We start from the raw sequence: 72,089 nt of genomic DNA, 5'->3' as shown, positions 1-72,089 counted from the left end.
TTGCCTTTGCCTCCCTGTCAGAGTGCTTTGCAGCATACCATAATGTTCTGTAAACTGGATTATATAGGGTAGTCAGTTATAACAGCGAGTTGCTAAGTAGGTGAAATGTTTGTCTGAGGGAGGAAAGACAGGAATCTACCTTATCTGAACAGAGGAGCCCCTGTGTGTTTCCAACATGCCAGAACAATGTCACTGTGCTAATACCATTGGCCAATCTATGTGAAACCGACTGTGACTTTATGCATGACAGATATGAAGTCAGGCATAGGGCAGGTCAGCTTAGGCTGAAACTGTGACTGGCTATGAGAATAGAAGGCACACGTGGCTATCCTGGGAAAGGAATCATTACCGCTGCCTCCAGTTCATCACAGTTATATCAGCCTTGTTTGGCAAACATATTTGAATATGCAGTACCACTAGTATAGTAATGGAGCGCATCTCTGCATTCTTTTCCCTCTTGTGTTATTTTTGGATCATGGGCTATTCACAGGCATCTCCTTCTTTAAGGATTCTTCAAGTCCCGGCTGAGTTGGTTAGTTTACACATTCTACTGATTTATGTGTGCACATTCACTAAAGAAAAAGAAAAAATATTGCGCATGGAATTCCACATGATGGAATCATGTCTGCGATTGTGAAATAACGTTCTGTGGCAAAGTCATAGCCGACTCCTAAAAGTAATAACGTAAATATAATATATTGCATGATTATAGGAACTTTATATCATCACTCTTTCTGTACTCTCTGCATAAAATGACTTTTTCCCTCATCCTTTGACTCTACACAAACACACACGCGCACGCACACACACACTCGCACACACGCGCGCACACACACACACACACACACACACACCACACACACACCACACACACACACACACACACACACGCGCGCACGCACACACACACACACACACGCACACACACGCACGCACACACATGCACACACACACACGCACACACACATATGCACACACACAACCACACACACACACACACACGCACGCGCGCACGCGCGCACGCACACACACACACTCGCACGCACGCACACACACACACACACGCGCGCACGCACGCACACACACACACACACACACACGCACACACACATATGCACACACACACGCACACACACACACACACACACACACACACACACACACACACACACACACACACACACACACACACACACACACACACACACACACGTGTTTTGCAGGCTGCAGTTCTGGGCAAGACCTTGAGATATATAGGTCTGCTTCAATCAGCAGGGCTGGGATACTCCCACTCTGGCCTTGGCAGCTTCTGATTACTGTGGAGCTTATTAATGATGGCGGTAGGGGGTGGGAAGGAAAGATAAAGTGAAGGGAATCAAAATTTTCTTTTGACAATGACCACAAGGCCTAACCTTGGCTGGTATGCCACTGACAATGATAAATGCTAATAGGTATCAGAGAATCTAGGAATCCCGGGCCATGTTTTGCCTCTTAATGGTATGTCTCTTTCACCTCAGGCTACTTTTGCTATTTTTTTTGTCCTGCTAATTCATTAATAAGCAATAACACTGAACAGCAGAGGCAAGCTGCAGGTTCATACAGAGTTATTTCTGGGTGCTTGCTGGTTGGACCTGAAACGCCATCGACCAACGTAGGTCATATATGCACCATACTTAATGCAATATCTTGAGCCTCAACTATAGTAGTAATATCTTTAAAATAAAATGTTTAGCTATACTGTATATTAGTGATGTTAAGTACGAGTAGCTACCTATACGTAGCTACTTGTAATCAAAATTTAAATTACATAGCGCTGCCCATGGCAGAGGGAGGTTAACTTACCTATGCCGTCGCCTGTAGCCAATACGTTCCACTCGCTGTACACGTAACTACACTACTTCCTCCTTCCAGGTTTGAAGGAGGAAGTAGTGGAGCTACGTGGACCACAAGTGGAACGCATTGGCTATAGGTGGCAGCATAGGTAAGTTTACCCTCCCTGCTGTGGGCACACGCTTCTTAATTTAAATGTCTATTATGAGTAGCTACGTACTTAGCTAACATCACTACAAAATATGTGATTGCAATCAACTTCAGTGTCCATTTACTTACACTTACAGAGGAACTTAACTGTATATAACTTGATGAACAAAATTGCTTATTTTTACAATATTTACAATGATTTAGTTAAAGGGCCACTATGGCGAAAAATTGTAAAATTTAAAATATGTGCAAACATATACAAATAAGAAATACATTTTTTCCTGAGTAAAATGAGGTATAAATTACTTTTCTCCTATGTTTCCGTCACTTACAGTAGGTAGTAGAAATCTGACAGAAGCGACATGTTTTGGACTAGTCCATCTATTCCTGGGGGGATTCTCAGGGATTTATTTATTTACAAAAGCACTTAGTGAATGCTCTGTCCAAATGCCAAAAAACTGTGTAGCGAGCAGGTAAGCTGGCCAGCATCATTGTTTAAATCCTTTTTAGGGAATATCTTTATAAACAAATCAAAATCTTGCTGAGAATGTCCTATGAAGAGATGGACTAGTCAAAAACCTGTCACTTCTGTCAGATTTCTACTACCTACTGTAAGTGACAGCAACATAGGAGAAAAGTAATTTATGGCTCATTTTACTCTGGAAAAAACATACTTCTTATTTGTCTGTTTGCACATTTTTTAAATTTTAAAATTTTTCGCCATAGTGCCTCTTTAATTTTGCCCATTGTAAAATCTTACCTCACCCTGATCTGTCTTCTTAAATTTGGCAGAGATGCCGGCATACTTATTACAGGTAAGATGAATCCTTCCATGTGGTTCCCTCCCTCCAGTGATGTAATCATCTGATCTTACAGAGTCCTCTGGGGAAATAACATCATAGCCTAGGCATCACTGGAAGGTTGGAGTTACACTCCAATATACAGCAATATATGGATAATTAAAGTAATGAAAAATGTATTATGTTCTGCTATATGTTATTACAGTTCCTCTTTAAAGGAGAACTGTAGTGATGGAAATGGAGGCTGCCAAATGTATTTCTTTTAAAACAAAACCAGTTGCTTGGCAGCCTTGCTGGTCTGTTTGGCTGCTGTAGTATTTGAATCAAACCAGAAACAAGCATGCAGCTAATCTTGTCAGAAATCTGACACAAATATCAGAAACACCTGATCTGCTGCATGCTTGTTCAGGATCTATGGCTAAAAGTATTAATGGTAGAGGATCAGCAAGATAGCCAGGCAACTGGTATTGCTAAAAAGGAAATAAATATGGCAGCCTCCATCTACCTCTCAATACAGTTGTCCTTTAAATGAGTTAAAAATGGAGCCCTGGTCAATAATGCAATATACTTGCATTGTTTATTTATTTATCGCTTTTCTAAGCTTCAGGCATTGTGAGCCAGAATGCACTGTATAAGCTGTTAAGGTACCCATACATCTACAGATATTGTGAGCCGATTGATCATCCAATTTGATAATATTATTGAATCAGATTAAAACTGGTGCCACAACAAGCATGCCTAATCCATGCTTCGACCGATTTCAGGCTTTGGGTTGCGGCAGCGGGACAGGTGAGATTTTAGACTGGACGGGCACCGTGGGGTAGATTAACACTGTGGGGTGGTCAGGCAGGTCACACAGGCGGTAGAGGCGGGTCGCTAGGCAGATTCCTGGTAGATAGGGAATCGGCCTGCGGGGTATGGCCAGGTTACATATCTCTCACCGGTCAGATTTGACCAAAGACAGAATATCTGGCTCAATCTGTCCTTACATCGCTAGATGTATGGGCACGTTTAGACTGTTCTTATTCTGATTGCAAACTAACTGCAGTCTGTGCTGATCCTTGCTTTACAGCTGTCTCCACTGCTTTTATATGGCTGAATTGACTCTCTGAACTCATATCTCTGTTGACATGTTGATAACAACTGCATTTACAATAAAAACATAAATTACGGTAATAATCCAATTACATTGCATTATTGCCTGGAGCGTCATAAGTTATTTTAAGACATTTGAGTACATGTACACTAACAGACTAAAGTTAAACTTCTGATCACTCACTAAGGTTGCACCAGATCAAAAACTGATCCTGTAAAAACTGATCTATTTTCTGTTTAAACTTATTAGTTTTTCGCATTGGGAATCTGTTTTTTTGCTCAGTTTTTTCGTTGGCACCTGCTTCGTACCTGTCACTAAGTTCCTTCACCAGTGCTGCTGCCATCCATTCGGTGCCCTGAATGTTAGAAATACTGTTATTCTGATCTCAGAGCACCAACAGAAGCAACAGGCAATTGGTTTGCAAAGGACCAATGGGTATATTCCTAGCACGAGCAAGGATTTTCATTGTTTCACTACTCAGCGAACCAATGAGGGAATCCTCCCAGGGGACAATTCCCATTGCAAACCAATTGTAGCCTTATGCTTCTGCTGAGGCTTGGCGATCTGTATACTGGCTTTTCTAGCGTGCAGGGACCGAAATAAACAGCGGCCGTGGACACAAATGGACAGCAGTAGGTGAGTATTTTGCAAAACATATATGGCGAGCAGCCTAGTGAGAATGAACACTATCCAAACACCATCTGTTTTCATAGGCTTGCATTGATTCTGTCGGCCTCTGTCGCCATCCGCTTAATCTGGCCAATCCCAAAAATTCATGCAGTACCCAAACCTATTGGTCCACCATGACTATATTGCTTCGATCTGTTTTTGATCCGTTCAGTTTTATTCCGCTACTTGGAACATTTTTAGTGCCAGTGTGAATGCAGCCTAATGCAGGCTTTGTGAATTAAATACAAAAATCTATAAACACCTCAGAATCTACAATAAGGCTGCAGTCACATTGAGATACTTCCGCCGCCTCAGATCCCATGATGCAATACTCTATGTCTATGCAAAGTATTTAGGGTTCCAGGAATTGAAACATGCTATGTGGGGAGCCAACCTGTGTTCAGCTCTGTGATGGGCAGTCCTGTATAATGATCCCTCACTCAACAGTTTGATTGCACTGCTTGACATTCTTATAACCACAAAAGGGAAAACCTCTATGGTACTTCTGTATATGAAATACAGTCATAAAAATATGGAAAAGCAATAAAATGTGAACATAACTTTATGATAACCCCACTAATGTATCTCTTAAGGTGTACACAAAATATGAAACTATCTTTATAAAACTCTGATCTGCCCTGATTACAGCAAACATCTCTGTGTATGCTATTATTTACGTAATGAGTTAATACTCTATTCCAGTAAAACTCCTGAAAGTGTTGGGCTGGATTCTCTTTGCTGGCTGGGACAAGCATATGTTATTATACTTGGGATTTCATTCCCATCAGATGCAAACAGAGAGAAGCTTAAAAAATGTTGAAGAACAGGATTGGATTTATTTTGGAGTATTCAGGATCAGGGAGCGGCTCGCTGTGTCAGCTGTGAAGAGGACTCAGAGCGCCTCTGCATGATGCACAAGCATAAAGGCAATTATTATTATCATTACTATTATTATTATTATTATTAGTGCTGACATTTTCTGCAGTGATTCAAAGAGTGTAGTGGACTATTCGAGTCACTAAATGTCCTTTGGAAGATGTTAAACACATCTTCCACATACTTCCAACAACCATGTACTTGCTCAACCTTAACTTATTAATTACATTTCCAAAACACTTCAGCTAGGACGGAAACTAAGCAAACATGACCATTTTAAAAATCATAAACATGAGGCTGGACTGGACACTGACGATTATACTACTATATAATTATATTGCACTGATTGCGCATGCTGTGCTTCTATATCTGTATTTATCACAATATGTAGATGTTCCTGAAATGCCTTAGAACCATGAACAGGACCCAGTTTCTTATAATAACTAACTTACTAGTAGACTCTAAAGTGTCTCAAAGTCAGATACTTAGCTATGGAGAAGGAAGGCTCTAGATCCCATAGAGCAGTGTTCCTCAACCCTGTCCAAGGCCCACCAACAGTGTATGTTTTGTGGAAATCCACAGAGGTAGTTAATTAGCTCTGCTGATACACTAATTTCCCGACCTGTGCATGTTTGTGGTTTTCTGCAAAACATGTACTGTTGGTGGGCCCTGAGGACAGGGTTGGGGAACTGTGCCATACAGCCTTCCCAGTCCTCTCTACGTCATCTCATTCCAGCACCGGGTACCGGTAAAGTTCTATGATATGCTTGGTAGAATACTTCTTTGGCCCTCCTTGGACAGCATTCAAAAGTATTTGTGTCCCCTAGAACCCCTAGATGAACAGATCAGTAGTAAGCATTCACAAGTCAGTGTTTGCATATGTGCAGTACCGATGCTTCCATCTTTGGAAGTACTCCAGGACACAAGTACTTCCGAAGACTGCATGAAATCCTGAAGATTTAGAACCGGGGACATCGCAGGAACAAGGACGTGGAGACTGGACCGGGAAGGCTTCAAGGGATCCAGAGCCTTCCCTCTCCTCTCCATAGGTGAGTGTCTAACTTTAAGGAATAGATGCATACGGAGCCAAGTGTATGTGCTGTATCACATCTCATATTGTGTTATAATATGACTTACGTAATCATCAGCACTATAATGCTTTGAAATGTACATAAAAACTGCATGAAATTCCACTGTGTTTTCCAGAGGGAAGGCGTCCTCGATGGTAAGGGAATCACTTGTCTGGAACAACAATGCAGTGACTGAAGTCGGGAGGACAAGATTGTCCTGAGTTAATAACACAGCTAACGGCATCTAAAGGCATAAAATAAAACCAGCTTGGTTTAGGCTGTACATGTCTGTAGGGTGCCAGTGGTTATGGCCAGCTAAGCACAACGGAGGAGAATGAGTGATTGGGGCGGGCAGGTTAGAGAATGGTGCCCAGTCATTATTGTTGCCTCAATGATAAGCAGCCTCTGGCAGAGCCTATGGACTTGATTCAAAATAGTCTTGTAAAGTTTTAGGTTTCATTGAAGAATGAATACTCCTTTAGGGCCGGTTCACAATTGTATCCGTGTTGTACGTTTTTTGACGCGGACAAAAACGGAGCCACAGATCCCAATGTTAAAAATAGCGTCCGTCTTCACTCTGGTCAAAAAACGAACTTGTGGGATCCGTGCAGGAAAACTGAATGGAGAGTCCGGACTTTGCACTTTTTCCCGGAGCCAGGAGCGCCACAGAGGCCAATGAAAGGCAACACAAAAACGGATCTCCTGGGGCTCTGATGCAAAATAACTTTGGGCGCCCCACCTGACGGCACCCTTCCAACCAAATCAACCCCTGGGACCCTGAGCCGGCTGACAGGCCCGATTCAATCCCCCAACCCCCCTACCTGATCACACAATATCATTGAGTGTCAGAGTAAACACACAGCATCCCTACTGTCATGGGTCGCCATAGCTAGAGGGGAGGAGGGGCACCATCGATTTTTGGTTCGCGAACCTCGAATGCAAACTTCCGCAAAAGTTCGGTTCGCACGAACCACAATAGACTTCAATGGGAATGCGAACTTTGAAAACAAGAAACATTTATGCTGGCCACAAAAGTGATGGAAAACATGTTTCAAGGGGTCTAACACCTGGAGGGGGGCATGAATGAGTGGGAAAGATGCCAAAAGTCCTGGGGAAAAATCTGGATTTGACGCAAAGCAGCGTTTTAAGGGCAGAAATCAGATTGCATGCTAAATTGGAGGCCTAAAGTGCTTTAAAACATCTTGCATGTGTATACATCAATCAGGGAGTGTAATTAGAGTACTGCTTCACACTGACAGACCAAACTCACTGTGTAATGCACCGCAAACAGCTGTCTGTGTAGTGATGGCCGTGCTGGACTGGTGCGCACCATGGCAAGAGTGCAGGCCATGGCGGTTTTCAAGCCCATATGGTCGCCGGGCTGTGGTAACTCAATGATAGAACAACACTGACTGTCCAGCTGATCGAATTTGGTTTGTCCACAATGAGGCAACAACCTTATTATCTTGGGTGTGCCCCCCCCTTCCCCGAGGCACTCATATAGCCGTTGATCATTGTTTCATTGTGATACGCAAGCCCCTTCACCGCGGCAAGGTAACGATCACGAAGGGGAATTGACACATGTACATGCTTTTTGTTTTGTTGGTGCATCCAGAAAAGTTAGGCAGGCATGTACACGCACCAGAAAAATTATTATAGCTTAAAAATTCAGGAATCCGCCTGGCATGGGCGTCCGCACATATGGCAAAATCGGGCATCTGCCCGACCCTGGCAGCCCGCTGCCCCCCCTGGCCGCGTGCCCGTGCGTCCAGCAGCGCAGAGAAGAGGGAGAGCTATGTTCGGATAGCGTGGAAGGGCGGACGTCTCCCCCCCCTTCCGTCACCTTAGGGGGCTCTCCCTCCCTCGCTCTCCCCTCCGGAGTCAGGAACGAAGTGTGCAGCGGCTGGGCAGCGGGCGGAACTTACCTCGTCTCGCTCCTGCGCCGGAGGTTCTTGTGCCGCACTCTGGTCTGGACCAGACCAGAGTAGCGGCTGATCCATCCAGCGCCTGTGACGAGACAAGGTAAGTTACGCCCGCTGCCCAGCCGCTGCACACTTCGTTCCGGAGTGGAGAGCGAGGGAGGGAGAGCCCCCTAAGGCGAGGGAGGGGGGGGGGGGAGATGTCCGCCCTTCCCCACTGTCTGCACATAGCTCTCTCTCTTCTCTGCGCTGCTCCCCTCCTGCTGGGGCACACCTGGCTACTTATTCTGGGGACATATACCCCTGCCTACATATACTGCGCACATATACCCCTGTCTACATATACTGGTCACATATACCCCTGGCTACATATACTGGGACATATACCCCTGGCTATATATATTGTGCACATACACCCCTGCCTACATATACTGGGACATATACCCCTGCCTACATATACTGGGCACATATACCCCTGACTACATATACTGGGCACATATACCCCTGCCTAACTATACTGGGCACATATACCCCTGGCTATATATACTGGTCACATATACCCCCTGACTACATATACTGGGCATATATACCCCTGCCTACATATACTGCGCACATATACCTCTGGCTACATATACTGGGCACATATACCCCTGCCTAACTATACTGGGCACATATACCCCTGGCTATATATACTGGGCACATATACCCCCTGACTACATATACTGGGCATATATACCCCTGACTACATATACTGGGGACATATACCTCTGGCTACATATACTGGGGACATATACCCCTGCCTACATATACTGGGCACATATACCCCTGGCTATATATGCTGGGCACATATACTCCTGCCTACATATACTGGGCACATATACCCCTGCCTACATATACTGGGCACATATACCCCTGACTACATATACTGGGCACATATACCCCTGGCTATATATACTGGGACATATACACCTGCCTACATATACTGGGACATATACATCTGTCTACATATACTGGGACATATACATCTGTCTACATATACTGGGACATATACACCTGCATACCGGGACATATACACCTGCCTACATATACTGGGGACATATACACCTGCCTACATATACTGGGACATATACACCTGCCTACATATACAGGGACATATACAACTGCCTACATATACTGGGACATATACCCCTGGCTACATATACTGGGACATATACCCCCAGCTACATATACTGGGACATATACCCCTGGCTATATATACTGGGGACATATACCCCCTGGCTACATATACTGGGGACATATACCCCCTGGCTACATATACTGGGGACATATACCCCCTGGCTACATATACTGGGGACATATCCCCCTGACTACATATACCGGGCACATATACCCCTGACTATATATACTGGGCACATATACCCCTGCCTACATATACTGGGCACATATACCTCTGGCTACATATACTGGGCACATATACCCTTGACTACATATACTGGGCACATATACCCATGGCTACATATACTGGGCACATATACCCCTGACTACATATACTGGGGTCATCTATATCTCTGGCTACATATACTGGGGATGTATACCCCTGACTACATATACTGGGCACATATACCCCTGACTACATATACTGGGCACATATACCCCTGACTACATATACTGGGCACATATACCCCTGACTACATATACTGGGCACATATACCCCTGACTACGTATACTGGGCACATATACCTCTGGCTACATATACTGAGCACATATACCCCGGCCTACATATACTGGGCACATATACCCCTGGTTACCTGTTCTGGGGACATCTATACCGCTGGCCACCTATTCTGGGGACACCTATAGACCTGGAGCTACCTATTTTTGGGGAACCACTGCTGTCAGATTGAGTGTATTTTGGGGAACTGCTGCCAGGTGGAAGGTGTCTACCATATTAAAGCTATGTCTTGTTGGAGGCCTCATGATATGTTGGGGGCCTCAAGATTGCTGAATTTGTCTTGTTGGGGGCCTCATGATTGCTGAATTTGTCTTGTTGGGGGCCTCATGATTGCTGAATTTGTCTTGTTGGGGGCCTCATGATTGCTGAATTTGTCTTGTTGGGGGCCTCATGATTGCTGAGTTGGTCATGTTGGGGGCCTCATGATTGCTGAATTTGTCTTGATGGGGGGCCTCATGATTGCTGAATTTGTCTTGTTGGGGGTCACATGATTACTAACTGCAAGAATATGGAAAAAGCTGAATCATCATCATATGAGACAATAGCATTAAACCTACTTTTTCCGCTTTTTAAAACAGAAAATGAAACTGGGAGGTTCTAAAAAAATGAATAAATTTTTCAGGAGTAGGATGGATGAAATTGTTTATCTTCACAGTTTATTTTCAACTTGGATTTTCCATAATGTTTATGTATGAGTTAAAACGTTTGTATTTAGTTTAAATTGCTGTTGGCACTTTGTGATAGTAAAGTGACTTTGCAGTTTGGACACTCGACCTCCAAAAGGTTCGCCACCACTGTCCTAATCTAATGTCCCACCATTGCTTAGTTCATGTAAACTTGTCTCCACCCACGACCACACCCACATTCTGGTTCATGACCACACCCATTTTTCGGCCGTAGCTCCATTTTTTGGCACGCTACACGCGCCACACAACACCACCCCAAATTTTCGGCACCCCTCTTTCCCCCCCCCCTTTTTTGCCCCCCCCCCCTGAAAAATTTTCTGCGGACGCCCATGCCGCCTGGAGTCCTGGTGGACCATGTTGATGGTGGCGGAGAAAGGCAGTCAAGCGACCTGCAGGCAGAGATACTGTGTGGAGACCGACTTAGTCATGGGGCAGGCAGTCTCACGGCGTGCAGGCAGAGATGCTGTGTGCGGGGACTGACTTAGTCTTCGGGCGGGCAGTAGCCCTCCTGGATCCATGCCTCATTCATTTTGATAAAGGTGAGGTACTGAACACTTTTGTGACTTAGGCGACTTCTCTTCTCAGTGACAATGCCTCCAGCTGCGCTGAAGGTCCTTTCTGACAGGACACTTGAGGCAGGGCAAGACAGAAGTTGGATGGCAAATTGTGACAGCTCTGGCCATAGGTCAAGCCTGTGCACCCAGTAGTCCAAGGGTTCATCGTTGCTCACAGTGTCTACATCCACACTTAAGGCCAGGTAGTCGGCTACTTGCCGGTCCAGGCATTGGTGGAGGGTGGATCCGGAAGGGCTAAGGCAAGGTGTTGGACTAAAGAATGTCCGCATGTCCGACATCACCATGAGATCGCTGGAGCGTCCTGTCCTTGCTTGCAAGGACATGGGAAAAGGATTACTGGCAGTGGTACCTTTATTGAGTTGTGCTGTGACATCACCCTTAAACGCAATGTAAATCATAGTTGCCAGCTTGTTCTGCAAGTGCTGCATCCTTTCTGCCTTCATGTGATTTGGAAACATCTCCGCCACTTTGTGCCTATACCGAGGGTCTAGTAGCATGGCCACCCAGTACAGCTTATTCCCCTTGAGTTTTTTTTATACGGGGGTCCCTCAACAGGCTGGACAGCATGAAAGACGCCATCTGCACAAATTTGGATCCAGACGTACTATCCATCTCCTCTTGTTCTTTCTCAGTGACGTCAGGTAAGTTCTCCTCCTCCCCCCAGCCATGAACAATACCACGGGAACGTTGAGCAGCACAATCCCCCTGCAACGCCTGCTGTGGTTGTTCTTCTGCCGCTGCCTCCTCCTCCAAAAAAACCCCAAAACACCTTCCTCATCATCCGAGTCTGACTCCTCTTCCCCACACGAATCTTTCTCCTCCTCCTCCTCCCCCCTCTGTGCTGCCACAGGTGTTGAGGAAACATCTTGTTCTGATGAGAATTGATCCCACAACTCTTCCTTCTGTTCCTGTTCACGCTCCTCCACAGCTTTAGCCACCACTCTACGCACGGCACGCTCCAGGAAGTAAGCGTACGGGATCAAGCCGCTGATGGCGCCTTCACTGCGACCATGGCGCCTTCACCCATGACCATGCCCACATTCTGATGCATGGTGACACCATTTTTTTTGTCTTTGTCCCTGGGTGCTGAAATCTCTAGCTATGCATCTGCTCTCAGTGTTTGTGTGGGAATACTCTGGGTAGTCAGATTTCCTCCTACGTCCCCCCAAAAAACTGAATTATTGACTTCCCCTTAAAATTGTTCCTATGCTTCAGTAGAGATTTTAGACCGCATGTCCAGCTATGGGACAATTATTGATACGACTTGTTTGAAGTTATCTCTAAACTACTGTGGAAAAATGTCTGGTGCTGTATAAATGTATAATAATAATAATAATAAAGATCAGCATAATTTTATGTCTACCTTTTCTTTAAAAAGGCAGCAGACTTTTATTATACGTCCCAGTACAGTTATTACAAGACTCTTTTCTTAGTAAGCCAATTAAACTTTCACTGGTATTAGCATAAATCTACCCATAAGGCCAAAGACCAAGCAGTATACTTAGAGAAAAACATGCAGGGGGCCTGTCATACTACTGAGATTGTGCTTGATCTCTGCATCCCTGGCTTATATGATTGTCTAACCCTTGATGAAGCCATCCTGCCATGTATATGGTGTCACTGCCGGACAGCAGTTAATTCCCACACCCTCTTTATCACAGCAGTCTGCACACTGACACACACAGCTCTCCACCATCAGAAAGTCATTACGTTCATTGGGAGGTAATTAATTTTTCTTTTAACCTGCCAAGTTTGGATGATCTTGTAGGGCTGGTTCCTAAGTTGATATCCCAGAGGAACCATTACTGAGAAAACTAAGAAAACAGGACATTATATAAAACAGATCCCAGCTTGCTCCACAGACTCCCCTCACTGTGTACGGACGCTTCAATCTTCTTTGTGTACTAAAGAAAACCCTCCAGAGTTGAAGGCTGAGGAATGTTCACTTTCATTGGCACTTCATTTTTTCACCATCTAAAGCTAATTGTCAGAAAAAACATGTATAGTCAATAAATATGTTTGATATTGAGAACATAAAAAATGAAAAATAGTTGTAGCTGAAAAAGTGAAAAACTGCAGTTATTTGTTTTTATCTAATCAGTGCTGTTAGGCGCTATACTGTACATATAAGCTGAAAACGGGAACTGTTGTCAGTATGGTGAATGTTCCCAGAGTATGGCCACACCAGTTACCAAGGGCCTGATTCTCTGACCTTTATGTTATGCCAATATCACATAAGGCAAGGTTTCAGTGATGGAGGGGGGGAGTTCATAGTGTCAGAGGACCGGTTATTGGTGATCACTACTGACTGCCTTACCTGGAAGCTCAGTAACGGCAACAAATAGGCCTTGTTACCACATTCCATCTCTTTTCTGCGTAGTGCCAGCTCTGCTGCAACCATGATGTCCTATTACCTGTCTCTCACCTGCTCACCTGCAAGCTTTCATCTTCTTCTGCTCCCCTCTCGATGCCGGGAAGGCACAGGGACAGGAGAGAAGCTTATTTAGCAGCTTTTTCCATCCATGGTCTGGGCAGTGGACAGAACCCCCCCCCCCCCCCCCGTGTAGTTGCATCTGAGCACGGTGGTTGGCTTGTTTACACGCCACATGAAATGTTTCTTCACTGCCGGAAGAAAAAATGCCGCCATGTGTCACACTGTAGGCAAAGTGCCCTCTTCGCTCCCTCCCTCTTTCCATTTTTAACCGTTTAACCATGGAGAGGACGCCGGGGCGTGCACTGCTGAAGAGAGACATCAGGGTTAGAATGTCAGGCACCAGTGAGTGTCTTCTTGTACACAAATCCGATTGCTACTCTGCAGAGGAAACCAGGAGGATTGGAGGCAGGGAGAGGAAGAGGAGGGCACTTTGGGAAACCATTGAGCCACCTGCCTCTTACTAACGGTCTCCGGATTGGAGGAAGGGAGGAGCTACCTACCTAATGGGCACTTCTGGCTACTTATATGGGGGGCTACATAATGGGTGTATTTGACTACCTATATGGGGACTACTTAATGAGCACATCTGGCTACCTATATGGGGGGCTAACTAATGAGCACATCTGGCTACTTATATGGGGGGCTACCTAATAATGGGACACATCTGGCTATCTATATGGGGGGGGGGGCTACCTAGTAATGGGAAATCATCTGGCTATCTATGTAGGGGCCTACCAATTAAGGGGACACATCTGGCTACCTATATGGGAGGCTACCTAATAATGGTGCACATCTGGCTACCTACTGGGTGGCTAACTAATAATGGGGCACATCTGGCTACCTGTATTGGAAGGCTACATAATAATTGGGCACATCTGGCTACCTATATGGGGGGGGTACCTACAGAGGGGACTAACTCTGGCTACCTATACTCAGGAACACCTATAGCTACCTCTACTGAGTGTAGACCTCTAGCTAACTAAAGTGGGGGCACCTCTAGCTCCGCAATACTTTTTTGCACTTCCGGGTCTTGCCACTAGAATTGGCTGATGCTACAAGACAAGCATCAAGGACAGGGACAGATATAAGAGCTGAAGTGCTGAGTACTGAGAAAGCCAGAATTTATATTACTAAACAATTTAAAAAATAGGCACCACCTGTATGTAGCAGCCAAGCAATCTGATTTCTGAATCAGCGTTACCAATATTATCAACAGTGGCGGCTCCAGGAATTTTTTTTAGGGGGTGCTATGCAGGTGCTGGACCAATTTCTGGGGGAGCTGACGACCTGCGGCTTTACGCGGTGCGGCAAAAAATGGGTGTGGCTACAACCTGCGGCGCGCGAAGCGCACCGCGGTGAAAAAATGGGCGTGGTCATGACCGGATGAGGGCGGGGCTAACTGTAATTTAAAGTGAACCCAGGTTGAGAGTGATATGGTGGCTGCCATATTTATTTCCTTTTTCAATTCTAGTTGCCTGGCAGCCCTGTTGATCTATTTGGCTGCAGTAGTGAACTGAATTACACCAGAAACAAGCATGCAGCTAATATTGTCAGAAACCCCTGACCTGCTGCATGCTTGTTCAGGGTCTATGGTTGAAAGAATTAGAGGCAGAGGACCAACACGCAGCCAGGCAGCTGGTATTGCTTAAAAGGAGATAAATATGGCAGCCTCAATATTATTCTCACCTCGGGCTCCCTTTAAAAGTGCAACGCAAAGACAGTGGGCCCAAGTTTTGGTGACCCTTTCCCCAGAAAATACACGTAATGTGAGCAGATTTGAACAAAAAAGTCCAATATGCACAACCGTTATCAGATATGACCCCAATATGCACAACCGTTATCAGATATGACCCCAATATGAACAATCGTTATCAGATATGACCCCAGTATGAACAATCGTTATCAGATATGACCCCAATATGCACAATCGTTATCAGATATGACCCCAATATGCACAACCGTTATCAGATATGACCCCAATATGCACAACCGTTATCAGATATGACCCCAATATGCACAACCGTTATCAGATATGACCCCAATATGCACAACCGTTATCAGATATGACCCCAATATGCACAACCTTTATCAGACATGACCCCAATATGCACAACCGTTATCAGATATGACCCCAATATGCACAACCGTTATCAGATATGACCCCAATATACACAACCGTTATCAGATATGACCCCAATATGCACAATCCTTATCAGATATGACCCCAATATGCACAATACTCAGCAGATCTGACCACAATATGCACAATGCACAGCAGATCTGACTCCAATATGCACAATGCTCAGCAGTTCTGACCCCAATATGCACAATGCTCCGCAGTTCTGACCCCAATATGCACAATGCTCAGCAGTGCTGACCCAATATGCACAATGCTCAGCAGTTCTGACCCCAATATGCACAATGCTCAGCAGTTCTGACCCCAATATGCACAATGCTCAGCAGTTCTGACCCCAATATGCACAATGCATTGCAGATCTGACCCCAATATGCACAATGCTCAGCAGTTCTGACCACAATCAGCAGCACCACCTGAAAAAGAAAAGAAAAACCCATTTACTCACCTAGTCAGAAGACCTCCTGTTTCGACCTCCTCCTCTCCCGACCTCCTTGTGGCATGCAGCTCAGCTCCCAAGATCCTCTTCCTTCCTGCAGCCTGCATTACCCGGCGAGCAGGGCTACGGGAAAATGGCCGCCCGAAGCCCTGCACTGCAGTCTGCAGAGCAGGGCTTCGGGCGGCCATCTTACCGTAGCCCTGCTCTGCTGCTTCGGGCTGCCGCTGTGAACTGACTCGGCGCCTCTTAGACGCCTGAAGTCAGTTCACGCCAGGGGGTGCTTTGGGGGTGCTTGGACTAATTTAGGGGGTGCTTGAGCACCCCCAAGCACCCCCCTGGCGCCGCCACTGATTATCAACAAACGGATATCTGTCCATTAGTCTGCCTTCACACTTACCCCTGCGATTTTCAACATTTATCTACAGTATTTGGTATTTAGGAATGCGATTTTTGCATTTTTATGCATTCCAATTTTTCCATGCATAACAATGAAGTTATTTATTTGAAATTGTACAAAATGAACTTAGCATTTGCATGCAAATTTTCACATAGGCATGCAGAAATTCACATTTTCACTGAATTTCATTGTAGTTTTTTTTCAAGTGTTTTCTGTCCAATGCGGACAGATGTAAGCAGGATTTTTTTTACAGAAAATTCAAATGCGAAAATTTGCACAACAGCGCTAGTCAAATGCAATACCATTGACTTGCATTAGATGTGCGGTGAATGTTACGTGAATTTGCAAAAACAGAAAATAAATTCTGTTGTGTGTGAAAAGTGCATTAGAGTCCATTTCCACTGTAGCTGGCGTGCATCTCCAGTGCGCATGCCGGCTCTTGCTACGATGCTAGAGCGCATCTTAATCTTTAGGGATTTCCATGCGTGGTGACATTTTATGCTTTATGTCGTCTCTGTTATTTGCTTGCATGAGAATTGGACCACATTTGCATGTGTGGAAACACTGTGAATTGCCCCTAGTGGAAATGAGCCCATACTGATCACAAGCTCACTCCTCTGTAAACGCAACCAGACCAGTTCCAATTCAGACCCTAGAGAAGTGCTGGAGTTGCAAGAGCTTATCAGTGAAGACGTCATGACCAGAGATTGTAGGCGGCTTGCAATTGGGCCAATCAGAAATGTCAGGAAGTGCACGTGATTGGATCTTTTCTAAGCTACATTCAGTTTGCATTTAATTTACAGTACATGCAAGACATACGGTACATACTTGCATCTCATCAGACATCTCTAGTCATAATTAGGTCACTGGAAGAGTGGGTGGATGGCTAGGAGCATAATAATGATGTACTGTATAAGGTCAGAAATGTATGGAGATAGAAGCAGCAGAGCAAAGCAGAAGAGCAAAAGTTTGTATTTGATTCGGAGGTGACATGGAAGCGGTAAAGAATTGCAAAAATGCATGATTTTTTATTATTTCCTACTAGACAGTTGTTTTTGTAGTTTTTTTTAAACATTTGGGGCTTGATTCACAAAGCGGTGATAACTCAGTTATCACGCCTAAAAGACTTTAGGCGTGATAACCTTTGCACCACTGAGTTATCCCCGATTTGTGCTGCTCTTCGCGCGAACAATTTAAAAAATAGGCACCACCTGTATGTAGCAGCCAAGCAATCTGATTTCTGAATCAGCGTTACCAATATTATCAACAGTGGCGGCTCCAGGAATTTTTTTTAGGGGGTGCTATGCAGGTGCTGGACCAATTTCTGGGGGAGCTGACGACCTGCGGCTTCACGCGGTGCGGCAAAAAATGGGTGTGGCTACAACCTGCGGCGCGCGAAGCGCACCGCGGTGAAAAAATGGGCGTGGTCATGACCGGATGAGGGCGGGGCTAACTGTAATTTAAAGTGAACCCAGGTTGAGAGTGATATGGTGGCTGCCATATTTATTTCCTTTTTCAATTCTAGTTGCCTGGCAGCCCTGTTGATCTATTTGGCTGCAGTAGTGAACTGAATTACACCAGAAACAAGCATGCAGCTAATATTGTCAGAAACCCCTGACCTGCTGCATGCTTGTTCAGGGTCTATGGTTGAAAGAATTAGAGGCAGAGGACCAACACGCAGCCAGGCAGCTGGTATTGCTTAAAAGGAGATAAATATGGCAGCCTCAATATTATTCTCACCTCGGGCTCCCTTTAAAAGTGCAACGCAAAGACAGTGGGCCCAAGTTTTGGTGACGCTTTCCCCAGAAAATACACGTAATGTGAGCAGATTTGAACAAAAAAGTCCAATATGCACAACCGTTATCAGATATGACCCCAATATGCACAATCGTTATCAGATATGACCCCAATATGCACAACCGTTATCAGATATGACCCCAATATGCACAACCGTTATCAGATATGACCCCAATATGCACAACCGTTATCAGATATGACCCCAATATGCACAACCGTTATCAGATATGACCCCAATATGCACAACCTTTATCAGACATGACCCCAATATGCACAACCGTTATCAGATATGACCCCAATATGCACAACCGTTATCAGATATGACCCCAATATACACAACCGTTATCAGATATGACCCCAATATGCACAATCCTTATCAGATATGACCCCAATATGCACAATACTCAGCAGATCTGACCACAATATGCACAATGCACAGCAGATCTGACTCCAATATGCACAATGCTCAGCAGTTCTGACCCCAATATGCACAATGCTCCGCAGTTCTGACCCCAATATGCACAATGCTCAGCAGTGCTGACCCAATATGCACAATGCTCATATTGGAAGCGGTAAAGAATTGCAAAAATGCATGATTTTTTATTATTTCCTACTAGACAGTTGTTTTTGTAGTTTTTTTTAAACATTTGGGGCTTGATTCACAAAGCGGTGATAACTCAGTTATCACGCCTAAAAGACTTTAGGCGTGATAACCTTTGCACCACTGAGTTATCACCGATTTGTGCTGCTCTTCGCGCGAAGCTACCGCGCGCATTGTCCCACAGGGCTTAATGGGAGCTTCGCGCGAAGCGCCGGGTGCTGCGCGCGCGCCTGCGCGCTTGCGCGCGGAAAACTTTGCGTGCGGAAAATTCGCGCGAGTTTCTTCTTATCACGCCTAAACTGAGTTTAGGCGTGATAAAGGGCTTTTCACAGGCGTGCAAACACTTTGCACCGCTTTGTGAATCAAGCCCTTGAAGAACATTTTTGAGGTTTCCCACTCTGTGTTTCTGCCCTTAAAACGCTGCTTTGCATCCAATGCAGACTTTTGGCATCTATCCCACTCCGCCATGCCCCCCTCCAGGTGTTAGACCCCTTGAAACATCTTTTCCATCACTTTTGTGGCCAGCATAAATTTTTCTAGTTTTCAAAGTTCGCCTCCCCATTGAAGTCTATTGTGGTTTGCGGACGTTCGCACGAACCAAACTTTTGCGGAAGTTCGTGAACCCGGTTCGCGAACCGAAAATCGGAGGTTCGGGCCATCTCTAATCCTGTCCCTCTAAATATGTGTACTAATAAAGAATACTCTCAGGGTAGGTGCACACATAACATAACATGAAAGGCTACATTTATGTCATGTGCATATTATTTTTGTGTGCGTTTTTGCTGCGTTTGCGTTAGCATTTTTTTTTACCGCAGATGCATTTTTCAAGCGTTTGCGGTTCGCATATACAAAACGCATCTGCGTTTTGTGTGCGTGTTTCATGCATTTTACAATTGCGTTTTATGCAAATTAATAGGAAGACAACAGAAAGCGGAAATACATCACAAAATACATTTTTTTTACAAAAACGCATGAAAAATGCATAAAAAACGCATACCATTGTGTTTCCATTGACTTTTATTATGTGCGTTTTTTATACGTTTTTGCATAGTATGCAACAAAACCAGTGTTTTTGAAAACACACGCATAGAAAACGCATATGTGCTTTTTATATGTGTTTTTTTCCTGCGGCCCACAGACTTCCATTAGCGGCATAAACGCAGAGTTTTCTGCAATGCTATCGTTTCTGCTAAGCGTGCACCTAGCCTTAAATATCTTACTCTTTAGTTGGGACCAGTTGTAGTTCTTCAGCCCTCTAGTTCTGGTCACATGACCAAGACATTTCTCGTATATTTTCTGCTGAGGACTGGAGCCTGAGGGAGTGTTGTTCCAGCATAGCTGACCAGTCCCTCATCTTAGCAGAGATCACTCAAACAATACAGTGGCTAGAGTCTTCTGACCAGTCCTGGAGGGCCGAGAGATTGTAAGCATTCCACAGCAAAGTAGATTTTTTTAGCTATCTTTGCTGTGACTCCAGGTTCTTTTTACTTACACGCTCCAAGACTATAAGTCCAGCACAATAAAATATTCAGTCTGTTAACCCCTAAATAAATAGGATTTCGCTAGAGAGACAGCAGGAACTAGCTTTGATATGTGGCCTGTATGGAACAATGTAGGTGTTCTGAAGATGTTGAGAGGAGGAAGGTGCACTCAGAGCAGGGGAGCACTAGATAAGACTTGTCTTTCTCTCTTTAATCTTCTTTCTGTCATAACATCACTGCTGGTTCCCTTTCTGCAAATAGACACTTGGAAGAATACAGAAAATTACTCAAATAGCACACACCACCTCTAAAGAAAACTGGCACGGAACTATTAAGCTCAGGAGGGATTTTTATTTGAAGAAGTCAGCCTGGGAGAGTTGGATAATTCCAGGACCAGAACAACAGGCACCAGGGGGTCTAAAAACGTATTGCTACTTTGCAGTTATGTTAAAGTAGAACTCAAGTCAAATGCAAAAGCAGTCAAGCATATAGCAACGTATTCACTGTAAACAAAACAAAATGGTGCAAACTCAGTTACACAGGGAGATAACGGGAAATAATGGACCTGATGCTATGAAGATAATTTTTCGCTTCAAATACCAAATCAAGTTAAAGTTCAGTTGAGCAAAAACAGGCCCAATGTGTAATGGCTCAACAACCGACAACAACTGGTCCTTCAGCACTGTGCAAACGTGTACACAGGATCCTAACAATAGCTGGCGGGAGGGGGGTTGGGAGGGGAAGAGGGCTAGGGGGCCCACTCCTATACTTAATGCAGAGGAGCATCTGAGTGTTACACATTACCTGCTGGTGGCAGGAAGGTTCTCTTCAAGCCTCTGCTAAGGAAGCTGCATGGTGATCCGCTGTATGGTGCTTGTGCAATGAATAGGCTTGAGGAGGACCTTCCCACCTCCAGAAGCAGGAAATGTACAACACTCCACTGCGACTCTGCATTAAGTACCAGAGTATGCACCCCCTAGGGGGGAAGGGGCTTCCAACAGACCTCTGAGGGGGGGTAGGTCCGGCACAATGTAGTTACACCATGGATATACACACAAGATCCTTTATAACAAATCCAGCAGCTTCTTCCTACTGTGGATGCTTAGTTACTTGTGGTGATGATGACTCAAATGCTACAGTGCACATGGCTGCAGTCCTTCTACCTCTGCTAATTCACCAACTATTATTAGTATTGAGCAACCCTCACTATGGGCTTGAAAATATTCCCCACCTAACAGAAGACAGTTTTTTTTTGAAAATCCAATTGAGGCTTGCAAGATCCCCATTGTTCTACAGTTTAAAAGACTCGTAATTCAGGCCCAATATGTTCTCAATGAGATCATTTCATAGAAGAATTCAACAAAAAGTCACTAATTTTGACATTTAATAATAGCACCATTTGTAATTAATACATACGTATTTTTATTATCCTTCAAGAGCTATCCCCAACAAATCTTCTGAATATTCTTCAGACTGTAACTCAGCAGGTAAAAGCTGGAGATCAGTCAGAGACAGGTGAGCAGAGGCGGGACAAGGTCCTTCAGCACCCAAGGCTGAGACACCAAAGTGCGCCCCTCCATCCCTCCCACCCCAGCCGTCACACACTGATTGCTATTAGACTAAGAGGCGCCACAGGGCCCACAACCTCCCCAACACCTTAATATCTAGTTATCTGGCTTGCAGTCACTGCCATGTATCCCCTTTTCTTATTTCTTTCTGCTTCAAACACAATTGGGAATGACAGCTGAATGAATTGTGCGCCCCCTCCTACTCTGCACCCTGAGGCTGGAGCCTCTCCAGCCTCTGCCTCGGCCCGGCCCGGCAGGTGAGACAGAATGCTTGATTGACAGTTCTAAGGATAGTCACTTTGAGGAATGAAGGGCTAGCTGGGCTCTTCTCTGTCACACAGCAGGACCTGGAGAAATATCTCCTGAAAGTGCATTGAAACTCAGGCCCTGGTATACAAATAATTCAAGTTCAGAACAAAACAGTTTTTGCTAATCTTTAATAGGGAGTTATATAGAGTCTTGTCACTAACTGTCTCTCAGGTGGCTCAAAGTCTACTCCCTACCATGTCCATTACTGTCTAGGGCCAATTGTGGGGGAAGCCAATTAACTTATTTGTATGTTTTTAGGATGTGGGAGGAAGAGTTATAAGCATAAAGCAAGGGCAATCGCTGTTTAATTCCTCTTTAACCACTTTGTCCTCCATGACGTATAAAAACGTCAAGGAGGACATGCGCGCTCCCACGGCCGATCGCGCTCGTGCACGCGCACTCCCGGCCGTGGATTTTGTAGCCCAGGAATCAATGAATTGGGCTATGGTGCCCGATCACTGATTCCTCTCCCCCGCAGAAAAAGCGACAGCTTCTCTCGGAAGCTTCGCTTTTTCTAACTCTATGTCCCTCTAAGCGTACATTGTACGCTTAGAGTGACGTCATGTAAACAAACTCAAGGTTGCCATCTTGTGGCCAAAGAGTAAAACTACATCTAAAAGTAAAAAAAATTACACTACACAAATATTTCCCTAAATAAAACACTATATACATCCCACCCTCCCTAAAATACCCACATAAAATGTTTAATAAAAAAAAAACAAAAAAACATTACAATAAAAAAAACAAAAAACACATAATTATTTACCTAAGGGTCTAAACTATTTAAATATCTATGTAAAGATGAAATATTTCTATTTTTTTTTTTTTTATAAGCTTGTAAATAGTGATGGATGCGGTCCTCACTCATTTTATTCCAGATATTGACCTCAGAGTATGGGAAAGTGTTGGAATCCACCAACTACAAGATATTATGGAAGGAACCCAAATTAAAACCTTTGCCGCATTAACAAACCAATACTACATCCCACAAACACAACTATTCTCATATCATAGAATCTTTCATTTATTCAAAACAAAAACAATCTCAAGCCCATCGCTACCCTCCTGGATCCTAACTATGCTCAATCACAGAGGCCCATACACTGGCGGCATAGCACTATGGTATAACTCCATCCATCTAAGTCAGGGCTCCCCGATAAACAAATACGCCTTAATTTGGTCGTCAGACCTCAAGTGCAATATCACGGTAGAACACTTGAATCTAGCACATAAGACAATTACCAAAGCCTCTAAATGCAACACCCATTGGGAGATTTCCAGAAAGATCCTTTTCAGATGGCACAGAACCCCAAGGCAAATAGCATCATTCTCACCCAATACACCACCCACTTGTTGGAAGTGCAACAAAGAAATAGGAACCTACCTACACATGCTTTGGGAATGTCCAATAGTAGCTAAATTATGGAACAAAGTTGAATCTTACATTCAAAAAGCCTTCCTACATAATTTCAAATTGCAACCTAAATTAGCATTGCTGTTTGTGGGGATTTCAGACTTACCTAACTCCTGCCGCCATCTAATCGCACATATTATATTAGTGGCCCTACATATGATTCTAATAAACTGGAAATCCTCTGAAGAATTTTGCTCTACTCAATTATTATCCACTACCAGATTAAACATACTTATGGAACAGAAGATCAGAACCAGATTAGGACTTAGAGGATACAATTTTATAGTACCGCAAACTTGGGAACCATAAATTCCACCCTCCATACTCTGAGGTCAGGTCTATCTGGATAAAGGACCAAATCCAACAACCCACTCCATAATTAGATATCCCCCCCCCCCCCCCGAACCAACATAGACGCTAACTAGAAGGCTAAAGATAGTAGACAAGTAAAGAGGCAATTAAATGTTGATAAATGTTGATAGATGTTATTTGTTGATGTTATAATGTTATAATGTTAGAATACAGTCTAGCCTAGAACGTATATTTTAAACAGCTAATCTACACTGTGGTTGGTAAGTCAGACCTTGGCCTTGTATTAGGTATACCTTATATGATATATAATTAGCAATACTCTGCTAGGGGCCCTTCTGGCCACCTGAACCTACCAGAGACGGAAAGCTTAAACTACTTGTCCGGATACCCTTCGGGTTATGTAAATTTCGGATTAGCTAAGTTTAAAGGTTAAATAATTTCCATGACTTACCTGTGTGAAATACTGTGAAATACTGTATTGATATGTATTCGCTACAGATGTAATACATGCGATGTTCTGCTATGTTCAACCAGGTCATGTTAAAAAATCTCAATAAAAAAAAGATTTTGATGAAAAAAAAATAGTGATGGATGCAAAACGGAAAAAATGCTCTTTTATTTCCAAATAAAATATTGTCGCCATACATTGTGATAGAGACATAATTTAAACGGTGAAATAACCGTGACAAACGGGCAATTACAATACGTGGATTTTAATTATGGAGGCATGTATTATTTTAAAACTATAATTGCCGAAAACTGAAAAATAATGTTTTTTTTCCGCTTTTTTCTTATTCTTACTGTTAAAATGCATTTACAGTAAGGTAGCTCTTAGCAAAATGTACCCCCCAAAGAAAGCCTAATTGGTGGTGGAAAAACAAGCTATAGATCAGTTCATTGTGATAAGTAGTGATAAAGTTATAGGCGAATGAATGGGAGGTGAACATTGCTTGGATGCATAAAGTGAAAACGACTGAGGGCTTAAGTGGTTAAACTTGTATCATTTTTTTTACTAAACTTAATTAATAATTACGTATTTAACCCCTCGTACTGGTGCCATTTTCCTAATTTATTATGATATACAGTATGATATATTTCATATAGAGCTTTTAAAATAATCTCAGACAAGTGGTTGGCAAGTCAGTAGATTGTGGTTCAGTACCCTGGGCACAGTTCAAGGCTCTGAACTTCAAATTTTACCATATATGCAAATCACTAATCATAGGATTATATAATTATGGGTGTGTTTGCTAATTACAAGAGAAAGATTTGTGCACCAGTGAATTACTATCACTATTTAATTGTAAGTAATATACTGTACATGTCTTGTTGTATCCTAAAACTAGCTTACATATTTCAGAATGAAACGCACACAAATTTGTAGAGAAAATCTCTGCCTTTCGTGAGAGAATTCCCCCTGGGTAAATGTCCATTATGAGCAACAACGGAAATGTCATTGTCAAAAGTTAATTTCATCCTCGTACTGATGGAACCTTTTCAAAGTATTGACACACCCAAAGCCATGTCTTTCCACTGCTCAAATGTTTTTCTGCAATGATAAATGGTTATAGTGTCAAATTGCTCACTTCTAGACGTCAGTGAATTTCACAATTGATTGCTAAAATTCTAATAATTAATCAATTTATAGAGAAAAACAAAAGATGAGCAAATAAGCAAGTTGTAAATAAAGACATCAGATGATGCTAATGATGCCAATGACCCCGTCTAACCATTCAGGATATAAAAACAACTTATTTTGTGCTCTGTACTCCTGTTATGATTATGCTTGGGGAAAAATGTAGTTGGCATTTCTTGGCCAATCACTGTATTTTGACAGTCTGCCTCTAGGGATATCTTTCCCCACCACCCCCACCTCCATAGGTAGGAGTAAACCGGTCCAGTTGTTCCTAGCCTACATACCCACTGCAGTACTTTAAAATTATTTGGATTGCACCTTTACCCCAGTCACCTTCATGCCTGCAAAGGGATTTAGGAAACAGCACAATTTAAATCAGATCATGTGTGGTGGGGAACACATACAGTGTAGATCTGACTAATATCTTAAAAAATATAAAAAAAATTGTTGAAGGCGCTTACTACATTGGTCCCCTATGTGTACGTAAATTGAATTTTTGCTTGACCTCGGATACATGCACTTGAAATTGTAATTTGATCTTGATTCATATACAAAACATACATTGGGCTTTCTCAAGGTAAATGTAACGATCGGTGTAACACAGAGAGGGTCTGATTACCGGTGAACTGCAGTATCACCGAGAATGCAGATATATACCCGATTATTGATGATCTGCAGTATCACCGAGAATGCAGAATATACCCGATTATTGATGATCTGCAGTATCACCGATAATCAGATATATATTCTAACCCCTGGACACCTGAGATATAAGAGAGTTTGGGTGTAACAGTAATACTTTGAGTATTGCACCTGAGGGGCAGGTGCGAGGCAGTACAAGTACTGCACAAGAGACAAGTTCCTTCCACTAGCCTAGACTCTCCCGGGGGAGGAGCTAAGCAGAATGTGGAAAGGACAGAGCGTGAGTGACACCAATGAGCGGGTGTCACTAACAGATCTGGGAACTGCCTCTAACAGTAAGGCTAGTTCTCGAGGTCGGCCAAGCCAGGTCGTCAACACACAGACAGATAAAGTACAGAATCAGGAGGCAGATACGGAATCCAATAACAGGCAGGGTCAGGCAACGGAGAATCAGAATAACGAGGTACAGAATCAGGAGGCAGGTACAGAGTCCAGGAACGAGCAGAGATTGGCAACAGGATATCAGAAATAGCAAAGTACAGGATCAGAGTTCAGAGGAATGGTCAGGCAGGCAGAAGGTCATAACAAATAATACAATTCAATATTCCTAATGCTAAGGTGTGAGCTCCTTGATGTCAACACCTTTGGAAACTATGCTAGGACACAGAAACAGACAAGGCCTGAGTACTACCACGTAGTGATCGCAACGCCAGACACCAGAGAAATGACCAGCACCCAGTATATATACTATAGCGCTCTCCAGCGCCACCCTTAAGTGCTGGACCAATGAAAAGTGGTGGAAATGTCAGCTGACCAGCTTGATCAGCTGACCTTCTTCTGGCTGTCATATAAACTCTGCCTCTCAGCGCGCGCGTGCGTCATTCTGAACCTGTGTGGACTATCAGTCCCAGCCACACCAGTCACGCTTTGTAATGTCTCTGCTGGCCTGCACGCGGGGTGAGACGCACCGCTATCTGCACATGCGGTGGCCTCCCCGCGCCTGGTCAGACTGTCAGTAGCAGGCCTGTGCGCGCAAACCGCCGCGTCAGACGTTCCGCTATGCCAGCCGCGGAAACAGCCGCCTCATCCTGCGTCCATGCGGCGGCTTTTCCGCGTTTCTTCACAGTAAACCTGGCCATCCACTGTTTTGGGTTTGAGCTATAACAAAACAGAGTTTTCCCAGTGTATCTAGCTGTAAGAATCTCCTGACCCACTTACCTGCTCCTAAGCCATCTAACCTCATCTCTACCCATAAACGTCACCACCTCACTCCTCCATGGCTAACACTAACATTAACTTACTGCTATCCTCTCCCCCAAAGAGCCCCCGCCTGGGGCTCTGTATGCTCTTAATCTGGCTCTGCATTTTGGTCTTTACTTGGCATTGCTTCAGCCTTCAGCTAAAGATTTTGCTCCAGTCATGCCTGTCTAATGAATCTGCATCTTCCTGAAACTATTACTGACCCGGTTTCATTCATGACTGTACACTCTGGTACTTTTGCCTCTCATAGTCTGCAGACCCTGTACCCACACAGGGGATATCAGCCTGTGAGTTGCAAGAGAGGCCACTGTGCAGGTGTGTGACATCCACTCTGAGCTTTCTTGTCTAAGCACTGTCAGGACCGGTTCTAGCTTCTATGGGGCTCCAGGGCAAAAGTAAGTTGGGGTCCTCCCTGATATCCCCCACAGCAAATCTACTCCAGGACCCCCAAGCTGGCTGCCAGGCCCCATCCTACCCCACCAGTCACACAATATAATCAGGGGTCCATCTTATGTCCACTCAAAAGCATTATTTGGATCCCCATAATTTCTCTCCTCCTTTCCCCCACAAATGCAGAGTCTAGACAAAGCAAAGTCTTACCTGAACTATATAGCTCATGCTAATGGCATTTTCTAAGTTTTCAAATACTGTTATATTTTAGAGCAGATTTTCTCTTACTATATACTACAAATCTTTATCATCGTTCACCTCACTCCAGGTCACAAGTGTATTTGTTGTAACAGCACAGATACCAACATTGTACATTCACATGCTGTCTAAATATGTCAAATATAGCTGATTTTTCGTTTTCAGCAGAGTTAAACTGACTGAGGCTGTTATTTACAATCTTAGGTGGAAGCGCAAGCGTTAAGAAAGGGGGTGTGGCCTTAAAAAAGTCAAAAGAGATACTAAGTGCCAAGTCAGTGGCTGTAGAAGCTCCGCCTTCTCTGGCCACCAGCCAGCCCTATTGTGCAGGCCAGATATTTTGCAATGTATTAGGAGCCCTAATGTATGGCTGGGATTTACCTTGTCAGGCACAGAGCTGTTGCTGTATTTTCTTTGCGTTGTGCGTCTGCAGCATATAATAGTGAGGGATTACTACCGTCTATTCCAATGTCATGCAACTATTCCACTGATCACTAATTGCATTGTTCTAAAGCTCTGACTTTTCTCCAGAGTAACTCTCTATAGATTCTCTTGGGCACTGCACTCCTTTTCCTGCTACCTGGCTGTCCTTGGTTTGGCAGCTACAGAATGCTCAATCATTTTGGCTTTATTTCATATATACACTGTGCCTTGGATTGTTTGATGCTTAGAGGGTTATTTTAAAGCCTTTATGTATATTTAGTAATGTTTCTGCTGGTATGCATGAAAAACAAATGTAAGTTTTTTGGGTATGCACCAAATAATATTACCTTGTTGTTTATTATTCATCCAATAAAAGCGTATTTTGAATTGTAGTTTTATTGTGTTTTTTTTTTTGCTGGGAGAAACATTCCCTGGTAGTTTGAAACTACTTAAAGCAAACCTGAAGTGAAAATAAACATAAGATCATTATTTGTAAGTGTTGTACAGCTAAGAAATGGAACATTAGTAGCAAAGAAGAAAGGGCCAGATTTATCAAAGCAATTACGACCGCTTTTTTTTTTCTTATTTCCTACCTATCTGATTAGTATTGTCATCTGCATGTGTTCTGAGAGGAAATTCTCTGCTTACAAAATAAGAAGACTTTTGCACTAGTTTTGCATGAATTTCTAGAAATGTTGTAGAGGTAGAACAGTTGCCAAACCAGTGCTAATCTGTCATAGAAATAAGAAGTGGTTAATACCACTTCTAAAACTCATGCAAAGCCGCCACACTGGGGGATGAACTGTCAGCTTGTACTGTGTGTGTAGTTTTATTCCCCGCATGACTGAATTGAAGTTCTCTTTCACAGCTGTCAGTCCCATCTCTTCCTTGTAAAGCCCAGAACACAGCTATAATGTTGTATGATGTAGGAGAGTATGTGGACTGATTGACACAATTCAGTCCACCCTACTCTATGAAGTGCTCTGCCGCGGTTTTAAAATACTATTGTGAGTCATCTTTTTCTGTGGTAAAGTTGCCACAGTACATCTTACCTCACTCAAAAGATTCCCTCACAGACTGCACTAATTCTAAGAATCCTTCTTATCTCCTCCAATTTTAGAATAGTTTTAGAAGGAAATTGCACCTTCTTAAAATGTCTGAGAGAGTGTTGCATGACTTCTAGAAATCTCCTAAAGGTGGCCATACACTGGTCGATTTGCCATCAGATTGACCAACAGATAGATCCCTCTCTGATCGAATCTGATCAGAGAGGGATCATATGGCTGCCTTTACTGCAAACAGATCACCATCTGTGAAGCTGCCACTGCCACCCACTCCCCCCCCCCCCCCCCCCCCCCGCCAGCTATACATTACCTGATCCTGACGGCGCGAGTCCCCACTTTCACCGCTGCTCTTTCTCTGCTGGGTTCCAGGTTCCGGACCGACTGGCTTCACTTCACGTCGGGGAAGTTTAAACAGTAGAGGGCGCTCTACTGTTTAAACTTCCTGTCCGGACAGGAAGTAAGTGAAGCCAGCCGGTCCGGAACCCGGAGCCCAGCGCGGAGAAGGAGCAGCGGTGAAAGTGGGGACTCGCGCCGTCAGGATCAGGTAATGTATTGCTGTTAGTGTCGGTCATCGGACATTTGAACACCGCTATCGACACACTCCCGACTTGCCGGCGATCAAGCGAAATCTTCCGCATGGACCGATCGATGGGAACGATTGATTTCAAATGGAAATCGATCATTCTGTCAGCGTTTGCGCTACGATTTCACAGCAGATTCGATCACAGTGATCAAATCTGCTGTATATTGGCGGGAAAATTGTTAGGTGTATGGACCCCTTAAGCTTTTTCTCTCAGACACTATTGATAAATCTGTCCCAGAGTTTCATATTGTTTTCCAGTACAGGAAAAGTTTAAAAACTTCAATTGTTATCTAAACTTCTCTGACCTCTTTGACCCAACTTGAATACAATGCTGTTTTCTTAAGCACTTAAACAGCCAAGAAACAGTGAAAGACAGCTTGAATAAGGTTTTACTGCAGGAAAATTTAAAGGGTCATTATTTCTGATTTGTTTTATAGCTTAAAAGACAGAGGCCCATATGCAATTAACTTTTTCTCCTGCGTTACCTCCCAGGAGATAATTTTCATCTTCTCTATAAATTAACCTTTCAGCATTATGCAATTGAAAAAGTTCCCAAAAGTTGGTGAAAAAATACTATCAAAATTATTTTGAGTATTTAGCTGCTTGCTGGGGGTTTAAAAATAATTTAAGACAAGGTGAGAAAAATTAATATCACCTAGGAGAAAACTTAGGAGAAATAGTGAATTTCATACAGGCCAGAATGTAATTTTAAATATTCCCCAAAAACAGTAATATCTGGGCTGTGACTACAAAATGGGATCTGAAAGGCCACAGTGGGGGCCACTAATGTACAATCCGTCAAATGGAGGAGAACTATCGGCTCAGTTGTGACTATACATTATATGCTTGTATATCAAGCCGTTGCTTGCTTAACAAGTCAAAATTTCATAAAAATGTTTGCTTGTCTTGCTTTCTTAAACTAAGTTACTTGCAATCCAGGTTTTACTGTACCCTGTATTCATTATTTTTTGTATTTACTGAGTGCATACCGGTAGTCATGCCACAAATTGCTCATTCTAATCACTATCATATTTATAATCTAATGTCCCTATCATAGTTTAAGACCAAGAAGGGAACCTATTAAAGAGTAACTTGCCTCAATATACCGTAATGAATAAAACTGCTTGTTTTTTGCACTCTTCATTTATAAATTATGTAATCAATGTTTAACCATTTTAAAATCTGACCTGACTCTGATTTACAGTCTTAGGCCTCTTGCACACTGCAAGCAAATCAGATTCAGATTCAGATTTTTAATCTGTTTTTACATCCGATTCCGATTCAGATTTTTAATCTTAACTGCATGCTGCGTTTTTTGATCCGTTTTTCTGTTGAATGTATTCAAGGAAAATCGGAAACGGAATCGGAATCGGAATCGGAAACGGAATCGGAATCGGAATCGGAAAACGGATTTGCAGTGTGCAGGGAGCCTTACATTTATCAACGATATCAACATATTTACAGCTGGCAAGGTGAATTAATGGGGGATGTTTTTCCCCTTTTGTGTAGTGAGTAGGAACATCATCTGATTGCCTATGCAAAACATCACTGAGAAGGTGGGGATACATACCAATATTCAGAAATATATAATTATAAGAAGAGTTCTAATGCTGAAAGCAGCATAATATAGAAATGAGTATCCTTAATCATTTTTTAAGGCTCTGCTATGAGTCATGGCATGTCCTCTTTAACCTATACGTATATTTTGTATGTGGCAGGAAACCAGAGTGCTTGGAGGAGACACATACAAATACGGGACAACATACGAAGTCCATGGTGCAAATAGTGTCATGAACAGAACTGAAAATGGGACTTACAACCGCAAAATAAGAGTATTATCCGCTATGCTAACCCAGAGCAGGATCATCCGTCAGGCAACCTGCTGCCATCTTTGAAAAACTGTTCGGAGCTCCGTCTGCACCTCTACCAAGTAAGGTTTTCTGAGCAGGAAACAGTGTCCTTTTACTGTTGCAATACTCCTATGCCATTTACCGGTATTTTTTCAGTGTTACATTTAATAAATAAGTAAGACAAATAAACAAAAATGAAGAGAATGCTATACTCTGTGGCAGGCCACATATTCTGTAATGTATAGTGCGGTTCCACCGCTATATCGAAACTATACAGACAAAAGCACACAATGGGGTTTTTTTCTTGAACCAAATTCTCTTAGTTTAATCTTCATATATGTGTATATATAATCTCTTCAGATCGCTGACATGACATGTAGGTACAGAAACACAGACTTCCAATTCACATAAAAAGACTGCCTGACACATGTTTCACGGCCAAAGACCGCTTCCTCAGAGGCACATCGTATTCAAACATCCGGGTATCTATGAAGCGTATCACCGCAATTTGAAGATTAGAAAGAGATGGCATTCAGCGGTGATATGAAGCATCCCTGAGCTGCAAGGGTATAGAGTGCTTGGGGGGCCCCAATGTAAAACATGCATCGGGGCCCACAGCTCCTTAGCTACGCCAATGACCCACTTTAATAACACAAATAAAAGATCATCCTGTATGAAACAAAGGATTTTAAAAACCTATCTGGGAGTAGAGGACACTAACAGTGGTGGTTCAAGTAATCAAAGCATCCCCATACTATAACAGCAGCTGATTGAGGAGTGATCATCATGCACAATCTCTAACACCAGGGAATTCTTTGGGAAACAGTAGTAAAAATCAGTAAACATCAATCTACCAGCTGACCTATCAAATCAAATGTCTCTAACAATTGTGTTCCACAGCTACAACTAGTTTTCTTTCAGTGGATGGTCCTAGTGCAGAGGTTCTTAAAATTTGTGCCGCGTCACCCTTGTGTGCCTTGAGCACCTCCCAGGAGTGCCTAGGTGTTCATCCCCATCCTTTGTGCATTGCCATCAGGTAACGCAACCTCAAATTGATATACACTGCATCTGTATTACCCACCAGTTAACCTTTAGTCCCAGCAGCCATGGTTGAAGTTGGACACCAGAGGAATCGGGATGCAGAGATGGATCAATGCGCTTCGGCCTGGTTAGGTAAGGACATGTTTGTCCAGCTCACTGGGGTCACTTACAATCTGAGGTGGGTGCTGAGGTGATGTTGCATAATTAACCACTTCACCACTGAGGGGTTTTACCCCCTGACCACCAGAGCAATTTTCACCTTTCAGCGCTCCTTCCATTCATTCGTCTATAACTTTATCATTGCTTATCGCAATGAAATGAACTATATCTTGTTTTTTCCGCCACCAATTAGGCTTTCTTTAGGTGGGACATTATGCCAAGAATTATTTTATTCTAAATGTGTTTTGATGGGAAAATAGGAAAAATGTGGGAAAAAACTTAATTATTTTTCAGTTTCCGGCCATTATAGTTTTTAAATAATGCATGCTACTGTAATTAAAACCCATGAAATGTATGTGCCCTTTTGTCCCGGTTATAAAACCGTTTAAATTATGTCCCTATCACAATGTTTGGCGCCAATATTTTATTTGGAAATAAAGGTGCATTTTTTTCAGTTTTGTGTCCATCCCTAATTACAAGCCCATAGTTTATAAAGTAACAGTGTTATACCCTCTTGACGTAAATATTTAAAAAGTTCAGTCCCTAAGGTAACTATTTATGTATTTTTTTTAATTGTACATTTTTTAATTTTTTTTAATTACAAAAAAAAAATATGGGGAGTGTGGGAGGTAATGAGTTAATTTTTAGTGTAAAACTAATTTATTTCTATGTAAAAAATGCTAAGGGTGTAGTTTTACTGTTTGGCCACAAGATGGCAACAGTAACTTTTTGCTTATTGCGACCTGCGAGCGTCCTTCCGGAAGCTCGCAGGAAGTACAAGGAGGCTGTGAGTGTTTGTTTTTTCTCACAATGATCGCGCTGCCCATAGGAGAGCAGCGGATCATTGTGGGGCTTAGATCAACGAACGGGAATGGATTTTCCCGTTCATTGATCTCCGGGCGAGCGGGCGGCGGCGTGTTTACTAGCGGCGGGCGGCGTGTTTACGAGCGGGAGCGCGGGCAGCGGCGGAAGTGCGCAAAGTACGGATTTCTCCGTCCCTGGGGGTTAAAGGATGGAAAAAGGGACGGAGAAATCCGTACGGGCGGGGGTAAAGTGGTTAAAGAGGGTGTTTCTAAAAGCAGTCTCCATGTGGGGAAATGTCTATGTGCTCTACAAGACTCACTCTTTATCCTTGTCATGTTCATTCAGGGGGGATGCTGCATAATGGTGGGAATGCTGCCTCACTGACTAACTGGAGTGGGAGATGCTGCCTAAAGGGGGGGGGGGGGGAGGTGTCACAGATTATTTATAGGGGGGTTCCCTGATGCAAAGTCAATGACTATTTGGAGGGGTAATACTGGCTAATGTGGGGGTCACTGACTATTTAGGGGGTGCGTAGCTGCCGGAGGGTGGTCAGTCATTGACTAGTCATTGAATGCTGCCTTATAAGCATCACTAGCTACGTGGAAGGGGGGTGCTGCCTAATAAGGGTCATAATGGCATTTCGGTAGTTGCCTTGATAAAAATGTAATGCCATCAACTGCACCCTCACCCAATAAAGTTTGAGAACAACTGTCCTAGTGTACTAATAGGGCTGGCCTTACATTCTATGGCACCCTGCTCATGTGTTTAGAATCGAACCCCAGCACCAGTTCATGATTTCCACAAATAATTACACAGTTAATAAAATAAAACTGAGATGTTAAAAAGTGAAAGTGGTACTCAAGTAGATTCACTATTGTATAAAGGTGAGTAGTCGGACACTCTGACACTTAAATAAAAAAAAAGTAAAATGCAGAGGGACCTTATCTCTAAACAGAATAGTAAGTTCCTAACTAGAAGTAATAAATAATAAATGTAAGGTTGCCAATTTTCTCAGTAGTAAAAATATACATATAAAATGTGTTTAAAAAAATGTCACTGTGTCGGTCATTAACCTCCTGGGCGATAATCCCGAGCTGAGCTCGGGGTATGTCGCGCAGGAGGAGTTCTCAGGCCCGGGTGGGCCGATTTGCATAATTTTTCTTTGTTACACGCAGCTAGCACTTTGCTAGCTGCGTGTAACTTCCGATCGCCGCCGATCCGCCGCTACCCGCCGTGCCGCAAAGCAGCCCCCTCCCCAACCCCTTGCGCAGCCGGGCCAATCAGTGCCCTCTGACGTCACGACGTCCATGACGTCGGGTCATCCCGCCCCCTCGCCATGGCGACCGGGGAAGCCCAGCAGGAAATCCCGTTCTGAATGGGATTTCTTGCTTACTCTGATCGCCAAAGGCGATCGAAATGGGTGGGGGGGTGCTGCTGCGCAGCGGCTATCATGTAGCGAGCCCAGGGCTCGCTACATGATTTAAAAAATTTTTTAAAAAGTGCTGCGCCCCCTCCTGGGCGATGTAATTGTATCGCCCAGAGGGTTAAAGGGAACCTAAACTGAGAGGGATGTGGATGTTTCCTTTTAAAAAATACCAGTTGCTTGTCAGTCCTGCTGATCTCTTTGGCTGCAGTAGGAACTAGCTCTCACACCTGAAACAAGCATGCAGCTAATCCAGTCTGACTTCAGTCAGAGCACCTGATCTTCATGCTTGTTGAGGGGCTGTGGCTAAAAGTCTAAGAGACACAGGATCAGCAGGAGAGTCAGGCAACTGGTATTATTTTAAAAGGAAAAATCCATATCTTTCTCAGTTTAGGTTCCCTTTAATACAGAGCTTGCATGTTGGTTTACTGACCATGTTGATTAATGAAACACTGGTATAAGTGCTGTTTGTGTTTGCACAGACATGAAGACGTTGTGGCAAGGTTAGGGTGACCGCCCTCTCTGCCCCATAGGTCAGAGCATGAACTGCAGTATGCGTCATGAGGTATAGTCAGTGGGGTGGGGAGTGTGAAAAGTTTCTTTTTATATATTTTATTTTGTGAATTTTTGGTCCCAACTTTCACACCTCACTCACCTTCCCTCCAGCATGAAAGAAATGTAGGGAGAGATCTGTAGTGCCTCAGCCCTGCGCACCTGTGCAAACACTTAAACCCATGCTCACCCTCGCTGACCTGGGCTCACGACTCACCCGCTCAGTGGTAAGACAGAAAAATATGTACCACATACTTGATTGCCTTCCCTTCTTCATTCTGTCACTGGCCCCAAGACAACAACAGTAGTACTAGTGACAACTGCTGCAGGTGATTGAGGAATCATCAGATTATGGCAGGAGGAGAAGAGGAGGAGTCCATGAACAAGAAGGAAAGCTTCATACAAGTTCTAGTTTCTCGTGTTAAATGGTTCCAAACTGAAATTTATAGTCAAAATGCCAGAAACTCATTTCAAAATGGATGAAATGTGAAAGTTTACCACTGTGTTGCATCACCTCTTCTTATACTACTCTCTAAACATTTTGAAACTGAGGATGAGATCCGTTGCTATAGTTTTGAAAATGAAATATTGTCCCATTCTTACCTGAAATTGGATTTCAGCTACTCAGTAGTTCAGGGTCTCTTTTGTGATTATTTTTTCTTTCATAATTCACCAAATCTGTTCAGGGGGAGACACGTCTGGACTCTTTCAGTGGAGCCATGCTGTTGTAATACATGCAGTATGTGGTTCGGGATAGAGATGGCCCGAACGGTTCGCCGGCGAACGGTTCCCGCCGAACTTCCGGGGGTTCGCGATCGCGGAGAACCGCAACCTTTCCTGGAAGTTCGGTTCGCCCCCATAATGCACCATTAGGGTCAACTTTGACCCTCTACATCACAGTCAGCAAGCACATTGTAGCCAATCAGTCTACACTCCCTCCTGGAGCCACTCCCCCCTTATAAAAGGTAGGCATCGCTGACCATTTTACTCATTCGTGTGCCTGCAGTAAATAGAGAAGGGACAGCTGCTGCTGCTGCAGACTCTCATAGGGAAAGATTAGTTAGGCTCTTGTAGGCTTCTTAGCTTGCTCCTTGCTGATTCTTATTCCTAAAATAGCACCCCACAACAGCTCTTTTGAGAGCTAATCTTGTTCTTGTGATTTATTTATTTTTCTGTGTGTCCCACTGACACTTGTGTTGCATAGACAGCCTTGATAATTCATACTGTGTGTGCCAATGCCAGGCCCAGCACATTCAGTGACTACCTGTGTGTGTGACAGGTGCACATTGTAATACCCATTACTGCATATACCTACCTAACTGTTGTTCACAGTACACCCACCTACCTACGTGAGTTGAGCACACGCAGTGTCACTGTGCCTGTCCGCTACCTGTCTGTGTGTGACAGGTGCACATTGTAATACCCATCACTGCATATACCTACCTACCTGTTGTTCACAGTGCACCCACCTACCTATGTGAGTTGAGCGCAAGCAGTGTCACTGTGCCTGTGCTATGCTTTACTATGCTTTACAATGCATTTAAGGGTGATGTCACAGCACAAAGCAATAAAGGTACCACTTCCAGTAATCCTTCTCCCATGTCCACACAGGCAAGGACAGGACACTCCAGCGATCTCATGGTGATGTCGGACATGCGGACATTCTTTAGTCCAACGCCTCGCCTTAGCGCTTCCGGATCCACCCTCCACCAATGCCTGGACCGGCAGGTAGCCGACTACCTGGCCTTAAAGAGAATCTGTATTGTTAAAATCGCACAAAAGTAAACATACCAGTGCGTTAGGGGACATCTCCTATTACCCTCTGTCACAATTTCGCCGCTCCTCGCCGCATTAAAAGTGGTTAAAAACAGTTTTAAAAAGTTTGTTTATAAACAAACAAAATGGCCACCAAAACAGGAAGTAGGTTGATGTACAGTATGTCCACACATAGAAAATACATCCATACACAAGCAGGCTGTATACAGCCTTCCTTTTGAATCTTAAGAGATCATTTGTGTGTTTCTTTCCCCCTGCAGCTATCTTCCACTGAAGTGTCAGGCTGTTTCTTCCTGCAGAGTGCAGACAGCTGTGCCTGTATGTAATTCCTCAGTATGTGAAAGCCCAGCCAGCTCAGAGGATGATTTATCCAGCTTGTAAAAGATAAGAGAGAAGAGAGAAGCTGCTCTAATCTAAATAATACACAGGCAGTGTGCAGAGAGGGGCCTGGATGGGGGAGATGCATCACAGAACCACAACACTGAAGAACTTGGCAGCCTTCCAGACACAGGCTGACAAGTCTGACAAGAGAGAGATAAGTTGATTTATTACAGAGACGGTGATAGTATAAAGTGCTGCAGTAAGCCAGAAAACATTAGAATAGCTTTTGGAACTTGTAGGATGATAAAAAACAGGATGCAATTTTTGTTACGGAGTCTCTTTAAGTGTGGATGTAGACACTGTGAGCAGCGATGAACCCTTGGACTACCCATATACTGTATATTAGTCAGCATTAATGGTCTCTTCCCGGATGTGAAAACTACCTATTCCATGTATAATAATGCACCCCCATACCATCACAGATGCTGAGTGCAGATGATAAGCTGAATGTTCATCCTCCTTTTTAGCCCAGAGGATGCAGTTCTATAATTTAGAAAAATAACTTAAAATTTTGATTCATTGGTCCATAGGGAAGTTTTCCCCTTGTCTCAGTCCATCTTAAATAAGTCTGGGCTCAGAGAAGGAGGCACTGATTCTGTATCTTGTTTATGCTTTCTTCTTCACATGGTAAAGTGTTAACTTGCTTTTATCAATGCACTGACTAGAGATGCCCCGAACGGTTCCAGGTGAACTTTAGATGATTCACGTTTGCCAGCGAAGTCGAACTTTTGCGGAAGTTCGATTCGCCCCATAATGCTGCATTGAGCAGAACTTTGGCCCTCTACATCACAGTCAGCAGGCACATTGTCACCAATCAGACTACACTCACTCTTGGAGCCCCACCCCCCCTTATAAAAGGCAAGGTTCTCCTGTCATTTTACTCACTCATCTGCCTACAGTAATTAGCTAAGCGACAGCTGCTGACAGACTCTGCTAGGGAGAGTTTAGTTAGGCTCTTGTAGCCTTGTTCCTAGATGATTGTTATTCCTTATATTACCCTCACTCCCTCCTCCCGGAGGGAGGAGAGTCTCGTCTTCCAGGGAATTGTAGTATTTCAAAAGCCAGCTTACATACCGTGGCTGGGAATTGAACCCATTATAGTGGTATAGTGGTTAAGTGAGTTACCTACCACACACTCAGACCTGGGCTTTATTCCCAGCCAATGTGAGTTGGCTTTTGACATGCTACAAATCCTTAAGCAAGCTAATTTTTCTCTTGGATTGATCATAATGGTACATGCTAGGCTGGCTTCAGCATGTAGTGTTGGTGGTGGTATAGTGGTTAAGTGAGTTACCTACCACACACTCAGATCTGGGTTCTATTCCCAGCCACGGTATGTAAGCTGGCTTTTGAAATACTACAATTCCCTGGAAGACGAGACCCTCCTGAGGGATTCCTGGTGTCATAAAGCAGTGTACGCCTGCAATTGAACATTCAATGAGATTTCTGACCTTAAAACACTGCTTTGTATTAAATTCAGATTTTTTCCTGGGACTTTTGATGTGTATTTCACTCAACCATGTCTTCCTCCAGGTATTACACCCCTTGAAACATCTTTTCTATCATTTTTTCAGTCAGCAGAAATTTTTCAAAATTTTTAAGATCGCCTCCCCATTGAAGTCTATTGCGGTTCGCGAAAGTTCGCGCGAACCGAACATTCCGCGGAAGTTTGCGAACCGAAAATCGGAGGTTCGCAACATCTCTAGCACTGACAAACAATGATTTCTTGATGTGTTATTAAGCATAAGTAGTGATTTCCACTACAGAATCTTTGTTTTTGTGCTGCCTGAGATCATAATCCTCCTACGTTGACTTTTCGCCTCCCCATTGAAGTCTATTGCGGTTCGCGAAAGTTTGCGCGAACCGAACATTCCGTGAAAGTTTGCAAACCGAAAATCGGAGGTTTGCAACATCTCTAGCACTGACAAACAATGATTTCTTGGTGTGTTATTAAGCATAAGCAGTGATTTCCACTACAGAATCTTTGTTTTTGTGCTGCCTGAGATCATAATCATCCTATGTTGACTTTTGGCCTTATACCCTGCCTTATACCTTGCCGCTCTGGATTTCCAAAGTCTTTTAACCCTTTCCAATTCATATAATTTGTCACCCCCTCCCCAACCTACTTTGCGGGGGAGGGGAGGAACAGACATGGGTGATTGCTGGATACTGTGTGGCAGGGATCAGGTATCCATGTTTTCCTGTGTTGGACTATGTCCACTTACCTCAATAGCCCAACCAACAAAAATTGCATTGTAACCCATCACATTTTGTTTTACTGTTCTGTACAATTTGTGTCAATAGTAGTAAGGATTAGCATCATTTTTGCACGGGTGAGTGTGCGTGCGTGCGCAAGTGTGCCCACGCGCGCGTGTGTGTTTCTGGGTTTCTTTTCATAACAGAGGAACAAAAGCTATACTATAAAATATATTCACTAACAGATATTGCTCTGTACATATTTGACATCACTTTTCTTGAGGACTAAATAAAGAAAACCTGCTCCATCTAGAGGAAAGAAAGTAGGACTGCAGATAATCTCAGTGTTTCACATTGCTTACGCAGAAGCTGTATAGAGGGTGAATTTGTAAATAGAAATCTGACAGCATGCTTATCTTCTCCTTTATGTTATATCAGTGACTGATATCTTCTCATCTAAACACCTGAGCAGATTTTGCATTTCTGACTTTCAGTTATTTTTTTTTTCTACTGTTAAGACATACTTACCTCTTTGACACCATTACTACTTGTTTACTTATTGCTGTTATGCTTCTATCATCAGTCATATTTCTGATAACCACAGCAACATATCTAACAGTATGTAACAGGTTGAAGTGCTTCTTTAAACTGTTTTTTAAGTACATAACTGCCTGATAGCATGCATGAAATGGACTGCAATAGTAACTACAAACTGGGACATAGCTACAGCTTGAAGTGGCTTAGCTGCAGAAAACTGTTTCTGAGCAGTAATTCGATAACTGCGCCCTGCAACTGTACCTCTACACAACAGGACAGGTCAAGGCTAGTTCGCACTTATACAAAACTTCAGCTTAGGTCACCTGAATTATTCATAATGATTTTGGACTCCTTTCCAGGGTGAATACAGGTGTCGCCGACATCTGCAGGGCTAGTCAATAGCAACTAGACCTGCAGGAAAGCTTTGCCCAACTGCTATTCTTGTTATTATTGTTGCTTCTGCTTGTCCTTCCTCCTGCTCTCTCCACAGGGTAGAACAGGCTGCACAGCAGAGTGCTGACACTGACCTGATGAAGCAGTTTTTCCCTGTGAAACGCATTGTCCTAAGTGCAAATAAAGTAAAATGTTTACTATACTTTTGCTATGAATCTCCTTCTTTCAGGTAGGACCAGCTTACTACGATACTAATTTACAGTACAAGTGTGAAATAATTCATCATTTTGGGTGCCCCAGCCATCCAACGGTTTGCTATAGTGAGCCTCTAGAGGGAACTCATCCCACAAGAGAATTGTGGAGTGAAACTTTTTTGGATCTATGACCATAACACCTTATCCAAAGGCCGAGTGGGGACAGTACTTCCCCACATGCCCATATGAGTGGTTGCCTCCTGGAGCAACTCACACTTTTGGGTAATGAGTGCTCCCGGTGTCCGTGTGTTCTTTTTGTTTACACAAGCTCTGCCTTCTGATTAACTGAATGGGAAGGAATTTTTGGACATTTAAAAATCAGAAGTACAGATGTTACAGCAAAGTTAATATAATGAGACTAAAATCAAAGGAAACAATAATGTCTTGTGGTGCTACCTCATTAACCACCTAGCACATGAGACAGTGATAAAGTTGATAGAAGAAAGTCTGGATACAAGCCCTAAGCTCAACTCAGACACAATATATTATGGGTACCAACCCTAAGCTCAACTCGGGCACAATACAATACATTCTGGGTACCAACACTAAGCTCAACTCAGAAACAATATATTATGGGTACCAACCCTAAGCTCAACTCAGACACAATATATTATGGTTACCAACCCTAAGCTCAACTCAGACACATATATTATGGGTACCAACCCTAAGCTCAACTCATGCTTTATATATTCTGAGTACCAATATTAAGCTCAACCCAGACACAATATATTATGGGTACCAACCCTAACCTCAACTCAGGCACAATACATTCTGGCTGCCAACCCTAAATTCAACTCAGAAACAATATATTATGGGTACCAACCCTAAGCTCAACTCAGAAACAATATATTCTGAGTGAGTACCAACCCTAAACTCAACTCAGAAACAATATATTATGGGTATCAACCCTAAGCTCAACTCAGACACAATATAATCTGGGTACCAACCCTAAGCTTAACTCAGACACAATATAATATGGGTACCAACCCTAAGCTCAACTCAGGCTTTATATATTCTGAGTACCAATCCTAACCTCAACCCAGACACAATATATTATTTGAAGTATCTATGCCTGTTTACTCCCTACTTCAGGCAGAATGATGATTTCCAAGAAATGGTGCCTTACCCTGTTCAGAACTTTAGAGGAAATGCAGAATATGCAGCTATGCCCATACCCCAAGGAACAGCTTTAACTTAAGGGAGGCATCAACTCAGCTGAAAACTATATTAAGCTTAGATGGAAAGAAAATAATTTTAATTTATAATTAGTACAGTATCTGTTGTTTGATACCCACTACCCTGTTGAATAAAATATAAAAACCTTATGCTACGGTGCCCAGGACTGAACACATCTCCTTCAGGCACATTCTATTGACCTGAGGAAGCGGCATTCATCATGAAACGCGCTGTCAAGTGCTTATATGAATAATAAACAGTAAGAAGTTTTTAAACATACCACGATTTAAATACAATTACTTTAAGGTAGGAGAACATTTATTATTTCTACCTTGGTTATTTTAGTATAGAGTTTAGTTACGAAAATAGAATAGCTCTTGACACCACGGGTGCCTCCAACCCTTCCCCAAATTATGAATCACCCCCCGCCCAGGTGAGTGCTCCTTTGGAAGATCTCCAAGGGTACCTTTTCTATTGGAGCTGCGACCGAGTTTCTGAGCTACGACCAAGTCTTTGACTAGAAGCAAGGCCGAGTGGGGACGGTACTTCCCCACATGCTTGAAGAGTGGTTGCTGGCCAGGCAACCCAATTTTGTGAGTATAATACACATATATCTACACACCTCTCCTGGTGACCTGACGATATCACACCAGATAGGGCTCCCGGTCCCTCCGTCTTTTTTTGTATTTGTCACCAATTTTCAAAATATAAAAAGTGTTAATCCCTCACCAGAGTGGGGAATCAGGTGATTTATACACACAGGGAAAGCCTGGCTACTGTCTCCCTCAGATAGTTCCTTATTATGTTATGCAGGTAATGAAGGGAAAAGGGAGAGGAGTTTGGACAGTGGTCTCTGCAATAACATTGCACTCAACAGGATTTAGACCTAGAGGATATCCTCACTGTGCTCTGCTAAAACCCAAGGGAGCAGGGCCGGATTTCTGGGAAAGCCAGAAAGGCCATGGCCTAGGGAGATAAAATCAGATAAGATAAGGCGGCAGGACTTGGAGAGAAAAGAGGTCATATGTTAAAGTAAATCATCTCTTCTGGTCTCGAAGTGCAGCCAGCCAGTGCCCTGCTCTGCACTAATAGCTAAATTCCACAGTTCCCCAATCTCTGCTTCTTTCTCTCTCTCACTTCCTGATGTGTTATGACAATTAACATCTGCTGTCACCTGATGATCCATTCCTCTGTATGATGGACATACAGTACAAGTGTAAAAAAAAAAAGGAAAAAGGGTCCGCTGCAATGTCACGTAGCATTTATTGAAGGACTTGTCCCAGACAGTAAAAGAAGCACTTTACAGTACAAGTGGATGTGAGAAATACCAGGGATTTACATTACAAAGCAGATAGAACTAAGATCCGCTGAGTTTTAATGCAGGCATTCACAGACATCAGTGAGCTCTGCTAGTTTCTTCACCTCTTTTACAGCTGTGACACTGACCCCAGCAGTTGTTAATTACTTTCTAACCCTAATTTATGACTGTTTCTCTTTTTTTCCCTAGCTAGCAGTGATCTCTTCCCTGCTTCAGTTAACTCTTTCCTGACTCATTTTCTGTCCTTCAGCTCCCACCATCTATGAGAACTGCCAGAATAAAAATGTAGTTTGCTTCCCTTTCATTACTAAACTGTCACCTGAGCTTTTACTATCGCTAAGCTAGTGTACAGGATCTTCTCAAAAAATTAGCATATTGTGATAAAGTTCATTATTTTCCCGTAATGTACTGATAAACATTAGACTTTTCTTATATTTTAGATTCAAATACACACAACTGAAGTAGTTCAAGCCTTTTATTGTTTTAATATTGATAATTTTGGCATACAGCTCATGAAAACCCAAATTTCCTATCTCAAAAAATTAGCATATTTCATCTGACCAATAAAAGAAAAGTGTTTTTAAAACAAAAAAAGTCAACCTTCAAATAATTATGTTCAGTTATGCACTCAATACTTGGTTGGGAATCCTTTTGCAGAAATGACTGCTTCAATGCGGCGTGGCATGGAGGCAATCAGCCTGTGGCACTGCTCAGGTGTTATGGAGGCCCAGGATGCTTCGATAGCGGCCTTAAGCTCATCCAGCGTGTTGGGTCTTGCGTCTCTCAACTTTCTCTTCACAACATCCCACATATTCTCTATGGGGTTCAGGTCAGGAGAGTTGGCAGGCCAATTGAGCACAGTAATACCATGGTCAGTAAACCATTTACCAGTGCTTTTGGCACTGTGAGCAGGTGCCAGGTCGTGCTGAAAAATGAAATCTTCATCTCCATAAAGCTTCTCAGCAGATGGAAGCATGAAGTGCTCCAAATTCTCCTGATAGCTAGCTGCATTGACCCTGCCCTTGATAAAATACAGTGGACCAACACCAGCAGCTGACATGGCACCCCAGACCATCACTGACTGTGGGTACTTGACACTGGACTTCAGGCATTTTGGCATTTCCCTCTCCCCAGTCTTCCTCCAGACTCTGGCACCTTGATTTCCGAATGACATGTAAAAGTTGCTTTCATCCGAAAAAAGTACTTTGGACCACTGAGCAACAGTCCAGTGCTGCTTCTCTGTAGCCCAGGTCTGGCGCTTCTGCCGCTGTTTCTGGTTCAAAAGTGGGTTCATGCTTCCATCTGCTGAAAAGCTTTAAGGAGATGAAGATTTCATTTTTCAGCACAACCTGGCACCTGCTCACAGTGCCAAAAGCACTGGTAAATGGTTTACTGACCATGGTATTACTGTGCTCAATTGCCCTGCCAACTCTCCTGACCTGAACCCCATAGAGAATATGTGGGATGTTGTGAAGAGAAAGTTGAGAGACGCAAGACCCAACACTCTGGATGAGCTTAAGGCCGCTATCGAAGCATCCTGGGCCACCATAACACCTGAGCTGTGCCACAGGCTGATTGCCTCCATGCCACGCCACATTGAAGCAGTCATTTCTGCAAAAGGATTCCAGACCAAGTAGTGAGTGCATAACTAAACATAATTATTTGAAGGTTGACTTTTTTTGTTTTAAAAACACTTTTCTTTCATTGGTCGGATGAAATATGCTAATTTTTTGAGATAGGAAATTTGGGTTTTCATGAGCTGTATGCCAAAATCATCAATATTAAAACAATAAAAGGCTTGAACTACTTCAGTTGTGTGTATTTGAATCTAAAATATATAAAAGTCTAATGTTTATCAGCACATTACAGAAAATAATGAACTTTATCACAATATGCTAATTTTTTGAGAAGATCCTGTATATGGTTTGGCATCCTTCTGCTTTCCTGTAGCAGTAGAGCATTGTATCATCTTAGCCATCAGTGAAAGCAGAGAGTTTTGAATCTGGATGATACTATTTATTGGCTTAAAAGAAAAAGAGTAAGCTTTCTGCTAATAAGCCTTCTTCAGACTTTGTTCCCATATACTGACAATATGTTAGAGCACACCACCATATGTACATTCAGCATTCAAAACAGATACATAGATTTTTCAGCAAATATAAATAAATGTCATTCAGATGCTTTAAAGTGGAGCTGAACTCTTGCACAGGACAGAAGGAAAACAGAGAAATGTACCATGTATGTATTTAGAGAGCCTGTCTAATTCCCCCTCATCTGTGTCTAATCACAAGTTGTAATTTGATCTCTACACTGTGTCACCTGACTGCCACAACATCTAAGTTCGTTTGAAAGCACAGGGTGTTAACAATATGGCTGCTTCCGCGAAAGCAGGAAGTAGACACACTGCAGATTTATTGCAGGATTTGTATCAGCTGTAATAAAGAAATGTTTTTCTTTAAGGTTATATTGTTGCATATCTTTTAGAGCAGAGAGGAGGTTCTGAGTTCATGTCCACTCTAATTACAACATAACATCCAAAGTGGGCCTTGAAAGGATGTTTGCTACTTACCTATTCTCTGTTTTGGATGGGCTTCTCTCCATTGCACTGCCCTGCCACCTGTTTGTGGCTCCAACTGCAGCCAGTCGCACAGAGGACAAAGAAGCAGCGCATGCTCTGGCCACTAACGCTCCCTGTAATTTCTTGCTCCTGCCCAGATGTGCACAGCAACCGAGGCCGGTACAGTGTTATGCATTCTTGACAAGTACCGGTCATACATCAGCATAATTTCTCAAGTATGCATGCTCAGAACACTATCGGCTGCTGTGCACATTCGGGAAGGAGCGCAAATTACAGGAATTATTTGTTGAATGGGGGGCAGAGCAGCACAACTGAAATGAGCCCATTCAAACCAATGATTGCTAGTCAGAGTGTTGGACAGAATATTTTTTGGTGGTGGTGGTGGTGGGGGTTGCGGTTGGTGACAGCAGGCCTACAGCACTGGAAAGTACAAACCCAGCCCTGCAAGCAAGGGTTAAAAAATTATCTCACCTAACAGCAGAAACTTGGTTTTAAACCTAGTTATTGTAATTTCCTCCAGTTTTCTCCAGTAAAAAACTTTAATAAATCAGGCCCTATTTGCCTGTAAAATACTTTTTCCCGATCTCAGTATATACTGGCAGAAGAAAGATTTATGACAAAGTTTATTTGAGATATCAATTTAATGTGGCTCTAATAACTATAATTAATCCTAAATGGATTGGTGAGTAACAATGGCAGTGCACAGCAATTTTACAGTTACTACCAATGTACCAATGACAGAGTATTATTATTATTATTTTATTTATATAGTGCCAACATCTTCCATAGCGCTGTATATAGTACAAAGCAAATAGTGGGGGACATAGAGACATGAGAGGTTCAAAACTCTGTACAATCAGAACATCCAGCAATACAAATACAGACATAGTTGATGTGTGGTTTGAGATATCACCAATCCTGTGCATGTTCATATGATATATTACATCAGAAGAAGAAACACTAGGAGGAGGCCCTGCCCTTGTGATCTTACAATCTAGAGTGTAGTGGGTTGGAGACATTAAGAAAGTAGATGCAGTAAACCTCCAATGCTACCTATAGAAAATGATAGGCTTATCTGAACAGAAAGCTGAAGATCTCCAGGTTCGGAGCACAAAGGACTGGCTGAGGGAGGGCGTTCCATAGAGAGCTGATGTTATAGAGAAGTCCTGGATGAGGGAGTGAGAGGAGGTGACTAAACTAGAGGACAAGAGGGTCTCCAGGGAGAAGCAAAAGTTCTGGGTGGGATGGTATCTGGAGATCAGTGAGGAAATGTAAGGAGGTGACAACTTATGTAGAGCTTTAGACAGGTTGGCAGAGAGAGTGCCAGTCTGGTTTTGGTACACTGCAAAATAGAGTGTTACAGTAGTCAAGACGGGATAAGATTAGAGCATGTACAAGCAGTGGCATAGCTAAGGACCTATGGGCCCTGGTGCAAGTTTTACATGGGGCCACCCTAAGCACTCTATACATAACAATTGATACAGTGCACTAAAACCTGCCAAGGATTTCCACAGTGTCAGAGGTGCATGTAAGGGATGGGAAACAGTTTGTTAATGATCACTACCATTTAAAGCATCTATAGAAGTGATTATTAGCAGCATAGGGCCAATAGAGAGCTAATATTGTGCTTGAGGGAGGGCCCCTCGGGCCCCTCCAACCCAAGGGCCCCGATGCGGTTAGTACCTCTGCAACCCCTATTGCTATGCCACTGTGTACAAGCATGTTAGTAGCCTCCTGTGAAAGGAAGGGATGAATTCTGGAAATGCTTTTGCGATGGTAGTAGCAGGAAGAAGTTAATGTGTTAATATGTGGTCCAAATGAGAGTGCAGAGTCTAGAATTACCCCCAGATGGCGAGCTTTAGTAGTTGAGGTTATTGGGGTATTTTCTACAATGATGGTTACTATGGGAGAAGGAGCAGAGAGAGAAGGTGGAAATATCACACTCACCATTTTATTTATGTTAAGTTTAAAGCGGAATATAACCCTGCATTTCAACTTTGCTCTAAAACATTATTTACAGTATATTATATGCAACCAGCATTTTTTTTTTACTAGACCAGCATTGGAAGGGTTACACACAGCTTTAAAGTTCCCGGAGATTTCTGCAGACGCATCCGAAGCTGACAAAGATACATTTTGTTTACATAAATGTATCTAAGTGTTGAATGTGACTCACTCTCTCAGGAGCTGGAGGACAGCCAAAGAGTGTGTAACATTTCTCAATAGATACATATAACTAAATAGAATGTAACAATCTAAACTTCTGCCTATCTCTCCCGGAACCTTAAGGCCCCGTTCAGACTGCAGAACGCAGACTGCAACGCATGCGGACCGCGACGCGTACGAACGCACGCCATCCGCGTTCGTATGCGTTGCGTGGCTGATCCCATCACTGAAAAGTGAATGGGACAGCCATGCGTTTTTACAAAAAATGCGTGCAGCATGCGTTCCCGGACCGCACAGGTCCGGAACGCATGCAGTGTGAACATCAGACATTGCACTCTATGCAATGTCTGATGTCGTGCGTGTCGGCCACCTGCACGCGTTTTCAAAACGCGGCTGGAAACGCGTGCAGTGTGAACGGGGCCTAATCCTCTGTGTTTAACCCTTCCAATGCTGGTCTATTGAAAAAAAAATGCTTTTTGCATATAATATGCTGTAAATAATGTTTTAGAGCAAAGTTGAAATGCAGGGTTATATTCCGCTTTAAGGAAACGAGATGACATGATTGTTAAGACAGCAGGTAGACAGTCAGGAATTTGAGATAATATTGTAGAGATGTCAGGGACTGAGAAATAGATTTGGGTGGCATCAGCATAGAGATGATATTGAAAACCAAAAGACCTCATTAATTGCCTCGAGACATGAGTGTAACTGGAAAAGAGGTCCATGGATGGAGCCTTGTGGTACACCAACAGACAGAAGACATGAAGATGAGTTAGTATTGGAGTAGAAGACTGTGAAGGAATGTCCAGACATGTAAGAGTGGAATATGCTAGGCTGATGAGAGGCAGGGCCGGCCCGCTCATGAGGCGGGGTGAAACATTTGCCTTAGGCGGCAGATCTGGGGGGGTGGCACCCGCCTTTCCATGGACGCTGGAGGCCGCCCGCCGAGCTGGAGGGGTAGCTGGCAGAAAGGGGGTATTGGGCCTAGCGGTGGGGAGGGGGGTCGGACCCCCCCTCCCTTGCCTGGGTCCCCCGATCTGCACTCCTCCTCCAGCGTTAAGTACCAGCGTGCATATGACGAAGAGGCAACGGGCGGGGGAATCACTCACCTCTTACGCGTTCCATCGCGTGCTCCACTGACGTCACTTCCGGCAACGCCGCCCACTGTATTGTAAGTGGACGGCCTTGCAGGAAGTGACGTCAGTGGAGCGCACGATGGAATGCGGAAGAGGTGAGTGATTCCTCTGCCCGTAGCCTCTTCATCATATGCACGCTGGTACTTAACGCTGGAGGAGGAGCGCAGATCGGGGGACCCAGGCGAGGGTGGGGGGGTCCGACCCCCCTCCCCACTGCTAGGCCCAATACCCCCTTTCTGCCAGCTACCCCTCCAGCTCGCCCCCCCCCCCCCCCCCCACACACACACACACGGCTGGGGGGCGGCAATTTTTTCTAATTTTGCGTCAGGCGGCAAAAATTCTAGGGCCGGCCCTGATGAGAGGGTCTGGAGAAGCAGAGTGATCAATATTGTCAAAGGCAGAGGAAAGGTCAAGGAGTATAGTACAGAAAATTCATCTTTGGACGTTGCAATGAGAATCAGAATTATTTTAACTTTGCAACTTTTGTGAGGACTGTTTCTGTGGAATGCTGAGAGCGGATGCCAGACTGGAGAGGGTCCAACAAAGAGTAAGGCCCCATTTATACTTAATCAGTTGCTCTCAGTTATAACTGAAAGGACAACTGATTTTCAAAGTAATACCCATGTTTTCCAATGGCTCAGTTCACACTATACACGTTTTAAATGAAAATGTTTTCATAATGCACTGCTATGGAGAAGGAAAAAAATGCGTACCAACTGCTTAAGTGTAAATGAGGCCTTAGCAGAGACAAAGTCAGACAGTTCTGAATAGCCGTGGCGTTCCAGCTGTTTGGGAGCAAAGGGAAGAAGTTGGACTAGATGGTAATTAGAGAGAGCTATAGGGTCAAAAGAGGATATGAATGTTGTTTAAATGAGGAAAGGAAAATGGCAGTAGATGGAGCGGTTATGAAGCATTGTTAAAGCAGGAATGAAGGAGGAGGAGAGGTGGGGAATAAGATAAAGGGGAATAGGGTCCAGGGACACAGGTAGTAAGGTCTAGGTAGTAAGGTAAGAGAAAGAGATTAGTGAAGAAAGTTGTTAGCAGGAAGGGGGTTTGGGTGAGTGACCGACCATACTGAAAGGGGGAGGGGTAGTTTCTAGTGGGTGAACAACCAAGCATGGAGGAAGAAGGAGGTAATTGGACAGGTGAAAAGGGTTGCCTTTCAAAGCTGTTATGTATTGTTTAAATTTTGTTCACAAACTATGATGCAAAGTCTTCTGCTAATAAACATGTGGTTGTAGGAGGATGTTGTATGAAAGAAGCATGGTTTGCCTAATGATGGGCATACACGGCTCGACGCAGGCTTATCAATCGAGCTGCTGATGGCTCGATTGATAATATCCGGCATGTCCGATGACCGCGGGGATCGATTCCGCGCTCGATACCCACAGACGGACAATAGCGGCAAATCAAGCGGAAGATAAGAAGCGCCGGTGGGAATCGATCCGGGCGGACGAGCGGGGACGCGGCAGGAGTCGATCCTGCGGCTAATCGGCCGCCGGATGGAGGGGTGTATGCCCAGCAAAAGTGTGACCCATGTGCACATGACTTGGGTCGTACTAACTGGGCAATCTTACCATTGCTTTGTGAATCAGGACCTATTTCCCTAAACCGTTATGCTTCCAAATTGTCATGTGGACAACACTATATGTGGGAAAAGGAATTTAGAGATATTCCCATGATTAGGGATTTAACAGTCTACAGATATGTTATCTCTTTCTAATAATATCAGATTTTTATCCAATGTGAACATGGATTTTATCCACATAATTGTTGTTAAATATGTGTAGTTTTTTGTGTGCCCTGAAATAAAAGTGTATTGTTAAAACAACTGAATAACCTATCAGACAGTGTTGTTAATCTTAAAACTTTATAAACTTTAAATAAGATTACTTAATTCTCAAACTCTTTGCTCCTAAACAAAAATGTATTCCAAGTTGACCAAATTGCACCTACAAAGTTTATTTTGATTTCACAGCTATGTATTGGTGCATATCATAATCATTAAATAACACTGATGTATGACAGTCAATAATCATATTGAAAAGGAAAAAAAAAACAAGGGCCCATATGCAATTGACTTTTTCTCCTGACTTTTCTCCTAGGAGATACATTTTCATCTTTTCTTTAATTATATCAGCCCACGGGTATTTTTCACCTTATGGACCAGAGGAATTTTCACCTGTCAGCGCTCCTCATATTCATTCCCCAATAACTTTATCACTACTTATCACAACAAAATGATCCATACCTTGTTTTTTCTGCCACCAATTAGGCTTTCTTTGGGTGGTACATTATGCTAAGAATTATTTTATTCTAAATGTATTATGATGGGAATAATAAGAAAAAAATGGAAACAAAATCCTTATTTTTCAGTTTTCAGCCATTATAGTTTTAAAATAATTCATGCTACCATAATTAAAATCCACACATTTTATTTGGCCATTTGTCCCGGTTATTGCTACGTTAAAATTATATCCCTAGTACAATGTATGGTGACAATATTTTATTTGGAAATAAAGGTGCATTTTTTCAGTTTTACATCCATCACTAATTTTTAGCCCATTATTTAATAATTATATGCCCTCTTGTCATAGATATTATTTTTTTCCCCCTAAAGTCAGTAGGTGTATTTTACTATTTGGCCACAAGATGTCCCCGCTGAGCAAAAATCCTATTAGCGTACTTTGTACACTACATAGGATACAATGGTCTAAATTCACTAAGCAGTTTAGACTAGTCTACAGATGGTTTTCAGTCTACTGATGGTTTGGTCAGTTGCATCAAAGGGGAATTCACTATTACCAAATGTTTTAGACCTGTTTTTAGACCTAGTCCAAAACATTTGGTAATTAGGTGCGTAAAGCAGGGCAGATGCAATTCACAAACAAGTAGCTATGACTGACATCCTTCTCTGATGAGCTCTCCTCTGCATACAATTAAACTACTGCAAAATTAATTCAAAAGGTTCTAAAATACCTCACAGAATTACTTTACCTACACACATCAGCTTGTCTAATCGCTGACAGGAAAAGTGGGCGTGGTTACTCCTTGTTTTCCTTTTGTGTAATTACTTTAAGTAATTGTGTAATTACTGAATGTTAGACCAGATCTAAAAACAGGTCTAAAACATTACACCAAACCATCAGTAGACTAAAAACCATCTGTAGACTAGTCTAAACTGCTTAGTGAATTAAGGCCATAGTGTTGTCACATTGTAACTAAGGAAGTGACGCAGGTTTCCATCGGAAACCTGCGATCACAGTGCCGGCGGGGAGATTATGAATGGGAACATTGCTCCCATTCTAAAAATTTAACGATCGGGCGTCAGAAACCGGTGGAAATCAGCGGCGAACAAAAACAGTGTTCATTCTTGGCGGACATGCCGAGAATAAATGCGCGCAAACCTTTAATGCGCGCAAAGCTGTACGCACGCTAACTCGTGTGCTAAGTTTATCACGGCCGTGATAGCATTTATCACGGCTTTGTGAATCGAGGCCAAGGTGTGAACATTTCACCTAGGAGAAAACTCAAGAGAAAAAGTTAATTGCATGTGACCCAAGTTCTCCTAACTATATTAACGTAAAACTAATAAACACGGTAATTGGTTTTAATGCAATAATTAATTCTCAAAATGATAATATGTTTAAATTTATTGTCAGCTTTGCTAAGAAAACACTTAAAATGATATACAATTTTAAGTAAAGTAATAATTCATTACATTTTACACTCAAAGACTGAGACATTTTGACTCTTGTAATCATTGTCCCCGGATGTAAATCTTCTGTAATGGGCGCCCATGAGCACTTCTGCTTTTGTTTTTAGTTCTCTGGTACTCTGCCTGCATGTTGTGATTGTGGAGAACGTTGTGTACACCTCCTACAACTTGGAAATAATTAAAGCAAGTAATCTTATCTCCACAAGGTCGGCACTTGATTCATAAGTTCTTCTCTTCCATGCTGATCCCATTTCTTTTCATCAACAAAGGAGGTTTCTTCCTGAGATATTCTGTAGTAGACAGACACACTAGCCGACGCTTGTATGTGAACCATATTGTTTTGACTAAAATAATTTCCTGTACTCCCTAAGATTCATTAATTGGCTGATAACATTTTAATATAGGATCTTATTATCAGTGTGGTGTCACTGAAGTTATTTGTCTGTGACCAGAATAAAATTATAAGCACCTAAATAGAGATAGGCAGTTTAAGTAGCCTACGCTACATAAACTGCTGAATAAGAAAAAAAGTTGAATTACAATTCTGAATCAGTATTGTTCAACTTATAGGTCATGAGCTGTACCCTGCCCAATAAGTCACCAACTGTGGCCATTTGGAATTTAATCTTCTGCCCAACTGCAATTTCTGGGTAAGGATGAGTGAGAATGTCTCTGACAGTCTTACGAAAACTTCCTCTAACTTTTTGTAATACCACAAATTATCAATAGGTCAACATAAAATTTTAACAGCAAAGCCCCTATACATGTTAGAACCATTAGGTATGTGTAGGGAACAGTGGCAACAAAGGGGGGAAGTTACAAAAGACCTTGTGGTTTTCCAGAAAATAACAGTTAACCAGCTGAGCGGTCTGGACGAGCTCAGCTCGTCCAACACCGCCAGCGGCTGCCGCTCAGGCCCTGCTGGGCCGATTTTAATGAAATAAAAAGCAACACACGCAGCCGGCACTTTGCCAGCCGCGTGTGCTGCCTGATCGCCGCCGCTCTGCGGCGATTCGCCGCGAGCAGCGGCGAAAGAGGGTCCCCCCAGCCGCCTGAGCCCAGCGTAGCCGGAACAAAAAGTTCCGGCCAGCGCTAAGGGCTGGATCGGAGGCGGCTGACGTCAGGACGTCGGCTGACGTCGATGACGTCACTCCGCTCGTCGCTATGGCGACGATATAAGCAAAACAAGGAAGGCCGCTCATTGCGGCCTTCCTTGTTTATTCTGGGCGCCGGAGGCGATCGGAAGATCGCCTCCGGAGCGCCCTCTAGTGGGCTTTCATGCAGCCAACTTTCAGTTGGCTGCATGAAATAGTTTTTTTTTTATTTAAAAAAAACCCTCCCGCAGCCACCCTGGCGATTTAATCAGAACGCCAGGGTGGTTAAAGTGACAGCAGGCAAATACGACGTATTGAGTTAAAGAGAAACTCTGACCAAGAATTGAACTTTATCCCAATCAGTAGCTGATACCCCCTTTTACATGAGAAATCTATTCCTTTTCACAAACAGACCATCAGGGGGCGCTGTATGACTGATATTGTGGTGAAATCTCTCCCACAAGAATCTCTGAGGACCGAGGTACTCCTGGCAGTTTCCTGTCTGTGAACCTTGTTACATTGTGGGAAATAGCTGTTTACAGCTGTTTCCGAATGCCAAAAAAGCATGCAGCAGCTACATCACCTGCCAACAGTAAAAATGTCACCATGTATTAAATGTCAGAATGTAAATCAGGGATTTAAAATATTTTACAATGGGCAAACACTGACTAAATCATTTATACATAATTATTGTAAAAATGAAGCACTTTTTTATTACATTATTTTCACTGTTCCTCTTTAAACAAAACACACCCCGTCCTGCAGTTTGGTGCTGAAATGGTGCTGAATGTGGGTTCTGAACCACATGGTGCCGAATTCAAACACCAACACTTCTCATAAGTTTACATACTCCGGGAGATTTTAATGGGTACCATTGTTTATTGAGTAATCAGGCAAACACTCTTTTATTTTTAACGGGATTCAAATTAAACTAAAAGACATCTTAAAATAATGTGTATTGCAGAAGTCAGCTACAGACCACTGGTTGTATGCTACCTCGGATTCCGGGGACAGAGAATGTGGAAGCCAAACATGGACAGAAGCACATAACATTTCACGCATATCGGACATAAGAACTAAGGAGCTATACCTGCTCCGATACGCTTGCACTATTATGTGCTGCTGTCCATATTTGTCGAAATAAAGCTTCGACTTTTATACCTCTACAGGGTAAAGTGAAGTTTCTCCACATCTCAAAATAGCACAATCATTAATGAAACCATAACTATGAAGATGGTCCATGTTCAGAAGTTTGCATACTCTTAGTTCTCGAAGAGAAATATAGCTTAATCAATAGTATTACTTATTTTTAACGATATTACTTTGTAAATTATTTAGTTAATATTTGTAGAATCTTTCCTCTCCCCCATTTAAATTCTTAAATTCATCACGCAAATGTTTGTTCCGAAGTCAGTAAAAAACCTGACTATGGGCTGGTACACACCGGAGCGTTTCTGGAGCGTTTTTAAAACGCTTGTGGGGGAAAACCGCTTGGCTAATAAAAGTGAATGGGATGGTGCTCACCAGAGCGGCTTGTTTTTTCCAGAAATGCAAACTCAGGGGCTGCAGCATTTTTTGGATTTCTGAGGCGTTTCTGCCTCAATGTTAAAGAATAGGAAAGTGGAAAACCGCTCAGAAAAACGCTAGATCAGAGCGGTTTTCCAGGCGTTTTTGTTACAGTAGCTGTTCAGTAACAGCTTTACTGTAACAATATTTGTAATCTGCTACACAAAAACACCCCCAAAAACGCTAGGCATGTTTAGAAAACCTCTCTAAACATGCCTAGAATCGCTCTGAAATCTGCTTCAAAAACCTCTAGCGTTTTGCAGATCTGCTAGAGGTTTCTGGTGTGCACTAGACCTTTGTCTAGGTGGCTGGATAGTGTAATGGTTAAGGGCTCTGCCTTTGATGTAGGCCAGGGTTCAAATCTAAGCTCTTCTTAGTCAGTAAGCCAGCACCTATTTCAGTAAGGGGGTCTTTGGGCAAGACTCCCTAACACTGCTACTGCCTACTGTGGCTGCCTCAGAAGTGCTTTGAGTCCGACAGGAGAAAAGCGCTATACAAAAAAAGGAATTAGTTAATAAAAAACAACAACACCTGGTCTCCCAGAATGCTCTGGAAGGAGAATCCAGCAGCCTAGTTTAAACATCACTGGGAGGTTGGGATACATATCAACATACAGATATTTATAGATATGGAAAGTGTATCTGATGCTGGAACCAGGATAATTAGCATAAATGTGGGTAACCTGAATATTCTATTACATTCTACTACATGTCACTACTCTTGCACAGGACTGAAGAAATACATAGAGATAGAGAAATGCACCCTGTATGTATTTAGAGAGTTTGGCCCGTTTAATTCCCCCTCATTTGTGCCTAATCACAAATTGTAATCTGATCCCCCCTGTGTCACATGACTGCCTATGGCAGAGATGGCAGATAAGGCCATCTAAATGCACAGGAGGTAGACAATATGTCCGCTTCCATGAATCAGGAAGTAGAAACACTGCAGATTTATATTAGGATTTGTATCGGGTGTAGCCAGAGTCGGGACAAGGTCCTCCAGCACCCAAGGCTGAGACACCAAAGTGCGCCCCTTCATCCCTCCCACCCCAGCCATCACACACTGATTGCTATCAGTAAGAGGTGCCCCAGGGACCCAACACATTAATCTCTAGTTATCTGGCTTGCAGTCACTGCCATGTGTCCCCTTTTCTTATTTCTCGCTGCTTCAAACACAATAGGGGAATGATAGCTGAATGAGTTGTGCGCCCCCTCCTACACTGCGCCCTGAGGCTGGAGCCTCTCTCGCCTCTGCCTTGGCCCGGCCCTGGGTGTAGCAAAGAAATGTTTTTGGTTTAAAGGTTATACTGCTGTTGCATAGCTTTTAGAGCAGAGAGGACATTCTGAGTTCAGGTACCCTTTAATATTGTGTATGTGATAGTTGTAGATAAGGGACTTCATTTTCTCATATGGTAAAGCTGCCCATTCTTCTTGGCAAAAAGCCAAGGAGAGATATTGTACAGGGTGGGTGCTACAAAGCTGAGGAAACATAAGGCAACACTGAAAATGTTATAAGAATAAGGGATACAATGAGCTTCCAAGATAGGGACAAAATAGTGGCAATTGTGAATTTCTGGTGCCATGGAAAGCACAGGAGCACAGGAACAGTGCCAATATTAGCACATTAGTACATTTACCAATACTAAACTATTAAAAATATCGGTAATTGTTACTGATACTTTACTATAGCTAAACCTAACTCTACTCCCACACAGAACCGATGCCTAACTCTAACACCCCTGGTGGTGCCTCGCCCTAAGACTCCCCCTGGTGGTTCTTACCCTAACAGCCCCCCCCCCCCCCCCCTCCCCTGCATAATCCACCTTCCTGACGCCTAACCCAAACCATCCTCCCTGCACACAAAAGCTGGAAAAAAGTGGGGGAAAATGATAATTACCTTCCCCTTTGTCAAACAGAGGAAAAAAACAGAGCAAAAAAAATTATAATTATCCTCCATAGCCTATCGCCTGAATTTCCCTTTTGCCATCAGCTTGCCAATATTTTCAATTAAAATTTATGGTGGCATCCGATTTGTCCAGAAGCTGCATGCGCCCGATTTGCCTGATAACAAATAGTGGGTACTGTGAGACACTACAGATGATCCAACAAAGCTGGGGACATACTGGGGTGCTGGGTACCACAAAAGGCCCTACTTATCTGCACATATGCCATGGAGGTTGTGCCACACCATGGAGACGGCAAGACGCTGGCAAAGGTTATGGGAACACCAGGCAGCTGGGGAACACTATATGGGACACAGAAAAGTTGTAACAGACTTGAAATGCACTAGAAACCTGAGAGCCACTAAATATTTGTTATACTGTATTTGCCATATGTTGTGGCCAGGCTTACTTTTTATTTGGGATGCTGGGAAAGGGGATATGTCCTCTTTCTATGCAAAGTTGAAGAGAGTAGTCATATTAGGTACTGATAGTGATAGATTTGAGATTGCAGGCAAGCATGATACGCCAGTGAGTGTAACAGTACAATTGAACATTTCCATCACCTTTTTGTACATTTTGCTATTAATTCACCAGATTGTCCCATTTCTAAAGGTAAAAAGGAAATAACATGATGTTTATTGTAAATGCATGATCCATATATCGCCACTCATCAGCCAGTTTTGGGTCAGTGAAGGTGACTCTGCATTAATAAACATTAGAACAACTCTAGTGTCAAACAATATATAAATAGACAGAATGAATAGACAGCTGCTCATCACTGGGCATGAATCCCACATGTTTGTAATGTGTACAGGAATGTCCTAACATACCATTGAGCCTGTTCAACCAGACGTGGTCAAAGCCAGATTTACCTGCCATGTAACACTATATATTTACAGACAATTCAGTTTCAGTAGTAGAAATGGATTATTTGCTGTTGTATTAAATAGATAGGGCTGACGTGACTAGAGATACATGAAAATATAAATGGTCAGTGTAGAATCAGGAAAACGATCGGCACTAAATGCTTAATTGGCACAGCCTTTCTGGGGGGTCCTTAGCATTTACTCACTGTGCCTCCGATATAAAGACATCAATTGTAAGGCAGAAGTAGAAAGGTACTGGGCACCAGCTGAGTTGCAAATGCTAATTTATTTCATCCCATCCAGTGACAAACACCAAAAGACACAGGTCTCTGAGGAAGCAAGCATTGTCAGCTTGCGAAACGGCTGTTAGACCTGGTGCCTGATTTTTGGTGTTTGTCACTGGATGGGATGAAATAAATTAGCATTTGCAACTCAGCTGGTGCCCGGTACCTTACTACTTCTGCCTTACATGAAAATGTAACCTGTCCAGACAGTAATGCAGTGGGTATTATTTAATTATTATTATTATTGATTTATAAAGTGCCAACATATTTTGTGGCGCTGTACAAAGAAAGAAACAAACATGGGGTATATACATAATAATACAGACAATGGTATACACCAATAAACAAAATAGAGAATTGGCACAAAATATAGAATTGGTAACAACAGTGGCAGAAGTAACATGATGCTTACAATCTAAAGGAATGGGGGAGGGGACAAGATGTGGGGTAGTATACAATAATCATACCTAGAGGCAGTGTGTTTTTGGATATCTAGTAGGAGTGCAACTTGGCCTTAGTTCAAAGGAAGAATGGCCTAAGGTAGAAAAAAATGGGCGTGTCCATAAACGGATGAGGGCGGAGCTAACTGTAATTTAAAGTGAACCTGAGGTGAGGTGAGTGTGATATGGAAGCTGCCATATTTATTTCCTTTTAAACAATACTAGTTGTCTGGCAGCCCTGCTGATCTATTTAGCTGCAGTAGTGAACTGAATTACACCAGAAATAAGCATGCAGCTAATCTTGTCAGTTCTGACAATATTGTCAGAAACCCCTGACCTGCCGCATGCTTGTTCAGGGTCTATGGTTGAAAGAATTAGAGGCAGAGGACCACCACTGCAGCCAGGCAACTGTTATTGCATAAAAGGAGATAAAAATGGCAGCCTCAATATTATTCTCACCTCGGGTTCCCTTTAAAAGTGCAACGCAAAGACAGTGGGCCCACGTTTTGGTGACCCTTTCCCCAGAAAATTCATATAATTGTGAAGGTTTTCTCAAGAAAATACACGTAATGTTGGCAGGTTTGGCCAGAAAACACGTTCACACATGTGGCAGATTTGCCCAAAAAACACGTTCAATCATGTGGCAGATTTGCCCATAAAATATGTGCAATCATGTGGCACATTTGTCCAGAAAATACGTGCAATCATGTGGCACATTTACCCAGAAAATACATGCAGTCATGTGGCACATTTACCCAGAAAATATGTGCAATCATGTGGCAGATTTGACCAGAAAATACGTGCAATCATGTGGCAGATTTGACCAGTAAATACGTGCAATCATGTCAGTAGATTTGACCAGAAAATACATGCAATCATGTCGGCAGATTTGACTAGAAATACATGCAATCATGTGGCAAATTTGACCAGAAAATACATGTAATCCTGTCAGCAGATTTGCCCAGAAAATACTTGCAATCATGTGACAGATTTGGCCAGAAAATACATGCAATCATGTCGGCAGATTTGACCAGAAAATATTTGCAATCATGTGGCAGATTCGCCCAGAAAATACATGCAATCATGTGGCAGATTTGACCAGAAAATACATGCAATCATGTCGGCAGATTTGACTAGAAATACATGCAATCGTGTGGCAGATTTGACCAGAAAATAGATGCAATCATGTCGGCACTCGGCAGATTTGACAAGAAAATAGATGCAATCATGTCGGCAGATTTGACCAGAAAATACGTGCAATCATGTGGCAGATTTGAATAGAAAATACGTGCAATCATGTCAGCAGATTTGACCAGAAAATACATGTAATCATGTGGCAGACCTGGCCAGAAAACACTTCAATCATGTAGTAGACTTGCCCATAAAATACACCTGTAATAAAAAAAAAAACATTTACTCACCTGCTGAAGACCTCCTGTGCTGCAGCTCGCTGAGTCCCTGACTGAGTGTCTCAGTCGAGTGACTCCAGTCAAAATGGTGCTGCCTCCCTTACGTCACGTCCAGGACTCTAGTTTGTCGCGCTCTGCCCCTCCAGTCAGTCAGCAAGTTGGGCTTGGCCGAGCCTGTGTCTGACTATTAGTTCGGTGTGCTCAGCTCCGCCCCTCCAGTCAGGGGGCTGAGCCCGCACCTATCCTGGTCTTCTTTTATCGCTCCTCAGCGCGACTGAGCCTTCCCCTCGCCATCTGCCCGCCCCCTGAATCCCAAAAGCAGCCGCTGCGGCTGCTGACAGTGAGGACGGTGGCAGTGACGTCACGGAGCGTGATCTGGTTTTTCTTGTATTTCTGTATTGTCATATTGCTGTATATAACCCCTAACTATTGTCTGTAACCATAACTAATGTCCAGTGCTGTGCAATATGTTGATGCTTTATAAATACAATAAATAAAATAAATAAATAATTACTGCATTCTACTATATGTCACTACAATGCCCCTTTAACTATTAGGTCCATTCACACTTGAGCAGGAATCACGTGATTCCCGCTCGCTCACCGCAAACTGCTAGCGGTTTTTAAACCGCTTAGCACATGGTTTACTAAGGAAGTGTTCTCACTGCCACGATCGCGGGCGTTTTGTGATTAGCGATAATCGCAAACGCGCTACATGCAGCGTTTTGGTGGCATTTCTTAAACGATCGCGATTAGCATGTATAGAACCGCTAATCGCGATCACTCCCAAAACGCTACAGTGTCCAGTGATTTTTTTAGCGTTAATCGCGGAAAAATCACTCCTGCAAAACGCTAGCGGTAATCGTTCGCATTATGCGATTTTAAATGTGAACGGGGCCTAAAGTTTAATTTATACATTATCATTTTTGTTTTTGTATCTCAAAACTTAATATCTCAAAACTTAATATAATAAATTGACTATGATACATTTAAATATGCGCCCCCCAAAAGTACCCCCTGGGATATGCGTACGATGTGTTGAGAACCTAGGAGCTGGAGTACATTGGAGAATCTTATGTCATACACAGGACAGTAACAGAGAGATGTGGCAATAGTTAAACCACTCTAACCACAATTTTACACACGTCCACACAGAGAGTCACATGATGAAACCTTTGGGAAAATTAAAAAAATAAATAAATCCAAAATTTCAACATTTAAAAAAAAAAATCTGTAATTCTCTTACTTAAAGTAAAAAAAAAGTTGGTTTTTTTCCCATTTCATACTACAGTTTATGAATCTTCTATGTACAAACATCCGGTAATCCTCTCATACACCCCGTAGATGCTGCTGATATACTGCATTATTCAGGACATAAAAGCGTGGAGATCTTGTGGGCACTCACTCTAGACAAGTGTTTACTTTACTCACCACCTGCACTTCTCCTGAACCTCTTCACCTAATTATGCTAAACCGCTTCCAACATCCCTCTACCACTCGCTATTGTTTACTTTTTCACTTGGTGGCTTGTAAACTCCTTTTTATTCACATTTCACAACAGTGTGGTAGAAATGCCTCAATCCTAACCTGTGACTGTTTTCTTCAAAGGATAAGTATTGTCCCCAGCTGCATAACTGAAACTGTCTATGGATGAGCGAGTAAACTGGCAGAGGCAATTTTACAGAGAAAGCAATGTAGTATCATTTAGCGACCCTGCGGTTTTTGTATGTATAGCAGGTGTGAAGGTAATAATAAAGAGAATTTGAGTGAGACAGAGAGTTGGAATCATTTTTAGGCGAAAGCTGGGACAGCTTGATATTTAACTCAGGGCTTTTTAGACATTGACAAGTCACAGTTGTGCTATACCTTGGTTTGGCTGAGCTGGGCTACGCTGTGGTCTCTTTAAAAACAAGAATAACTACACTAATGCTTGGTAAATCTATGTAAAAGGGTTGGGGAAATATGAAAGTGCTCAACATAAAAGCATACTCTTGTTCTGAGCAATTCCAAAAAGTCACAAGACTGCATAAAACTGCTTTTAACAAAAAAAAAAAACATAAAATCAAGAGTACATAAGAACACATAAACATTTGATCAGATATTAAACCATCAAGCACCAGAAATGCTTCTGGAGTACACTTTAACAAAAAGAGATAATGATTCTACAATCCAGTGGTGTAGCTGAGGAGTTTGGGGCCCCAGTGTGGCTTTACACGGGGCCCCAAGCACTCTATTGATGTGGAGCCCCAAAGCCTACAGCTACAGTGTCAGAGAGGTGGATTTACAGTAAGGAAACAGTTATTAGGGATTATCGCTATGCAATGCAATGCACATTTAGAGGTGTTCATTACCAGCATAGCACCAAATAAACACTAAGAAGATGGATGAATGAGGGCCCCTAGTGGGCCCCTCTGGTCCAGGGGCCCCGGTTTGGTCGCAACCTCTGCACACCCTATTGCTACACCCAGAGCTGGGACAAGGTCCTCCAGCACACAAGGCTGAGACCCCAAAGTGCGCCCCTCCATCCCTGCCACCCCATCCATCACACACTGATTGCTATTAGACTAAGAGGCGCCACAGGGCCCACAACCTCCCCAACACCTTAATATGTAGTTATCTGGCTTGCAGTCACTGCCATGTGTCCCCTTTTCTTATTTCTTTCTGCTTCAAACAAAATTAGGAATGACAGCTGAATGAATTCTGCGCCCCCTCCTACACTGCGCCCTGAGGCTGGAGCCTCTCCAGCCTATGCCTCGGCCCGGCCCTGGCTACACCACTGCTACCATCTTATTTTGCTAATTTTTCTAACTAAGGCATGCAGTCACACAAAAGAACACAATCAGAACAAGATCCTTCTATGTGGACAGAAGAAAGTTACCTGAACACATGAATGAAGTCGGCATGAATACATTACATAGACAACATTTGGGATGAATGATCAGAGTAAATTTGAAGTGCGACAATTCTGATGAACTGCTTCCTTTATACAGTCAATCAACATGAAATGTATACCGAAAACTGACTTCCGGCAATACAAGCAGAAACAAGGTGAGAGCCGGGGCTTACTGGCTATCACTTACAGTCTATGTCCGGAGGTTTTAAAAATGATTGCTAAAGAACTTCAGCCTGTCTTAAATGAGAATGAGGAAGATCTACTGTGAACCTTTTATTCTGGCATACTGGTAACCACCCAATCTAGCACAGTTAATTATGAGAGGTCCCTTTTAGACTAGAGCCGAATAGAATGTCTCCAGGCCTCCAAAGAAGGTGTAACATGCATACACATCTTTTTCCCACTGACTGGATATTGATGCAGGCTTAGCGCAGGAGTACTAAGTAGAAGGCACCTCTTCCTGTGGATCACCAAACCTGATCATGTGTGCAAAATGCCCCACAGAGAATTAAGTGAGGGAAACAGAACAAACACTGCAGCAGTGAATGAACATGCACAGGTTTGCTTTTAACAAAAATCACATCCTGCATCAACACATTTCTACAGCCAAGAACCTAGCTTGAGCGAGGTTCCTTAACCATTTCAGGCCGCGGGTATTTTTCACCTTATGGACGAGAGGAAATTTCACCTGTCAGCGCTCCTCCTATTCATTCCCCAATAAGTTTATCACTACTTATCAGAACAAAATGGTCTATACCTTGCTTTTTCTGCCACCAATTGGGGTTTCTTTGGGTGGTACATTATGCTAAGAATTATTTTATTCTAAGTGCATTATGATTGGAATAATAAGAAAAAAATGAAAAAATTCATTATTTTTCAGTTTTCAGCCATTATACTTTAAAAATAATTCATGCTACCATAATTAAAATCCACACATTTTATTTGGCCATTTAACCCAGTTATTGCAACGTTAACATTTTATCCCTAGTACAATGTATGGTGACAATACTTTATTTGGAAATAAAGGTGGATTTTTTCTGCTTTACATCCGTCACTAATTGTTAGCCCAATATTTAATAATTATATACCCTCTTGTCATAGATATTATTATTTGTTTGTTCCCTAAAGTCAGTAGGTGTATTTTACTATTTGGCCCAATGAGCAAAAATCCTATTAGCGTACTTTGTACGCTAATAGGATACAATGTATCATTGCATTGTAACCAGGGAAAGTAACGTAGGCTTCCATTGGAAGCCTCTGATCACAGCTGCAGCGGGGAAATTATGAATGGAAATATTGTTTCCATTCATAAATTTAACGATCGACGACGGCTGTTTGTAAAGAATAAACAAAAACAGTGTTTATTCTCGGCAGACATGCTCGGATTGGCACAGGGGACTTTTGACGCCTGCTGCCAATCCCCCCTGCTAGCAGTAGCAGCGCAATCGCAGGCATCTGCCCGCATGATCGCCTGCAAACCCCCCAAACTGCAGAGACGTGATTAGCGCGTCCCTGCGGGTCTAGCTGCTGCCGCTGCTGAAATTGTTACAGGAAACTTAAAATGAAATAAAAGTGGCCAGTTTAACTTACCTGTGGCTTCCTCTGCAGTCATTTTGGTCTCTTGCAGTCATTTCACTCTGCTCTGTCCAGCAGCAGTGCCCTTCTGTGAAAGCTAGCTAACTGAGCCAGTCATGGGCTACTGCGCATATGCGACCTGCACACCTGATCAATCGCACTTCCATAATTGGGAGCGTTCATTGCATGCGCAGTTATAATTTTTACAAGCTGTGCAATCTCAGGAGTGCGGCCAGGATCCACACAGCCAAGGGCTGCACAGGCAGCTTTCTGAGGGGCACAGCTACTGAGCAGAACAGAATGACAGCATGGGACCATAAGGATTGCAAGAAGCCTCCAGTGAGTTCACCTGGCCACTTTTTTTTACTTTAGAGTTTCTTTAATTTATGGGTGACATCAAATCACAAAGAGATAAAGTGATATGGGATGTAAAATAAATCCTTATGTTAAAAAAATATAGTATGGCAATAAAGTCATACTTCCTAACTGCCCCTTTTTTTGGAGTGACACTCCCTCTTTGAGAACCAAATGCCTGTGTCCCTCTTTCTTCCTTATTTCTCCCTCTTGGTTGGGTGTGCGGCAATAGCGGCGTTCCATTCCTGGATGATCAAAGGTCTCTTGGCTACTCTCCCCCATCTGTAATGTGTTCCTCCTGGCCCATGGTGTGTTTGGAAGTGATAGTTAAGCTCAACTATGGGTTTCCTCTGGGCACTTACATTTCCTCCAACATAAGTTAATTGCCTTCCCCCTAAAATTATGATGGACATATGACTTTGGTAGGGATAAGATTGAGAGCCCCAGTGAGGGACAGTTAGTAACAAGACTATATACATTGGGGAAGATGTTGGCGCTATATAAGTACTAATAATAATAACTGGTTAGATGAGCTGCACCACTTCCATACATACCACAGGCCGATGGGGGAGACCTGGGGGGCCTGGGAGGTGGGAAATCTGTGTGCAATACAATGGCAGCAATAGAACCCTCTCTGATGAGATTCAATCAGAGAGGGATCTATCTGTTGGACAAATCTGCTATCTGCCAATGTAAGGGTACCGTAAGACTTCCTCTGATCACCTAACTGATAACAAACAGGGTGTTGCTGTGACCTGAATCTCTAATTCCAAAATGTGTCCTCCATATATTCCTCTGAGGAATCCACTATGACTTTGTTGACAGTGTCACACAGACACTTAGGGAATTCTCCATAAGGATATATGGAGAATGGATTCCATTAAGGAGATACAGGATGCTTAGCTCACAGCAGAGCAATGGGTGTCACTAGAGCAGGAAAAGGGGAGATATATAAGACAGCAGTGGGAACCACAATAATAAAAAAAACGTGACCTAAGACATGACCCTCAAAAAATATGAGTACATAAAGTTTCTCTTAGCTTCCTACTGCTTGCTGACCTGGGGCAGGTTTGTGGCGTATCTCTGTGTACTGCGGCCAAAGCCTTTTACTTTAGCAGCTGTTGGTTCAGTGTCCATTATGAATACACATACAATTTCTATATAGAGTAAAGGAGACTGATGCTTCTGTCAGGAGGAATGTGTCACCATTCTTGGTGGATTCATGGACAGACCTCATTGTACTGTTCACACGTCTAGCTGCTGTTGAATCCCTTTAGTGAAGATCCCTCAGCATGAGTGATATGCTTGTTGTCCCTCTGCTGGGTTCTGCAAGGGAAACATTGCATTGCGTATTCTATGTCACAGAATATTTATTGCCATCTGGTCTACAGAACAGAAATTATTTCCATCTCACTGACCTCAGAATTTGAGACATTTCCAAGTCATTGGATTTTAATCTGTGAGGAAGTGGCAGATCTGATGAAACATTGACAGTTTAACATTATGGTGGCACAGGTGTAGTATGCTAATTTCCATGATGTCACATACACAGTTTTCTTTGTGGTTGCAGTCCATGGCACTGCTACCAGACAGTGTGCCCTTGTTTGGATTTTGGACCTGCTCTCCATAATAGTGCCTTCTATCATCCCCTGTAGTGTCTCCATTGCCACCTTGTAGTGCCATCCATTTACCCCTGTAGTCCCTCCATTGTAGTCAGGTAGTCACATGGATCCACCTTGGAGCCACGAGGATGTTGAGCAGTGATCGTGCTGGCAAGACAGATACGTTAACTAAATTCTTACGCGTCCAGCTGCCATACTCTGCCAGGCAGAGGAGATGCCTTTCAGGCCCACTGGGAACATAGGACACAGTCATGATATATACTGAGTAATGTGTAATATTTACATTAAAAATGGCATATTTACCTGCAATAAATCGTCTCTTCTTCCGGCTCTGTATCTTCACACTGCCACTGGCATGGGTCAAGCGTGTCAAATGTCCCTAATTTCATTCATATCCAGGTGCTGACGACATCCATATGGCCACTCTCCCATCCTCTGCATTGGTATGCTGGTCAAACTGGAATGGCTCAAATAACCTGGCAATCCTGGCAATACCTGTGAGGAGAAATACCGTACCTGTGTGCAGAAAGATTTCATCACATGCTTGGAAACAGGGCACACTGGGAGTGGGGGAGGCCATTATGGGCCCAATTAGGAGGTGAAAATGGGATTGCAGAGTATGCCAACAATCTGGAGGAGCCACAAGCCTGTCTTGCTCAAATCTGAGTTCAGCAGAGAAAGACAGTTAAACTGACTGCAAACAATGCTAATTTAGGACCTTCCAAAGTTGAGTGCTCTGTATGCACAGTTCTAGTGACACACTTTTCAGTGTTTAGACTGGCTGAAAAGCACACCTTTAGCAGGTACAAAATTCCTTATCCCCACAATGTAATAAATAGCAAAAATGATTGTGCATACAATCAGAGCAGGATTATGCACTAGGCAACCTAGGCAGGTGCTTTACATCCTAGTGGGTGTCAAGAGGCCTACTGTCACCATCTTTGACCACCAAGGGCTTGATTCACAAAAGGGTGATAACTTAGTTATCACGCCTAAAAGCTTTGCACGTGAAAACTAGGGTGCTAAGTAGTTTGCGCGTGCAAACTACTTAACCGTAATTAGCACATGCAAACTACTTAGCACCGTAGTTTGCACCCTAGTTAGCATGTGCAAACTACGGTGCTAAGTAGTTTGCATGTGCTTACTAGGGTGCTAAGTAGTTTGCACGTGCAAACTAGGGTGCGAAGTAGTTTGCATGTGCAAACTACTTAGCACCCTAGTTAGCACGTGCAAAGCATGTTAGCACGTGCAAAGAGGCTTTTCACTGGCGTGCTAACACTTTGGTTTGATAATTTGGGGAGGCGCCCAATAGAATTATAATGGTGGATAAAACTATAATATATACGTAATATAAGTAGAGGTATCTTACCTCTAATGACGACTCACTGGGATGGAATTAAGGAGTCTTTATGATCAAAAGGTTATACTGTTGACAACGCGTTTCACGGGTCTCAGCCTGCTTCTTCAGGCCAATACAACAATAACCTTGTAATACAGCCGTGTGGGGCCTTTAGACAAAGTGCTAACACTTTGCATGCTTCAGTGATTCAAGCCCCAAATCTACTACCTTGCCTAGGGCCCCATTACATCTTTTTAATCCATCTCTGCATGCAATGCCGACAAAGTGGACATGAAAACCAGGCATAATCCATAAAATGAGTTGATATTACTCATGACACCCCTCTCAGATGTATGGTTCTTAGGTTGCTGTCCTGACCGCTAGAAAATCTCTGTGCAGGGGGAGGGGATTACATCACAGAGCTAAACAAGCAAAGCAAGAATAGTAAAGTAAGCATCGGCATAGTGTTAAACTAAGAATGCACCTTACTTTTTCTACACACTAGCCACAGCTCAGTTGATCTTAGCTACAGTATAGTGTTCACAGTCTGTTCCTGACAACTAAGATAGATCTCTTACCCACTCGGTCTCCCCCAGTCATATCTATCTCCACAGAGCTCTTCCTGAGGAAGCAGCGGAATTAAGAGTGTCCAAATGCAAAATCCCACCGCTGACAGACAGCAGTGCTAAGAAGCCAGCCATTTTTTAGCCATTACATTGTAATTTGTAACTCCTGGTTTACATGGGCCTGTTATATATGAGGAAATATTCAAAATGTGAGCTTGCACTAGGCAGATGGAAAGGTGTATATAGCAAATACATATGCAGTATGTCTATGCAGTAAGACATTACTAAAACTAGATCCCAAACAAAACTTACTAAAAGGATCCCAACCAATCAGACTCAGCACTAAAAAACTTCACCCATAAAACATAAATAACATGCAATAAAATAACACATTACTTGGATATGTCAGACTTTTGCAAGTGGTATCGCACATGCTGCAATTCTCTTCAATTTAATGATGTTACAATACTTTATTAAACTACCTGTTACGAGTTTAAGCACTGAAACTAGTAAGAGGGAATAAAGTGGTGCTACGTATGTACTATATACAATGAATCAGAAGTGTAACTACAGGGGAGCAGCCCCTGCAATAGGCAAACGCAGGGGGGGGGGGGGGCCTGGGGGGAATTACAGCTGCCCAGAATCCCCCTCAGGTCAGGGCCGGTGCAGTGTCTGATGATATTCAAGTACGAGCACAGCCCTGTGGGTGAATGCTTCACTCTCCCCTTCATTACCAATGACGGTTGTCTTCATTATTATCTGAATCCAAACTGCTCCTGATCGATCCCGATGTCGGTCAGTTGGTCGGACAGGAAATTGAATTATGTGTACCCAGCATGGTGTCCTACCATATCATTATGCTGTATTGTGCGTGGCTGAGGAAGACCTTTCAGGAATCCCCCCTTTGAAAATTTTGGGTTTGCCCCTGCCTGCAAATGTGGGGGACGCTAGAGCTGTAAGGGGAGCCCAACTACTATTTCAGGCCCTCCGATAAAGGGGTCCATCCTTCAGATCAGGTGTTTTTGTGGCTAAACTTATGGGTGTGAAGATTATGATGTCCACACCTGTTTTATGATCCTTGCAAGATGGGCCCCCAGGCTGTAAGTGTCACCAGGGGGTAGGCAATGGAAAGGTTGTACACATTGGGGGGTCCCATCAAAGTCTTGCTAGTGGCCCCCATGATTTGTATTTACGCCTGTGCAATTCATATTCAGTTCCTGATCAAGAATCTGACAATTATAGGAGAACATGATTGCTACTGGAACCACCCCCTCCTCCAAGTGACCACATTCCTGCCTGTCCTCTAGATAGGTGCAGAGGGAGTAAAAGAAATGCCTGCTAGTTCCAGGACATTCCCATGCATGCATGCCATGCACAATGACATTATTGTACATTCAAGAAATATGCCAGGGCATAAAGGGCATGAAGAGGGCAACAACAGAGCCCTTAGTATGGTGTGAAGCAGGGGTGCAGCTCAGAGTGGTGTGTTTGCTGATGCAGTGCAGCCTCTCCTTGCCGTCACGTGAGCTTGATGTGCTCATTTAGACACCACTGCATAGGCCCAGATTTGCTTGAAGGCAACTGCTGTGGAGTGGGAGGACCTGAATATTTTCATCATACTGGGACGGGGCATGAATTCATAAATATTATAAAAACTTTGATAGCTCAGTAGTAAAAACACATCATGATTCCGGCAGAACTGCAGTTCTTTCCAACCACCACAAGGGCTCCATTCCATGTCTTGTATGCTCTAGAGCAGGGCTTTTCAACCTGTGGTACGCGTACCACCAGTGGTACTTTGCTATTGGCCAGGTGGTACACACCAGGTTTGCCTGCCACTTAATTGCCCGCCTATGGCTTGTTTTGGTTCCGTCCTTCTTCTACAATGTTCAGCTCCCCCCTCACTCACTCGCTGTTCAGACCTCAGATCAGCAGAGAACAGACCAGATATTACTGGCCACTTCCTGTATTTGATGTATACGCACCATCATCGTGCACCGTTTGCCGGGCTGTCTCTTTACCGCAGCAGGGTTACTGCTGATCTGAGGTCTGAACTATTCCAAAGGGCAGCAGCACAGTGAGGAGTGAGTGAGGGGAGGCTGAATTTTGTTACGAGTCACTGCCCAGCTCTCAGGTGGTG

Source organism: Hyperolius riggenbachi, chromosome 1, assembly GCF_040937935.1.
Source record: "Hyperolius riggenbachi isolate aHypRig1 chromosome 1, aHypRig1.pri, whole genome shotgun sequence".
Classification (NCBI taxonomy): Eukaryota; Metazoa; Chordata; class Amphibia; order Anura; family Hyperoliidae; genus Hyperolius; species Hyperolius riggenbachi.
This window is presented reverse-complemented; position numbering follows the sequence as displayed.